This window comes from Mchenga conophoros, linkage group LG9 (assembly GCF_057382185.1).
Source record: "Mchenga conophoros isolate Kocher_MC1m ecotype Shallow Benthic linkage group LG9, M_conophoros_male_GT1.1, whole genome shotgun sequence".
Classification (NCBI taxonomy): domain Eukaryota; kingdom Metazoa; phylum Chordata; class Actinopteri; order Cichliformes; family Cichlidae; genus Mchenga; species Mchenga conophoros.
Genome location: NC_140534.1, coordinates 971594 through 1042723, shown reverse-complemented (window position 1 = coordinate 1042723; position 71130 = coordinate 971594). Strand labels below are relative to the sequence as shown.

At 44.8% G+C, this 71130-nt stretch overlaps 5 protein-coding genes across 8 annotated transcripts in view; 3 read left to right on the top strand and 2 right to left on the bottom strand.

Moving 5' to 3' along the window:
* The window catches only part of alg14 (ALG14 UDP-N-acetylglucosaminyltransferase subunit), a 6039-nt gene extending 1306 nt beyond the window's left edge, over nucleotides 1-4733 (top strand). The window contains exons 2-4 of one of the 2 annotated variants that reach the window (XM_085286121.1): nucleotides 2249-2394; nucleotides 3321-3443; nucleotides 4353-4733. In XM_085286121.1, coding sequence (XP_085142247.1) covers nucleotides 2249-2394; nucleotides 3321-3443; nucleotides 4353-4583 — 500 coding nt within the window. In that variant the 3' untranslated portion in view covers nucleotides 4584-4733. The remainder of the gene's footprint in view (nucleotides 1-2248; nucleotides 2395-3320; nucleotides 3444-4352) is intronic. The other variant, XM_085286120.1, reaches the window with a different exon arrangement.
* Nucleotides 4734-4864: 131 nt separating this feature from the next.
* On the top strand, nucleotides 4865-22458 carry LOC146566567 (calponin-3-like). Its single transcript, XM_085286119.1, has 7 exons — nucleotides 4865-5388; nucleotides 15709-15830; nucleotides 19773-19839; nucleotides 19943-20080; nucleotides 20175-20291; nucleotides 20477-20623; nucleotides 21604-22458. The coding sequence occupies exons 1-7, from the start codon at nucleotides 5332-5334 to the stop codon at nucleotides 21934-21936; spliced, it is 981 nt and encodes a 326-aa protein (XP_085142245.1). The 5' UTR covers nucleotides 4865-5331; the 3' UTR covers nucleotides 21937-22458.
* Nucleotides 22459-52521: 30063 nt separating this feature from the next.
* Nucleotides 52522-58590, top strand: f3a (coagulation factor III, tissue factor a). Its single transcript, XM_085286114.1, has 6 exons — nucleotides 52522-52703; nucleotides 54427-54538; nucleotides 54651-54844; nucleotides 55639-55814; nucleotides 55906-56074; nucleotides 58040-58590. The coding sequence occupies exons 1-6, from the start codon at nucleotides 52628-52630 to the stop codon at nucleotides 58171-58173; spliced, it is 861 nt and encodes a 286-aa protein (XP_085142240.1). The 5' UTR covers nucleotides 52522-52627; the 3' UTR covers nucleotides 58174-58590.
* Nucleotides 58591-60694: 2104 nt separating this feature from the next.
* LOC146566565 (tartrate-resistant acid phosphatase type 5-like) lies at nucleotides 60695-68351 on the bottom strand. Its single transcript, XM_085286112.1, has 6 exons — nucleotides 68063-68351; nucleotides 64558-64748; nucleotides 62856-62983; nucleotides 62454-62645; nucleotides 62035-62182; nucleotides 60695-61754 (listed from the first exon to the last, which is right to left on the bottom strand). The coding sequence occupies exons 1-6, from the start codon at nucleotides 68136-68138 to the stop codon at nucleotides 61515-61517; spliced, it is 975 nt and encodes a 324-aa protein (XP_085142238.1). The 5' UTR covers nucleotides 68139-68351; the 3' UTR covers nucleotides 60695-61514.
* Nucleotides 68352-69784: 1433 nt separating this feature from the next.
* Nucleotides 69785-71130, bottom strand: part of abcd3a (ATP-binding cassette, sub-family D (ALD), member 3a) — an 18710-nt gene continuing 17364 nt past the window's right edge. For all 3 annotated transcript variants that reach the window (XM_085286111.1, XM_085286110.1, XM_085286109.1), the window contains one exon: nucleotides 69785-71130. This exon is cut by the window's right edge and continues 128 nt beyond it. The gene's annotated coding sequence lies outside the window, so the exon portion shown is untranslated.

Genomic DNA, 71130 nt, shown 5'->3' with positions numbered 1-71130 from the left:
TGAGACTACAATTCCCAACAGTCACTAGTGTCTCTGCAGTTGTTCCTGGGTCTTTAGACACATCTCGCACTAGTTTGCTTCCTTTCCTTGTTCTGTACTGCGTGGTCCTGCTTCTCAGTGCAGTTCTTGATGTTGGGGTAACTGTGTGCTCGTGTGCATCACAGGCCCATCGCTGTGTGATGTGTTTGTATTCTTGTCTTCAGTTTCTGTCAGCTGTAGTTTGTCCCTGTTAGGTAACAGCTGAATGATTAGATTTAAAAATCCAAATTCGGATGAATCAGAAAGTTGGTTAAATGATAACCACGAGCGTTCCTGCTGTCCATGGTAGTGACAGAGTGCTTTGGTGAGAGGAATAGTCAGCAGTATTCACATTACTCTGCTGGATTCAAACGGAGGCTCTGACATATCAACTCAGGCTTCATCTTGAGAAGTGTTGCTGAGCATGCTCACTGGAATTGGGTGCAGGTCTGAAACGTGCAGCCAACACGACCGTTAGCCAATGGATGTGCAGTGTTCCTGGTCTCAGTGGTGAAAATACTCAGCTTAATGCTGACGATCCAGTACAGTCTGGAGCGTAGAGCTGGTCCTGGGGTGTAGCTCTGCAGCTCAGTCTTAGTTATATACAGTGAAATTACAACAGCAGTTATCTTCACACGTAACGACCCTACGGTGTTAGCGAGAAACCACAACAATCAAATGATCCCCTATGAGCGAGCACTTGGTGACAGTGAGACAAAAAGCTCCCTTTTAACAGGAAGTGACCTAAAACAGAACCAGGATCACTGGACTAAAGTATGGGAGAGAGGCTCCAAAGGCTAATGACATGCAGTAATAGCACATATACTATAGACAGCATGAGAAAGCTGCTTCTGCAGGGGTCATATGATAATCCAGTTGTTCAGTGATGACGCGACGAATCCTACTTCCGGGTCTAAAGTAGTCTGCGTTTAATATGGCTTTTGTGTTGTTAACATGTTTAATGTTGTGTATTTTCTTCTATTTGATCTCAAAAAGCTCCTAAAACAGTCAGTGATCGCTGTTGACCTCCCTCGGCTTTTATTACCGCTAATCATTTATTTAAGCTCAGTTTTTAAAACCTTAGGATGTAACTACAGCCCAGCCCATGCAGCAGTATATGAATGACTAACCTCGTATTGTGGATGGATTATCTCAGTTGTTCTCCTGGCTGAAGTTTGGTCCTTTTACAGCATCCTGCCATGCGATTACATTTGTTCCTGACCACCGAGAACACTCACGTTAACTTTTATCGAGTGGAAAAAAAGTTAGCTTGTTTATATTATGCTAACATAGCTGTGTCGCTAGCGGTCACGTAGCACATCATTATATACCAGCTAGCCCAACTTCAGTAACCCTACAAACGTCACTGCTGTTTAGTTTCTGTCTTCATTTATGCTGGAAGTGATAACAGAGCTGTACGTTTGAATTTGTTTCCAAAACCCCGCAGTCAGGACATGCTATATTGTATTTAGATAGAAGCTAGCGAGCTAACTCCCTGCTAACTTCTAACTCCGTTAAATGTCATAAATTCCGTTTTCATGGATGCCTGGATGTTAAACTCAATTGTTACACCTGGTAGAGCAGAACGCTGATCATTTTATTAAAGATGAAAGACTTTAGACAGTTTTTCAACTCTCAGTAATGCCATAGTGATCGTTTGATATATGGACCTGCAGCGGAGTTTAGGTCCAGACACGGCTAGTGACGTCAGACTGAACAACCGGATACTCAGAGGTCTCTGAGGTCTGATGGGGCTCGGCCGTTTTGGGGAGATTGGAGTTGTCGTAGAAACAGTTTGTAGTCATTATGGGAACCTGCTGATGTGAGAATGATGTATAAACTATGATAAAGCATTTATAATGTAATGTCACATTTGACCTTTAAGGTCAGTAGACCGATGTGAAGTTCAAAGTGATAATGATGCTTTATAGAGCTGTTGGTCCTAGATGCTGAGCAGACTCCTGGCTGTTTCTGGCCACGTGCACGTCCAACACTGTCAGTGATGTCCTGTGGTGTGTCCTCGCTGCCGCTTCACGCCCAGCACGGACTGACCTGTTTGAACTCATGCTGGGATGAAACATACTTTCTAAATCAAATTGAATGTCTGTCTTTATTAAGTGTCCATCTAAAGATGAGCGTGTATGACGAGCGCAGTGAGGACTAAGAGTTCAGTGTCCTCCAGGTCGTGGTTAACCTTGTAACTGCTGCTGTGCTTCTTTCTGATTTGTAGGTGGTCATACCACAGAGGTCCTGCACCTGCTGCAGTGCATGTCTGCAGCCTACACACCTCGACACTATGTCCTCGCAGACACAGACAGGATGAGCGAGGAGAAAATTTGCACGTTTGAAAGCCTCAAACAACAGTCGGACTCACAGGTACGCATGATGGAGCTTTTGGTTTTAACTCAGTGTGGTGATGCACAGCGAGAGCTCACTGAGCTCTGTGGTCTCCATGGCCCAGCAGCTGCACCCCAGCACAGTGCAGAGGTTCAGATACAGCAAAGCGTGCCACCGCTGGACTCTGCAGAGGACTTGCTGCTCCCACAGGACTGCATCATCATAGGCAGGAGAGTCCTGACACAGCAGGCTCACACACTGGAAGAGTTACTTATTTCCTGTCCTTCAGGAAAGTATCACACTGACAGTACTCCACTGCCAGGCAAAGAGCACATCAGCAAAACAGAAAGTAAAGTTTGGCCTGTTGGCCACCAGCGTTTCTGAAGTAATCCTGTTACTGTGTGGTTTAAGCTGTCTACCGAAGCGCACGATCTGATATCCTCGTGTTGGTGTTGTTCCCAGATCATCATGAAAATGTTCCAGGTTCAACATTGCAAGTGACCAATCACATTGTTGTGACGTCATACTTTTGCGACTTCGGGAAAAACCGGCGTAAAACAAAAAACTGTACTTAAGCTGCGAGAAACCGCCTCTGTCCGCCGATCAACGGACCCTGACCCTAACTCTTTAATAAACAGTAAGCAGAATTGATATTGTCCTCGCAACATTGGAATTTCATAAATGCACGAATGGCTTGGCGTGCAAAAGAATAACGTCACAACAAAGTGATTGGTCACTTGCAACGTTGAACCTGGAACAACATTTTCATGGTGGTCTGGGAACAACACCAACACGAGGGTATCAGATCATCCCTACAGAAGCACGTCCTCGTGTGTCTCACAGGTCCAGGCGTGTGGTTGGTTTCTGTTTGTCTTCAGTCCCTGTCAGCTTACAGCTCAGTGAATCCATTTAAACATCTAATGTCAAATTCAGACGAATGTGACGCACACGTGTTTGTTCCTCAGTTCACCATCTGTCGGATCCCACGGAGCCGCGAGGTGCACCAGTCCTGGAGCTCGTCTGTCGTCAGCACTCTCGATGCCCTGCGCTATTCCCTGCCTCTGGTGTTCAGGCTCAGACCGGACATGGTGAGTGGAGCAGGCTGTAGTGAACAGTGGCTCACACAGCGGTGGTTAGCACGCTGCAGCTGAAGGCATGTTACCAACGGAATATTCCATCCATTATATTTGAGTCACAAATACTGTTGTGTTGTTAATGAGCGACAGTAAATGGAGAGAAAACGGCTTCTCACTGGTTTCGCTTTACAAAAACATTTGTTTCTGCTGAAAAACTGCTTCTGTTCAAACGCTGGCTGTTTCAGGTCTGTTTTAGTCGCAGCTGAAACGCTGGCGCTTACGTGGCGACGGCGCCGAGCGCTAAACGAAGCGTCGAAGCAAAGGATCATTTTCTGATCAACTTATCGCTGCAGCCCTGCTGCTGTAAGAAGGTTTGTGCAGGGAAACAGACGGCTGAGAGGTGTGGGTGTAAGCTGACTGCAGAGTGGGGCTCTGCATGCAGAGGAGCTGTATGATTACTTCTCCAGACTCCACGGCAGCTTTCCTGTAAACTCCACCAGCCTCCTTCAGTGCTGAGGCCTCGTACTTACTCAGCCCCCTCCCTTTGTCTCACTGAACGCAGTCCTCGGTGAGTCAAACGCGTATCTGTTTGAAACATTCTGATGCATTTGTGGTTTGAGACGGTTCAGCTCAGCCGGGTTTGGCCTTAAATATGTTCGGTAAGCTCCAAACCCCAACAGGGTTTCCCTCTTTGACTCTCACAGTTTCTACTGAAGGACCTGAGGAGGGGAGGTCACTGTGTGAGAACAGAGGCTGCTGCGCTGCATGTCCGAGGCGTCCTGTGATGACAGGGAGTGCACATGAACCGATCCAGAATGGCCTTTGAGCCAGTCTTTGTCACATGACACACAGTTTTGTAACAGATGTACAGAATAACCTCTTTCCACGGATGTGTGCCCGCCCCCCCGTCTGTGTTTTCAGGTGCTGTGTAACGGCCCGGGGACCTGCATCCCCCTGTGTGTAGCAGGACTCCTCCTTGGAATTCTGGGAATAAAGAAAGTCCTGATAGTTTACGCTGAGAGTATTTGCCGTGTCCAGACGTTGTCGCTCACTGGGAAGATCCTGTATCCTGTATCCGACTACTTCTTTGTACAGTGGTCGTCTCTGAGGGACAAATACCCCAAATCCATTTTCCTGGGAAGAATGGTGTGAAAGTGTCCGATCCACACGGACTCATTCCTGCTGTGTGATGAATAAATGCTGTGTCTGTATTGTTGAGTTGTTTGTGCCATTATTTACTCTCATTACTATTAAACTACTCAGAAAACAATGCAGTGAAGGTGAAACTGCTGCACCTGCGCATCGCTGGGGAGGCTGATCGTTATCTGTCCGACGTGGCATCACGTGTGATCGCTGTGGAGCCCACACCGAGCACGAGTCCCTGCATGAGAGGAGAAAGATGGACACCATGTCCACCCGCACATTCCAGGATCACCACAGTGCACGTGGGTTAGCATGTTTTCCCTGACAGTACACACGCGTGTGTCTCATGAAGCTGAACGCCTGTTAGTAAGCCCACGCGCAGCCTCTGCTTCCACGGCACGGCGGGGAAAGGAGCGGGTGAGATCTGTGTGTTTCTCGGGTGCTGTGGGACTTGGTTAAAGCCGCACCAGCTTTTCGTTTCCAGCCAGCCTGCAGACCAAAGCTGAGCTGAACAGGATTCCTAAAAATGATCCCGGTGTGGAAAGTTTTGGTCATGTGTGGAAGTTGTACTCATCCAGGGCTTTCAGGATGCAGCCGACACTGAGGGGAGGGGACAGGAGGCGGGGGGCTGACCGTGCTCTCGCCTCGCGCACTGCTTGAGCTCCCGTCGGGCCGAAACAGTCGCTGAGAATCCGTCTTTTCCACAGACGACTCCGCGGACTTTGCGAGTAATCCCGTGGGTTACAAAAGCGCCACGATGACTCACTTTAATAAGGGACCAGCCTACGGCCTGTCTGCTGAAGTCAAGAGCAAAGTAAGTGCTTCGGTCGCGTCTTTACTTTGTCTCACGTTTCCTTCGCTTTCAGACTTTTTGTGTGGGTGCTAGAAGCCCGCGGGCCTGTCGGTGTGTCTCGCTGTGGGCCGAACACGAGAGTTTAAACAAAGGTTCGGTCCTCTTGTTTGTCTGAACGCTTGTTCCCGGCGCTCGGGAACTTTTCCCTTCGTGTCCAGCACGAAGAAAGACGCGGGGAGCGTTACTGTGACCGCAGCCGCCTCGGTGCCAAGCGCTGCTTTTACGCCTCTAAAGCGTTTGAAACAGTTTGTTGAACTTCTGATGAGATGTTGTGATGAAGATGTTTGATGACGACAAGCTAAACGGGATCTGTGGAGCAGCTGGGAGGAGCCCGGACACACTGATGCTTCCATGTTGCCTCAGATTTTAGGAGCAGACTTAGAACAGCAGTCAGTGTCGTGGCAAATATTCAGAGGAACCAAACCATCTGTTAGTTTCACGGCAAACGGTCTCCGTGGACAGTCTGTGAGGGATGGCTGAAGGATGACGCCATCAGAAACACGTACAAACGCGCACTCTCCACGAAGTTCACGTTTCTTCTGTCTGCTCCTCACAATGCCTCCATCTGTTACTGCGTGTTCACGATGCCCCGTGAGATTTACATTACCCACGCCACGCATGACTCGCTGCATGAGGGACTTCTGCAAACTTGGGATTTGAAAGTCCGCCAAAATGAAGTAAAGGACTTTCGAGAGCGTTGATTTGAAAACACATCTTTTGTGTAAGCATGAGAAGTTGGTGGGCACGCTGCGTGTGTGTGGACGAGTTAGTGTTTTTGGCTGTTCGTGTGCCAGGACGTTTGTTTGCCTTTGGCCTCGTCTTCTGTCCTGTCAGCAGTCTGAGATTTTAAGAACGAATGACACGCGGAACCAAAGGTAGATGTTCCCCACGTCAGCCAAAGGCTCTGTCCCTGTGGTTCTTCAGCATCACAATGATGGTCTGAAGGCAAAGAAAGATACACAACAGGTTTCCTTTACCAAGTGGATCATCACGGCCTAGCCACAGTGGTCCGTTTGATTGACCTTTATTATTATTATGTATTTATTTTATTTTCAGTTGTTGCAGACGGGACAGACATGACTGGGCAAGATAGAAAAACACAGGGGAAGAGGGAGAAAAGGCACTTTTCACCTGGATCACCTGTTGAGAGGAAGGAAACAAGCAACAAACGAGCAGCATAATAAACACAACAGCATCACAATAATCTAGCTGACAGTAGATATTAAATATTGAATGTTATTGTGCAGCACGCAGGACTGACAGCGCTCAATGTGCTTTGAGGTAGCAGCCAAGAAAGGTGTAGTTTGTGTCTGTGCACCCCTGTGTGCACCCCTGTGTGCACCAGCACGCTTGTATTCAAAAGGTTTGTCTATGTAACGATCTGCTAATGTCTTGTGATTGACAGGCCCCTAGGTCGAGAGTATGTGCTTCTGGAACACAGAATGACAACGATTTATAAAACAGACCTATTTTTTTATTCAGGACGACCCAAAGTCGGTGACAGAGCCCAAAAACAAAGAAGGAAGATGCTCACAGACTGCAAGAGAAACGTTTTCCCATGAGCTTATTTTAATCAATATTTCGATCACCACAGTCATCTGGCTGCAGATTGAAGACACTTTTTCCCACCTGGAAGTTCCATCCGTGTTTCCCGTCTACAGCTGATAAAAACGCGACGTGGCAAAGCCAGCGTGCCGGTTTCATCCGAGGATGAACTTTAGGCTCTGTGGTGATGTCGCTGCAGACGCTTCCCTACAAGCACACAACCTATGTGTGTCAGTCTTAACATGAACAAACAATTAGTCCTTGTGACCTAAATCAGTCTCCTCAGAACTTAAGCTCAGCATCTGGAGATGCAGGTGAGCATGTGAAGCTCCATCAGACTGTTTCTGATGATGGACATTATGAAAGCAGCTGCTGGTTAGCTTTGACTGTTGGTTAGCTGCTAATGCTGTTTGAGTCACATTCATGGTACAGACTGTAACCGAGTCACATGGCTCTGTGCCAAAACACAGGACATACAACAGCAGCCATAGAAACCGTAGACTTGTACGCTGCAGCTAGTCTCACGTCTGTCTGGCACTCGGCGAGCATCAACTTCTGTTTGGACGGTGGACAGCTTTCTGATTTTGTGTGTTAACCTTCAGTGTAAGAAAAACGCCTCCTGGGATATCACCTGGTATACAGCTGTCACTGCTCAGCACAAACCTCAGTATCAGAGCTTCAGCAAAGGAAATGCATCAGTCAGCTTTTGTTGCTCTTCACCATGAAACAAAGAAACACAGAGTGAACATGAAGCAACTGGTTTAACGTGAGAGGAAGAAGCGTCTGTTGGTCAGTAACTCAAAAATGGGAGGCACAAATAAATGTGCCAGAGTGTCCGTCAGCATACCGAACCAGCAGTGTGGATACAGTCCAGTCACACAAGTCCTGCACTGTAGTGACGTATCAGCAACAAGTGTGTGTGTGCACAGCTTTTAGCTGTCGCAGGTCCTCCTCCCAGAGCCTGTTTCTCTTTGTCATATCAGTGTGACCAACAACTGCCACATTACCACCTACTTAAATGATCAATTCCATCCTAATACAGAGCTGCAGCCAATACAAGGCCACCGGTGCTGCGCCGGAACGTTCCAGGTGAACTTCCAGGATTTGCTTCCTGTGAAGGATAGTAAATGATTACCTGGATCACAACACAGCAATGGGACGAATGCACTCAGCCCGACTGCCCTCCTGTTCATCCAGGCGTGTGCTGACGTTAGCATTGGCAGTATCAAAGAAGCATCTGTGAAACAGGCCAGGAATCTGTGCAGGTTTTATATTAGTAAAAATTTCCCAGAGCCCAAAAATGTCTAAATATTTAAAGGGTTTTCCATCATCACAGTGGAAACGGGGAAACACTAGTGTACTTTACACAGTGTGTTTGTACAGAGGGAACGTCATATCGAAGCTCTGTGAGTTTGTTGGCTCACACACTTTTCTATGTGTGTTTCATATAGACATGAATGGAGGAGAGGCCTTTTTGATGACATGCTGAGAGGAACCACCACGGTTCCTTTGTGTGCTCGCATGAAAAACACGTGGAAGCTCCTGATGCCGTACGCTGCCTCAGTGGTTCCCCCTAATTTTACAAGAATATTCAACATCACTGTCAATACATTTTTCCAAAAATGTCTCTGTGTGCAAAGTGGGTTTAAAAACCTCAAACTGTGGGATACAGTGTGTCCATGATTTGGGGAACAAACTGTGGCAGGATCCGTGTTTGTGCCAAGGTCGGTATCACCGACACAATGTGTTCCTCCTGCGTCAGTGGCTGGACACGGGATCCAGTTTACTGCATTATAGAGAGTTAGACGGGGAAGTAGTGATGTTTTAGTTTTGTGAACGGTGAGTGTCGTTACATCGCCATTCTGTGGAAACCAACAGCAACAAAAGAAGTATCCATAACTCCAAATTTCGAGTCATTTGCTCTGTCAATCAGTAATCCACGTGGAACGCGCACTCAAAACCGGGTCGCAACAACTTGGCGCTTTCGAGAGTACGTTTGCTGATAGTAACGCTAATAATTCAGCTAATAACACAAGGATTTCATCATTTGTGAAGCCAAGCTGAAAATAATCAGCAATTTGTGCATTCATGACTGTAATCCTGGTAGCTTAGCTGTAGCATTTGTAGCTGAGGGCTTCAGCTTCCGGGTAACATTACTGGTAGATTACTGACTAACTCGAAATTTTGAGAAAATAACTCAAAATTTGGAGTTATGTGGATGCTTCTTTTTTTTTTTTAGTGGTGGAAACGGGCCTCCATACCATTCAGTTTGAGGGTTACAACAGAAAATTATATATTTATTGTTCTCACGTGGTGTTGGACGGGACTATTTTAACAAACGAAGGACATTTTGCCCGATAATTACTTTTATCCTCCTGTAACTGTACAAAGTGCTAACATCTCCAAAGTTTCAGGAGTAGTTAGTCGTTATAAGAAGTGTTTGTGAACTAAAAATCAAGAATGTGGGATCCTGTTTGTCCGTGATTTGGAGAGCCCAGTGCTGCTCCCCACACAGGGGAAACTCCTTCTGTCGGCACGACAGCTGCTCTTCTAGTCTTTGGCTTGGAAGCATCTTTGACGATGCTTCAACCTCTGCTTTGCTTTTGTGTCCATTATACTAGCAGTGTTTTCTTATAAAAACCATACTGCGCCCCCCCTGCAATGGCTCTGTGCCCGCCACTTTGGGAACCACTGCACTACATCATGATTACTCTGAAAGCAGCATCGTGCACTGCTTGAAAGTAACACTCTCTCTGAAAGTTGAAGCACAGATAAAGCCTTGATCAGAGACGGGAGAATGAAGCATGTCCGACGGCAGGCCGGGCGTCCGACGGCAGGCCGGGCGTCCGACGGCAGGCCGGGCGTCCGACGGCAGGCCGGGCGTCCGACGGCAGGCCGGGCGTCCGACGGCAGCACATCCTAAAAACCTGTTTAAAATGGGAGAGCACCCATTTTAAACAGGTTTTTAGGATGCTGTCATATTGCCGTGTGCTCTGATAATGGTGTCGATGTAAGAACTGGATATGATTCCCTACCAAAGTTCTGGATTTTGAGTCACGTTGGTGTGAAGCCATGTTCCTTCTGAACATGTAAATATGACTTTTGTTCCCTTGTGTCAACAAAAGCAGAGCAGCAAATGGCTTCCATTGCGTAACGTGCGATCAGGAGTCCACGCTCTTATCCTGTCAGCATACATCACATTCCTGAGATTCTTCAATGCCTCGATCCAGCCGTCCGCCCGCTACTTTTCACTCGGCTCAGTTGGCAGATCGTGTTATTCCGGTCTGTTCAGTAGACGTGCTGCATAATTCATGTCGAGTACATCTCCTGAGTGTCATTGTTAGCCTGGGCTCTGATTGATCCGCTATGGAAATCTTATTTATTACGATATGTTTGATTTTATCGAGGTTTTTATACCAGATGGCCTAACCTGTCCTGTTTAGCTGGGCTCAGGAGTACACTAGCTTAGAGCCCCCTGTTGGTCTTTACCTGCTGCACATGCAGCATTAGTACAGTAGCCAATGTTGCACTGGTGCTGCAGGGTTTGAATCGTATCCAACAGCCTGCAAATTGTTAATGTAACTAGTAAAGGTTATTATGGAGTTCCACAGGGTTCTGTCTACATCATACATGCTTCTCTTAGGCAGTGTCATTAGTAAGTATAGCACGTGTTCTCACTGCAGTGCAGATGACACCCAGCTCTATCCATAAGGATGACATTGATGAATATGGCAGGGATGTTTTACAGACTTGTCAACAGTTGCAGTGAGGTTTCTTTGTTGCTTTTGTGCTGAAATACCAGAATAATAGTTTGATTATATGAGTATCAGACTCGGGTTTAGTCTGTTGCCCCAGCAGTTCTGCATGCAGAATGGAGCAGCCAGTTACATAAAAGTACAATTTTCTTCATTGTGACCAAAGAATTTTACGCTGGTCATAAAACGAAAGCAAGCATTCGACAGTTTCCAGTATTGTACCATTTATTTCACTGGTTTTCTATTACAGTGTAACGTTGTTTCCTGTTGTGTGCTCAGCACGAGTGCTGGACTGAAACCTGCTGTTTGATATCATCATGTGGAGACAGATTCCAGTGTGTTTTGAAAAAAACAAACCTGATAGTGGGCTGACAGACCAAAATAACACACACACACGCATGTATGTAAACATGCATTGTTTGAAAATGAAAACTAAATATTGAGTGAAATGTCACTATGAGCATGTATTTGATGGGGAACATGAGCTGCAGTGTCTGTGACTGGAACGTGTTCGGTTTGTTGGGTTTCAAAGATAATGTTTGAACATTTGACCAACATGTTTCACACGATGGACACATTGTTGCATGTTTCCTCAGGCTGCTGGAGGGAAGTGCTGTGATCAGAGCTGTGAAATCCTAACATGATCGTTTAACACTGCAGTGTGTTGGTGTGATGAGTCAGACTGGTCTGGTTACTCAAACTGGAGTTCCTCCGTGCTGCTTTACTCTTTGTTCAGTAAAAATGTGAGACGGTAGTGACTGACAGCCTTGAAGCAGCTGTGCCTGAAACTAAAGCTGTGACACAATCTGAGGAGTTTGAAGCCCTGCAAGGTTTGAAACGTCAGTTCCACTGTGGAACCAGTTCAGAGTACATACGTGCACTGGTTTCACTGGTCGTGTTTCCAAATACATGCTGTTTGGTACTGATGACAGAAAAAACCAAACTGTCAACGGTGGGGAATCCTGGTCAGAATCAGACGGAGTCTGTTTGACTGGTTTTCTTGTGGCTTTTATCAGGAACTGGGAGAGGAGGCCGGACTGGTGGTCGGATAAAACGAGGTATCTGCAGAACTGTGATATTTTTATTTCTTTATTCTTATTGGCTTGTTCATTGTATTTATTGTAATAGTGGTGCTTAAAGTGTGTGTGTGTGTGTGTGTGTGTGTGTGTGTGTGTGTGTGTTTGGAAGAGAAACAGGTCAAAGCATTTCTGTATAAGTGGATTAAAATGGATGACCATGCTTCTTAATTCAGATCAAACTGAGGTTATTGTACTCGGCCCTGAAAAGCCTAGAAATATGGTATCTAAGCAGATTCTTACTCTGGATGGCATTACCTTGGCCTCCAGTAACACTGTGAGGAACCTTGGAGTCATTTTTGACCAGGACATGTCCTTCAACGCACATATTAAACAAATATGTAAGACTGCGTTCTTCCATTTGTGCAACATCTCTAAAGTTAGAAATATCCTGTCTCAGAGTGACGCTGAAAAACTAGTTCATGCATTTATTACTTCCAGGCTGGACGACTGTAATTCATTATTATCAGGAAGTCCTAAAAACTCCCTGAAAAGCCTTCAGCTGATCCAAAATGCTGCAGCAAGAGTCCTGACAGGGACTAGAAAGAGAGCAGATTTCTCCTGTTTTGGCTTCCTGTTAAATCCAGAATTCAAAATCCTGCTCCTCACATACAAGGTCTTAAATAATCAGGCCCATCTTATCTTAATGACCTTGTAGTACCATATCACCCTATTAGAGCACTTGGCTCTCGCTCTGCAGGCCTACTTGTTGTTCCTAGAGTATTTAAAAGTAGAATGGGAGGCAGAGCCTTCAGTTTTCAGGCCCCTCTTCTGTGGAACCAGCTTCCAGTTTGGATTCAGGAGACAGACACTATCTCTACTTTCAAGATTAGGCTTCAAACTTTCCTTTTTGCTAAAGCATATAGTTAGGGCTGGACCAGGTGACCCTGAATCCTCCCTTAGTTATGCTGCAATAGACGTAGGCTGCCGGGGATTCCCATGATGCATTGAGTTTTTCCTTTCCAGTCACCTTTCTCACTCACTATGTGTTAACAGACCTCTCTGCATTGAATCATATCTGTTATTAACCTCTGTCTCTCTTCCACAGCATGTCTTTATCCTGTCTTCCTTCTCTCATCCCAACCGGTCGCAGCAGATGGCCCCGCCCCTCCCTGAGCCTGGTTCTGCCGGAGGTTTCTTCCTGTTAAAAGGGAGTTTTTCCTTCCCACTGTCACCAAAGTGCTGCTCATAGGGGGTCATATGATTGTTGGGTTTTTCTCTGTATGTATTATTGTAGGGTCGACCTTACAATAAAAATTGCCTTGAGGTGACTGTTGTTGTGATTTGGCGCTATATAAATAAAATTGAATTGAATTGAATCATGATCTAACTGAAGACTGATGAAGCATATTCAAATCTGCCTCAGTGTTCGTGTGTAGAAATTCTAGGTTACAATAAGACAGAAAAGAAGAAAAGTTTGGGCTTTAAAATCTGAAGAGCTCAAGAAGATTTGGATTTCTGCTCAGCCTCTAACACGGGGAGAGTGCATCTTCAGATCTGAGGGTGCTCGTCGTCTCTCCAAGCTTCTTACTCCCAGCGTTAGCTCAGACTAGGTTATATTTCAGGTGATTATTATTTTGGGATTATTACTGTCTGCATTTGTTTTTGCTTTGCTAGTTTTCTTTAATAAAATATCCTTCATTAAAGAAGTCTAAACTTTTGACATTTTCGGCTTTTTAAGGGCAAAAATCTGAGTACTACTCCTCAGTAGTATAAATAACTTTTAAACTGCTGCAGTAACATGTAACAGACCCTTGAGACCTGCTGTCCAGGCCGCTAAATTTAAGCCCTTTTTGTTAGAGCTGGTAGTTTTTCTCTGCCAGTATAAAAAGCATCTGTTTGACCAAACTGAAAGTGCAGTCGTTCAGAAATGGAACCATTTTGGAACAACTGCAGGTTCCAAGATCGTGAGTTCTAACAGTTGTATGCAAGGACAAGTTCTTCGAATGCTCCCCTCTTTGCCAAGGTCGAGAGGAAGACTCAAACTGCCTTCCTCGGATTGGAGAAGGTCGGTTAGGATGTTCGGGAACAACCTGGGATCCCCCAAGTCTCTGGCATGATGTGGGACAGCAGCTTCTCTGAGTGCCAACTAAAAACTAAAACCTGCTCCTAAGTAGATGCTCTCAAGCTCGACTGAAATTTGGAGTTTTGAGGGAAACTTTTGGGGGATTTTTTTTAAAAACGTGTAATATAGCTAAACATGACAGCACTGATTAAAGAAAGGCCCCACAGATATAATCAGCCCTTATTCAGTGGACAGTTGGCCATAAAGCAGCTGTGTCCATCCAAGTCTGGGAGAGATCTTTCTTTGCATGTTTGTGCATGAGCTCTGTGCTTTTCCTGCTTCATCACAGAAGTTCAAAGAAACAGTTTTGTTATCACGTTCTGAACTTTGTCCCGTTTTTCATGGTTTTCTGTTTTAGTAACTGAACTGGGAGCCAGCCAGTTGTGTTACCACACAACACAAACACAACAGCTTGGCTGCCTGAGTGAATGTGTTAAAATAAATATGTGGAAATGGATGTTTTTAAACGATATCAACAGTAGTTTTGGAGCAGCAAAAAGAAGTTGTTTTTCTGGATAATACATTTACAATATGATGAAACTTCCTACAAAAACAAACACTCAGAGATATTATCAGATAAAAGTCCTCCATTGTTCCTCCGTATGCTTCAGAAAAGCAGAGTCCCTGTGCTTTGGATGGGTTGTGGTCCATCTGTCCTCTGTAGCACAGGATTACCTGGTGAGATGGATTCAGTGGAGAGTGAGGCTTCCACATGTGTTTGGGGCATGAGCTGATCCCAGCAGGAGTGTTTGTTTAGTCCACATGATAGAATAGAACAAACCACAGTGATCAGCAAGGGCGCTCTATGTCCTGTTGATTCTGGAGACTTTGTGAACCACTTTAATCTGTCAGCAGTTCTTTACCAGCTGAACGGGTAACTGGATGTGTTACTTGGCATCTTAAAAACCCCAAAGCAGTAATAATTAGAAGCAAAATGCCAGTGCCTGTTCTAAATCAAACCGATAAGAAGAAAAGCCCTGCTGGCTGCTCTCCGTTACCTCCCTGACCTCTTTCTAGGAACGCCCTGTTTCAGTCTTTTACTGTGATTGATGGAGAGCCTAAGAGAAAACGACGGTTCAGGGTTAACATGTAAAAACCTTTGATGGAAAGTGTACCATGTGACAGCCCACCATTTAAAGGACAGCACAGAGAGACTCTTGGACCTCAGCAGAAGATAGTTTAAGACCACCAAGCACCTGTAAACCACAATTCTATTATTCATGACTGCAGTGTTAGTGTGTCCCTCGTGGTCTGAAAGTTACTGAGAAAAGGTTTTAAAAAAGCTGTTTCTGCTGCAAGTGGCCAAACCTCATCATTTAAGAGTGCCCAGACCCTACAGGACCCTCTGAGGCTGACCTTTGACCCTACACTACCCTCTGAGGGTGACCTTTGACCCTACAGGACCCTCTGAGGCTGACCTTTGACCCTACACTACCCTCTGAGGGTGACCTTTGACCCTACAGGACCCTCTGAGGCTGACCTTTGACCCTACAGTACCCTGTGTGGCTGACCTTTGACCCTACACTACCCTCTGAGGGTGACCTTTGACCCTACAGGACCCTCTGAGGCTGACCTTTGACCCTACAGTACCCTGTGTGGCTGACCTTTGACCCTACAGTACCCTGTGAGGGTGAAATATTTATTTAGTTCTGTATAACCAAAGAATACACGTTATACATTGGTGAGGCTTTGGTCAGATGAAACACGACTGATGATTTTTGAAAGCTCCGATGTCTGTAGATGGTAAAGGCTCAGCATGGTCTGCTGGGCACTGGTGCTAGCAGCTGTGCTATCACAGACTCATGTGGTCATATTATTATTTGTGTTTTAATCTCTCCAGATTGCTCAAAAATATGACCCACAGAAAGAGGAGGAGCTCCGTTTCTGGATTGAAGAGGTGACCGGAATGTCTATTGGAGAGAATTTCCAGAAAGGCTTGAAGGATGGGGTCATCCTCTGCGAGTAAGTTCTGTTTGCTCTTGTGTTACTGCCATTGTTGGGCCTCTTGATCTTTGTAATGGAGACAAAAGCAAATTCCATGTAACATTAAGTATGTTTTCTAATCGATTGAATTCAGTTTGTCACCAAACCAAGGCTCTGTTTATTGTAACACCCACATCTTTGTGGTGCGTCGGCCGGTCATGCACCCTCAGTTTCTCTAACCTGTGGACACTGAGTGGACGATCATAGTTTTTACTGCCGTTTTCATGATGTTCCTGCACAGAAGCTCAGAGACATGCAGACAAACAGGACAGATGTCGGAACAGTTTTGAAAACTGGAGAGTTTGTTGCAAAAACCCACTCTCCAAAGTCGGCATCATCAGATCCTCTTTATTTGGCCAAATCTGTGTCCACAAACATGGACTCTGACTCTGGGTCACTTTGATCTATGCATGCAAACAAAAAGTAAGAGAAAACAAGTTACACAAAGTCTAACAAACTATACAAACTGAGCACAATAGTAGCCCAATGCACATATGAATGCTATAACAGCTTATTTCACAGTGTTCATCAGAGTGACAGCCTGAGGGAAGAAAACCTAGACGGCGGTCTGAAGGCAGCAGTTTGAACAGGATGGGAGGAGTCTGCAGGCAGCTGACGATCCTCTCTGCAGACCTGATTGTCTGTTGCAGTTTTCGGGGCTGAACTGAACCAGACAGTAATTGATGTGCATGGGACAGAAGGTGTAGAAGGTGACCTCCTGTGGCAGCTTGAACTTCCTGAGTTGCTGCAGGAAGTCCTCACGCATAGACTGTGTCTGGGCCTGCTTCCTACACAGTCTATGTGTGAGGAACACTTCAGATTGCAGATTGGAACTCCTCAGATGAAAACGGGCACAGGGGAAACAACCCAGAGCTTCCCCCCAGCTCCTCCAGTTGCAACAGAGGAAGTTTTGTTGTCTGTCTTTGGCTTCACCAAAGCTACCACGGCCATATCCCACATGCCAAAGCAACGGAGGAATGTGCTTCTTTTGACAGCAACACACAAGGAACCAGCAGTCAGTGATGGGGAATAAAGGATGCGTGAAAGCAAGAAGCAATCCTGGACTACAATAGGCACAAATATTGCTTGGATAACTTAGAGGGTGTTGGCACCTCGAGTTGTAGAAGGAAAACTAACTGATGGCTCTTTTCTCCAATCTCTTGGATGTCTTGGGATATGATGTCTTTGTCCCGCCGGAAACATCTTCACTGAAGTGGGGGAGTCCTCTACATACCTACAGTCAAAGGAGCTTGCAAAGAAAAGCGTCTGGACTTCTTTAAGTTGCTTGAAGACGTTTCACCTCTCATCTGAGAAGCTTCTTCAGTTCTAAGGTCAAATGGTGGAGAGTCCCAGATATAAACCTAGTGGGAGTTTCCCCCCACAGAGGGACAAAAGGACCCCTGATGATCCTCTAATCGCCTGAGCCAAGGTGTGAAACTGGGCGTGGGTCCCAATCAGCCAGAGTTTCGAGTGAGTTCATTGTGAAACCTGGCCCCACCTTATCATGCGAATTCCTGAGGTCAGATGGCCCAGGATGTGAGTGGGCGTTAAGGCGTCTGGGAAGGATCTCAAAACTGGATTATAGATGACAGAGAGTTGGTGTCGTAAGCCCCGCCTCTGTTCAAAGATGGTCGCTCACAGTGGACATAGATGCTTCTTTCACTCCTCTTCCAAACCATCTGTCCTCTCTGTCCAAAATGTGAACATTGGCATCCTCGAAAGAGTGTCCTTTATCCTTAAGATGCAGATGGAGTGCTGAGTCTTGTCCTGTGGAGGTGGCTCTTCTGTGTTGTGCCATGCGCTTGTGAAGTGGCTGTTTGGTCTCTCCAATGTAGAGGTCTGAGCATTCCTCGCTGCACTGTACAGCAAACACCACATTGTTAAGTTTGTGTTTTGGCGTTTTGTCTTTCGGGTGAACCAGTTTGTGTCTGAGCGTGTTGCTGGGTCTGAAATGCACCGGGATGTCATGCTTGGAGAAAACTCTCCTGAGTTTCTCTGATACACCGGCTACATAGGGGATGACAATGTTGTTGCGTCTGTCCTTCTTATCCTCCCTCGCTGGTGTCTGGTCTTCTTTTCTGTGCCTCTTTGCTGACTTTAAGAACGCCCATTTAGGATAGCCGCATGTTTTGAGTGTTTCCTTTACATGTGTGTGTTCCTTCTTTTTTCCTTCAGGCTTAGAGGGAACATGTTCTGCCCGGTGGTGTAGGGTCCTAATTACTCCAAGTTTGTGCTCCAGGTTTCACAATGAACTCACCCGAAACCCTGGCTGATTGGGACCCACACCCAGTTTCGCACCTCGGCTCAGGCGATTAGAGGATCATCAGGGGGTCCTTTTGTCCCTCTGTGGGGGGAAACTCCCACTAGGTTTATATCTGGGACTCTCCACCATTTGACCTTAGAACTGAAGAAGCTTCTCGGATGAGAGGTGAAACATCTTCAAGTAACTTAAAGAAGTCCAGACGCTTTTCTTTGCAAGCTCCTTTGACTACGATGACCTGGATGACTAATGTGTGTCCTGGGAGAGCTGGGGCACATGCTGGTGACCTCAACAACTGCAAGACACCCTTCTCCTAATTCTCAGCCACTTCTGCCATTGATCTCAAGATACAGTAGTCTGAACCAGAGTGTTCAGACTACCCCACACCCCCTAACCCACCCCACCAACGAAATGACAAGAAGGTGCAAAAGGCGCACCTCCAGGATTGGAACAGCAGCCCCTTGCACCAGGTGTAGAAAGTGTGCCTACAAAAACCACTCTACTGTGGTTAGTACATCTTGCTGCTAATGAGGATGCACACAGAAGCACACACTGGAATATGAATCTTGATCATTTTATTGGTCATCTCAGTGGTTATTTGGTCATTAAATTGCCTTTGTGGCCACTAACACACCATTTGTGATTTACTTTTTGGCCATTCACTGATACTCATTGATACTTTTAATTATTGCTACACATCTAACCTCCACCATGGTTAGAAAATAAATCAGTTTGCATGTATTATTTAGAAAAAAATGGGGATTTTATGCTTTTATCCCTATTTAAATCATTAAAATTATGTGATCTAACTGGTATTTAAAGGGTTAAAATTCTGAATTTGAATGAAATTTAGATTTTCATGAGCAGCACTGATGCTAATCTTAAAAAATCAAGTCAGAAAAAGTGGAATTTTTTCTTAATATATATGAATTTTATAGCATTTTGTAAACGTAAACAGGGGGTGTCCATTTTTGGCCACAAACAAGCTGAGAGGGAGTTTTTATGTTTTTGCTCTCCCTGCACAAAAACAACAATGCATTATAATCAATGTTGATGTGAATCAATTACATGCCCCAGACTCTACTATTAACAATACAAGAAATTTCAGTAGCAATGTAATTATATAAAATTGTGAGGTTGTCTTCCAGCTGGTGCAGTGGACAAACAAACTGGTGTTTAAAGGGTTAAAAATGTAAAAAGTAATAATTATTTTAGATTTATGAAAAGAACTGAAGTTAGTTAAAAGCTTTATGCAGAAAAAATGGCAAAAAACCATAAAAATAATAAAAACTACAGACCTACTTTTGGCCACCAACAAACTGAATGGGTCGTAACCCCAGAGGGTTCAGTGATGGTCAGGTTACTGCCACCTTAAAGGGCGTGGTCATATTTAAGGTCGTGACGCGATGTCAGTAGCACTGCTGTTTACCTGTACATTATGTCTGTGGGGTGGTTATGAATATTCTCTAATGGTTTGAACTTGATTTTGAAGAAATTCACATTTCAGGTGAATTTTGGTTTGATGGTACTTTGAGCGTTATAAAACAGGAAGTTATGTGAGTGATGCAATGTCCTCTCAAATGAAGGAAATGTGTCTGAACTGCATGATATCCGCTGCAGCAGTGGGACTAATGTGATGTTTTCTTCCCTGCGTCTCACAGACTGATTAATAAGCTGCAGCCTGGTTCAGTGAAGAAAATCAACCTTTCACAGCTCAACTGGCACAAGGTGAGCGCGACCCACAAACACTGCAGAGCTGCAGCTGAAGCACGTCACTCGTCTTATTAGTGCTCCGTCTCTTATCACTCTGTTTCCCTGATGCTCTCTGCAGCTGGAAAACCTCGGGAATTTCATAAAAGCTATCCTGGCCTACGGCCTGAAGCCCAATGACATCTTTGAGGCCAATGACCTGTTTGAAAACGGAAACATGACTCAAGTCCAGACAACACTACTCGCACTGGCTAGCATGGTGAGTGCACGCACAGCACAGAGGACGAGTGCGTCTTTCTTCTGTTATAGAACACAAAGCGCCATCAGTCTGACGAGCGTGTGTTATCTGACAGGCTAAGACTAAAGGCATTGACACAAAGATCGATATCGGAGTGAAATATGCAGACAAACAAGCTCGACACTTCGATGATGAGAAGATCAAGGCTGGCCAGTGTGTCATCGGACTGCAGGTAAATGAAGTGTGACTGTCACATGACCTGAGATGTGTCATCATTAGATTTAAACCATTTCAGTGTCTTTTGATGGAGCAGAGAAACACTCCCTGTTTAACCTGATACGTTTAAATGCCAACAGTTCACTGTAGAGTGAAATGAGACGAACTGTGTTTGCTGAGCTCGTGTCTCTGGTTTCTCAGATGGGAACAAACAAGTGTGCGAGTCAGGCTGGAATGACTGCGTATGGAACGAGACGACATCTGTACGATCCAAAGACTCACACTGACAAACCTTATGACCAGACTACCATCAGCCTGCAGATGGGCACCAACAAAGGAGCCAGCCAGGTGAAACCCAGTCTTTACTCTCTACCATGTGTCGTGCTGTGACAGAAGTATTGGCCCACTCCCTGATCATTATCATGGTCTTTTGTTTCGCATATTGTCCACACTTGGTGTGTTTAGACAAAGATAACCTGAAGATTTCATTTCTTAAAGGAAAAGCTTTGATTTCACTCGCTACACCAGGCCAGTCCTGAAGTTTTCAAAAAGCAACACGAGAAAAGCTCAGTGAAATCAGTCTGCATTTGGGTAACAAAGCCGTTTGGGCCTCGTTCAAACCACAAATGGAGGAGACCTGGAGCAGCCCTCCCAGGAGTGGCCGACCTCCCAACATTACTCCAACAGTGTCTCGACAACATGTGAGACACTTGAGTGGAACGTGAGCCCCACATCTATACGACTTTTCACATGCTGAGTGACAGTGAGGTGTGCGGCTCAGATTCATAAATAAATGAGTTTAGCTTTTTTGGTCAACACCTGAAGAAGGAAACAGCCACTGTGGGTTTAAGACTGTCTCTTCCTCATTAACGTCTCAAAGGAGCGTCGTGCATTGAAGACCCTATCAGAAATCAGCACTGGCATCAAGCACAGAGCAGTTTGATTATGAAAGCCAGGTGATTTGATTGTGGGACTCTTGTTAGCTTTTGCTGCGTCCCTGCTAAATAGCTTAAATAAAATATCCTGCACTGTATAAAAAGTCTGACGTGTCTTCAGGAGGACGGCTGCTTAACCCGACCTGCTATTCTGTTCATCAGAGGTTAGCATGGTTGGCATCAGGACAAAACACAGTCTGAAAAATGCAATTACATACAATGAATCTTAATTAGCCAAGCCATCATTTTAAAAAGTCACCTTTGTCTAATAATCAAACGAGTTTGATCTGAAACGTGTGCCCAGTGAAGCTCTGCGTTATTGCTCAGTGATCACTTTGAGTCCTCTCTGTGTAAATGTGTTTGTCGTGCTGATGTGCGCCATGTTTCCTGTAGGCGGGCATGCCGGCCCCCGGTACTCGCAGAGACATCTTTGATCAGAAAGTGGCCGTGCAGCCGCTGGACAACACCACCATCTCTCTGCAGATGGGCACCAACAAGGTGGCGTCTCAGAAAGGAATGAGCGTGTACGGGCTGGGCCGCCAGGTTTACGACCCCAAGTACTGCGCCCCCCCCACCGAGCCGGTCGTCCACACTAACGGCAGCCAAGGCACCGGCACCAACGGTTCCGACATCAGCGACAGTGACTATCAGGCTGAATTCCACGAGGACGAGTACCACGCCGGCTACCACCACGACTACCATTACAACGATCAGAACATCTGCTAGTCGGGCTCTCCACCTGTTAGCAGATGTGTTTTATCACTACAACAGAGCAAGTCTTTTGCTATCGCTAGTCTTTTTATTCTCTGTTATCTGAAACGTTGCTTTGTATTTCATCTTCACCTAGACTTTGATCTCAGCTCCAAAGTTTGTAAGACGTAGCATAGAATCACCACACGCACACAGTGGCAGATGCTGTTTTTAAGCTAATAGCCTCTTTTATAAAAGAAATGATGGCACACTGATGTAGAGATGCTGCTGCCGATGAATCCGATGAATCCCGCTCTTTGCATTCCTTAATGCTGCTGATCCATTCGTCGGCTCCAAGAGCACGTACCTCGTTTGGCGTTCATGCTAATGGCTAGACCGGAGTAGTCCTGAATTTCCAGCCTCCCTTTGCTCTTTGTTGTTCTGTGCCCTCTTGTTTGGCTGAGCTGTATTTATGTGCAGTGTCCCAAAGTAAAGCAGTCTGCTGTTCACAATGAAAACGACATGTTATAAATAAAGTTTTAAATCTTTAATGTTAAACCTGGACCACGCACTAATCCCAGCCTATAACATGCTTCTACTGCTAACATGGAAATCAGGTCACGTCTGTGGAAAGAGGCTCCGAGCGTGTCAGCCTCCAATCAGCGCTCGCTCTGATTGGAGGCTGACATCAGCGCTCGTAGTTGGGGAACAGACTGTAACCACTCCCCCACACAGGTACGGTGCTAACAGGCGTCGTCTGTGACAAGAGTGTGTGATGTAATCATCTGTAGATCCTAATAGGAGATATTCAGAGTACCTGAATCGTATGATGGCAACAATGGACCTGTGCACGGTACTTTAACAATCAAAGCACTATTTGTATTCAGAGCCTGAATCACACACACACTCATACAGATGCTTTATTCTGTGCTGAAGTACTTTCCACCTCACGTGCATACACAGTCATCAGAGGCAATTTGGGCTTCGCCAAATTGCCCAAGAACATGTTGCATTTACGTGGGAGAAGCCAGGAATTCAACCAACAACCTCCCGATTGGTAGCACCGGCTCCCTAGCAGCAGCTGTTCCTAGCAAGGACTAAAGTACCCTCCTCTTCAGGTCCGGGTTTCATCCTATTCCCCCTGTGGCTGCTTTCTTTCACCGCACAGACACGTGTGCTAGGTTGAAGGAATAATGTGGTGTCCCTGCTGGAATGACCGATCCAGGCTTTCCAGCCTCCCTGAACTCAAAGATGTGTGTAGCTAGTCGATGTAGTGTGCAGTAGACGCTGTTAAACAGTACAGGAATGTTACTCTATTACTACTTTTTATCTGGGGAGTATATCATGTCTACATTTATGTAACAATGTAGCGTTGCAAACATGAAAGGAAGAAGTGAAAATAAACCCTGTAAATTCCAACAATGATTATCTGCAGAATCTCCTTATGTGCTGGTCAGTGTGCAGCAGCCACGCTGTTGTGTAGAGTGCTACTGGGAGCCACTCGGTCCCATATTAGTACAGAGTATGTGCACAGGACATCTAAGCACCCACTCAGGACCAGCTCTGCAATGAAACTGTTTCCAGACACGCTCAAACTTTTAGTCTCTTGGTAGGAACTTGGCTGGACTCCTGTTATTCATAACGACCACATGGACACACGGCTTTACCCTGATTTCGTTTTGTTGAGGGACGTCTTTTATCTGCTAAATGTGTGACATAATGTTAATCATCATCTTTCAAATGATGATTAACATTATGTCGCACAGCAAGAAGGTCCTGGGTTTGACTCCAGGCCACGATCCTTCTGTGTGGAGCAGGTGACACAGGCGTGGGGTTCAGTTAACTGATGATTGAAATTGGTGGTAGATGTGAATGAGTGTTTGCCTCTATGTGCCAGCCCTGCAACAGACTGCTGGCCTGTTCAGGGTGTACACTATGGCTCAAACCACCCTCTCATCCTGAACTGGAGAAGCTTAAGAAGACAGATGAATGGCTGAAAACCTTCAAATGCATTACGTGAGATTCTTCCCATAGTGCAATAAAAAGACTGTAAAGGCTCTTCATGGTGCATGTAAGAGAAGTTTCCGCGAGGGAAAATCCAGTAAATCAGACAAGTAGGTCAGATTTCAGTACAGAAAATTCCAAGATGCATGAAAATGTCAACATGGCAGCTAATATAAGAAACCCTGTGTTCAACTGGTAACACACGAGAGCCTGGAAACAGATGTTTTCAGTGTGTGACTGGCTGCCACATCCATGTGCAGGTACACTTTTTAAATTGTATTCCATTACCTTTAACTCTGTATTGTGTTACCATTGTGTCATACTTCTGAAAGTTAGTAACTGACAAAAGGCAGAATATGAAGTTTAGATCTTTAAACAGTCTCTTTTTCCTCTCAGTGCACCCATCGTTTGCTGCCTGAGCTCATGTGATAATGACAGCGTCTAATTGGCTGTGATATAATAAGCATTGGCTTCTGTGTCTTTCTTCTGCTTGTCCTGTAATATCGCCCACATATCCAGCTTAACTCAGACGGATAGTGTAGCTTGAATGATACACGAGGGCTCTGACTATAGTAAAAGTGCTCCTCTAGTTATGTTCACTTCACTTTTATGTATAAAGTGTTCATTCACAGTTGTGTCACGTGCTTTGTTTGCTAGCTAAAGACAATATTAGAAAGAAGCGATCAGTAGGTGAGCTGCTCTACCTCCTGAGCTGCAGCCACACTGTGGCTTATCAGAACAGCCACAGTGTGAGGATGCAGCACTGTTACCCACCCTCTGTGGGAGCAGAGTGTAGCTAGCTGCTCTGCATGGCCACACATTAAAGCACTGGGCTTCAGAGACTGGTTAAAGTAATTTTCTTGAGTGTTGTAATTGCTTTCATGTTTTTCATGGTCTGTCTGCAATATAAATAATGAAATAATGACAGTTTGAAGAGCCATGAAAATATTCAGCCTGTGTCCTTCTAGTTAAATTTAGACCTCTAATTGTGAGGAGACAAGCTGTTGTCTGTTCTAAGCGCTCAGTCAGGCCCGGGCATTTCAGAAAGCTGAAAACAAAGAGCGTGCAGCCAGTGAGCTTCATGAGAATCAGATGGCCTTCATTCAAAGCCCCTTTTAACCCCAGGCCTCCCCAACTCCTCTGCTGCTCAGGAATAATCGCTGCTTTGTACAGGGCTGCAGAATCCAGAGTGAAAGCGCAAGACTCAATGATAGAGTCCAAAAAAACATGGTAACCGCAGCAACCGCAGAGGGCCCTAGAAGGCATGGCATAAAGGCACGGGCAGTCCTGCAGGCCCGCCTCGATGCAAGCACAAACCGTCCTGTGCTCCTGCGGCACACAGTAGAGGTTTTAGATACGGGTGACACGGGCGGTTGCCCGGGGCGGCATCACGGGCATCGGCAAAAAAAAAAAATGCTTGTACTCATGCTGCCCCGACGTCATGCCAGCGCATATTGGGAAATTCGTAGGCACCGATCGGTTTTCTATCGCCCATTTGCTGGGAGTAAGGGCGCCCTCCGTTTGCGAGGTGCGCCTGCTGCTGGCGGGGCAGAGAGGAGAGGGCGGGGCGACGAGGATTTTCTGACCGGCTGGAGCAGCGTCTAATAACCGACTCGCAAAGTAAAACAAAATAAAAATAAACCAACAAACACAAAAACACCAGATATCATGATACAGACGTATAATCTGCACTGATGTTTTTTCGAAATTCTGTACACGAAAAGTGAGCGCGCGAGCCCTCGGTGCGCCTGCTCGCTGCTGAAGTCAAAGTAAACTTTATTGTCATCTCCGCTACAGTCCAGTATATAGAGCAGGGGTCCCCAATCCCAGTCCACGAGGGCCGTGTCCCTGCAGGTTTTAGATGTGTCCTTGATCCATCACAGCTGATTTAAATGGCTAAATGACCTCCTCCACACGTTTTAAAGTTCTCCAGAGGCCTCGTAATGAACTAATCATGTGATTCAGGTGTGTTGACCCAGGGTGAGATCTAAAACCTGCAGGACACCGGCCCTCGTGGACTGGGATTGGGCATCCCTGATATAGAGAGACGAGACGACGAGGCTCCAGTTACAGCAGTGCAAGCAAACAAAAAATATATGTAAGAAGAGTCAGAAAATAAATATATACTTTAGGACCAGGAGTAAAGGATCAATAACAATTTAAAATTTACAGTTTGATGATTTAAAGTCTCACACAAGCCGTCGAAAGGGGCGGGGCCGGCTGCTTCCAAACAGAGCACATTTCATCCATAATGCTGTAAATCCAAGCCCATCATGGATTCACGATCTGAATCCTGGGTTGTGTGAAATCTCAGAAATACACCCTAGACAAAGTGAATCTGTGAACTAAGGTGTAGGTCTGTTAGATCATGTTGTGGTGATCCTTGGGTCGAGGGATGGGTGTTCATACTGGAGTGCAAAATTAAAACCAATGGAAGATGGACAAGAAAAGTTCAAAGCCATCAGGTGCTCAGGTTAGAAAAAGAGAAAAGAAGAGGTAAGCAGACGTGTGATTGGATAATGGCAGGTCATCCTGAAACTATCAGAGTCAGAATACTTTATTAATCCCTAAGAAAATTATGTGGGTTACAGAAGAAATGGTAAAAATAGCAACAGTAACAGACTAAACTCCAAACAACACATTAAGTTACAGATTTTAATATTAATGAGTCATTGTCAGTTGTTGATTTGTCCTGTTCTCATTGTGTGACGAATTATGATGGCTGTTTGCATACTATGCATACTCTCTCTCTTCCTATGTGTGTGTGTACAACAATTTTATGTTAATGTACAATCCTTAATATGTTTTGTGGGGGGGTGCCAGAGGGAGTGTTCGCCCAGGGCGCCAAACTGGCTAGGACCGCTGGCGGCACACATAGTGCTGGGGCCCAGGAACACGCCGGCCAGGCTTTACTAATAATCTACAGGTTTTTTTATCAAAACAGCAGAATTGTGTTGAAGAACTGTGGACAAAGAAATGCTCATCACTGAAGGAGATGAACTACTTCCTCCTTATCATTCTGTTTGAAATCATCGCTGCTCTGTGTAATATGCTGTGTTTTGGGTGTCTGTGGAAACAGTCGTCCTGCAAGGCGTGGACGTCATTAGCATGCAAGTTCTCACAGCTGCTCAGGTTGTGATTCAATGCATCTCTGCAGCAAGAGCCAACCTGCCATCCTGTAGTCAACAAAGAGGTTTCATTTTTCTCCAGTCAGAGGATCTAAGATGGGGAAAATTCTCTTTACATGCCAAACCTGCTTAAAATAAACCAACAACTTCTCCTCTGAATCACAGAACAGGCAAAAAGAGGTGAGATGTTCCTCTGAGATTAAAGTCGGAATTCTTTTAATGGAAAAGGATTTAACTTTAACAGGCAAGAACACCACACAAGCACATTTACTATGGTTTCTTTTACATGCACATACAACTTAGAATCGAATAGAATTCAACTTTATTGTCATTGCACACGTCACAAGTACAAGGCAACGAAATGCAGCTCGCATCCATCCAGAAGTGCTTCAGCACAAATATAGATATATTACAGAATATGGATCTGTTATAGGTATGTTACAGTGTGACACACCTGTATGTTATGAATATGCTATATGTGCAGGCTATGAACAGGTATATGGTTAGAAATAGGAAAACTAGACAGATTGTAGATGTACGATTGTGAGTGTTAATAAACTGTTGTAACAACTATAATTATTGTATTGCACAGTGTGATCGTCTATACAGCATTTACAGTGGTGCAGTTGAGATCAGTGAGATATATGGATACAGTACAGTGGTATATAAAGTGCTGGTGGTTGTGAGTGGTGGCTCAGTCCATGTTATTATTGTGTGTGTGAGGGTGCAGTCGGCCATTTGTTTGTTTTGTCCATTGTGTGTGCGTTCAGTTTTAGGTGGTTGTGTGTGTGTGTGTTCAGTCCATGAGTTTAATGTGGGTGAGACGTCAGGAGTTCAGGAGTCTGACAGCTGTGGTGGCGGTCTCAGTCCGGAGGCTCCTGTAGCGCCTCCCAGAGGGCAGGAGGGTGAGGAGTCCGTGTGCTGGGATTTTTCCCAGCCCTTTTCAGACACCGCTTCCTGTAGATGGCTTGTATGGCAGGAAGTGTTGCTCCAGCGGTTTCTCTGTACAAAGCAAGCGGATGGCGTAAACGATGTCCTGTTGTTAAAAAAGGGCAGATGTTCACAGGCCTGGTGATCAGAGACGGTTACTGTCCTGCTGTCCAAAGACCTCCATTCATAAATGTACAGACCACAGCACTGACACAGTTAACATGAGTGTCACGCATGGATGCGTTTGTGCACAAACACCTGGAGTGTGCAGCTTTTTATGAAACTGTGCTGTCATCATGTTTGTACTAGTAGCACATCCATGCAGTCCCAGAGTGAGCAGAGTACAGCTGACTGCTCTGATGGGCCCTCCTGTCCGGCTCAAAGGACTGACACACACACACACACACGTCATGATGTCTCCGGTGGTTGTCTGGATCTTTGTCCTTGTGTTCTGAGAAGATCAAAATAAGGTAAAAAGGCTTTTAAGGTGAAGCATGTTCAACTTTGTGTTTTCTGTTTGACATGAAAATAAGAACAAACCTGCACTTTGCCACAAACAGAACTGCTGAGGACATCAGAAGCAGGAAAACAACAAGACAGTTTATTTGTCCTCGTGGGAGAGTTTGCTCGAAGTCACCGGACGTCTGCATTCACTGCAATAAAACAAAAGCATTCAGCCCCCTTGAACTTGAGGCCCATGGTGACTCTGGACGAGCTGCAGAGATCTACAGCTCAGGTGGGGGTCTGTCCATAGGACAACTATTAAATGGCCTGTATTTGTATAGCGCTTTACTAGTCCCAAAGCGCTTTACATATCCAGTCATCCACCCATTCACACACACATTCACACACTGGTGATGGCAGCTACATTGTAGCCACAGCCACCCTGGGGCGCACTGACAGAGGCGAAGCTGCCGGACGCTGGCGCCACCGGGCCCTCTGACCACCACCAGTAGGCAACGGGTGACGTGTCTTGCCCAAGGACACAACGACCGAGACTGTCCAAGCCGGGGCTCAAACCGGCAACCTTCCGATTACAAGGCGAACTCCCAACTCTTGAGCCACGATCGCCTGATGATGTTCCAGCGTCATGTTGTTGCTCCTCCTCCACATGCTTACCTGCCACAGTTTAACTCCGCCTCTCAGACAGTCATGTCACCTGCTCTGCATGCTTTCCTGTACGATGACGTCATCTTGATGTTGACGAGGAGTGTCCTGCAGATGGCGATCTTGCACCGTGTTCAGAGAGCCGACACGTTGATGATGCTGCTCTACTCAGCTTACTTTAGCCTGGGCTGGACTCTATATGAGCAGCTTCCACTCTGGTTTCACTCTTAAACACACTTGTTTGATTTCACTTGGAAACGTTGAAAAATAAATATTTTATTGCAAAATTATTTGTTGGTACATTTTTGAGGGTCAAATATCTTGTTTGATTTGAGGAATGAACTGTTAGAGTGAAAAAATGAATCAGGTTAAAATACTTTAAATCAGTGCAGATGTATAATGTAATTTAACATGTTGGTAATGGTTGTAGTGGGCTTGTAATGTAAATGTGTCTGATTAAATGTGACATTAATGGTGACGCTGCATAAACCTGATAAAACAGTTCTATTAGTGGGTCTGTGTGATCAGCATCAGTGGGTTAAGCTGAGGCCTTGATTAGAACGTCATGTTGGTGACAACACATGAGCCAACATCAGACTCTGAGCGCTACGATGCTAAAGATGTTGAGTTTAGATCACAGCCGACCACCAGCAGTCTGAAATGGAATGAAGCCCACTGACAGCCAGCAGGTCTAAACAGGAACGCAGCCATTTGTATGCAATGATGTGGCTGCAGCTGACACAGGATTGGTTCAAACTAAACATCAGACGCATTTCACAGAGTTCACAAATAAACTCACGTTTTTATCTTTGAAGATCATCATAAAGTAGAATTGATGGTCCAGTAGAAACAGCAGGAGGTTTGAGCCCTTCTGATGCAGCAGAAACAGGATTTGGAGGAAGATGTTGATAGATTAGAAAGAATTGTACACTGTGAATCTTTAATAATCCTCAGGTAGGTTCCTCTGGGACAGTCACAGATAGAGATTCTGACGTCCTTTGAAAGTTTGAATTTTCATCACTCATCATGTACACAGATGTTAATTCTACATATTCCTGGTACTGAACTCTAAATCAGTCTGAAGAAAATCCTCCTACTAATCTGCATATGTGTTGATATCAAATCCTTTTGCAGCACATGGATAAATCTCTATAAATCTTTCAGTCTGATCAGAATGGGCACAGTGTTGTTATTGCAGCTGATGTTTGAAAAGCTAAATGTCCATTTTAAAGTGCTCGTGTGTAGGATTGTGTTTCCTCCTTTGTGCAGTTCTTACAGTAAACATGTTTGAATGTTTCCTGTTGCCCTGATGGCTGCACCTGTGTGTAATCTAATGTCAGTACAGATACAGCTGCTCTGTGACGGCCTCAGAGGTTGTCTAAGAGAATATTGGGAGCAACAACACCATGAAGTCCAAAGAACACACCAGACAGGTCAGGGATAAAGTTATTGAGAAATTTAAAGCAGGCTTAGGCTACAAAAAGATTTCCCAAGCCTTGAACATCCCACGGAGCTCTGTTCAAGCCATCATTCAGAAATGGAAGGAGTATGGCACAACTGTAAACCTACCAAGACAAGGCCGTCCACCTAAACTCACAGGCCGAACAAGGACAGCGCTGATCAGAAATGCAGCCAAGAGGCCCATGGTGACTCTGGACGAGCTGCAGAGATCTACAGCTCAGGTGGGGGAATCTGTCCACAGGACAACTATTAGTCGTGCACTGCACAAAGTTGGCCTTTATGGAAGAGTGGCAAGAAGAAAGCCATTGTTAACAGAAAACCATAAGAAGTCCCGTTTGCAGTTTGCCACAAGCCATGTGGGGACACAGCAAACATGTGGAAGAAGCTGCTCTGGTCAGATGAGACCAAAATGCAAAACGCTATGTGTGGAAAACTAACACTGCACATCACTCTGAACCATCCCCACTGTCAGATATGGTGGTGGCAGCATCATGCTCTGGGGCTGCTTCTCTTCAGCAGGGACAGGGAAGCTGGTCAGAGTTGATGGGAAGATGGATGGAGCCAAATACAGGGCAATCTTGGAAGAAAACCTGTTGGAGTCTGCAAAAGACTTGAGACTGGGGCGGAGGTTCAGCTTCCAGCAGGACAACGACCCTAAACAAAGCCAGGGCAACAATGGGATGGTTTAAAACAGAACAGATCCATGTGTTAGAACGGCCCAGTCAAAGTCCAGATCTAAATCCAATCCAGAATCTGTGGCAAGATCTGAAAACTGCTGTTCACAAATGCTGCCCATCTAATCTGACTGAGCTGGAGCTGTTTCAAAGAAGAATGGGCAAAGATTCAGTCTGTAGATGTGCACAGCTGGTAGAGACAGACCCTAAAAGACTGGCAGCTGGAACTGCAGCAAAAGCTGGTTCTACAAAGTTTTGACTCAGGGGCTGAATAATTACACACACCCCACTTTGCAGTTATTTATTTGTAAAACATGTTTGGGATCATGTCTGATTTCCGTTCCACTTCTCACGTGTGCACCACTTTGTGTTGGTCTTTCACCTGGAAGTCCAATAAAACTGATTCATGTTTGTGGCTGTAATGTGACAAAATGTGGGAAAGTTCAAGGGGCCCAATACTTTTGCATCCACTGTATACAACCACATGGACTGGCTGAGCTTTGTGTTGCTAATTTCGATGTTTGGATCAGGGAATGAAAAATACTTTGGAGCAGGCTCTGTGAACACGGGGTGCATGGAGGACGTGTCCTGATTTAAAAAGCAGGCAGCAAGCGGCTGCCTCACATCACTCACAATATTCTTTGGTTCACTCCTTCAGCTGTTAAGTGGTTTAGTTAGAACTCACCTTATCAGCTGTGTTCCAGGAACAAAAGGAGGAAGTATAGTTTTACAGTCTGAGGGCTCTGCTCCTCACAGGTGCAGACGTGTCTTTAATCCATGGAGCTTCAACAGGGGGTATCAGAGTGTGTGTGACATACAAGGGAAAACCATCTTCAAGGGAACGGTCACGTCACCTCTCGACTTAAACGAAGCTATACCAAGAAACCTGTGAAGAAGCCTGTAGCTGGGCTGAAACAGAAGGTTAGCAGGCAGAAGGGATTTAACGAGGCTGTGATCAGCCGACTCAGTGAAAGCTGTATCAGAGCTGTAGCAATGTTTCTGTGAATGAAAATCATGACGAGGGATGGGTGTGGTTTTCTCCAATACCAGTACCAAACCGGTACTTTTGAAACGGTGCTTAAAGAATCAAGAAGTCCGGATACATGTAGTGCTTCATGTCCACTTTAAATACTGAAGACAAAAAGGGTAATAAAGAGCAAATGAGCGGCACTGAACACAATGTTAAATGTACCGAATATTAAACTAGGGCTATTGAGTAATGAGAGTAGTTTCTGGGCTGATCCATCTCCCTCAGAGACAGAATAAACAGCTTGAGAGGATTGGTCCAGTAACTCACGTCAGGCTGTGAAGAGTCTGCACGTTTATATTCACTGAACAGATTGTTTTCAGTGGGGGTGGGTCCAGACTCCCCACATTGTTCCAGGACTGCCCAGGACTACATCCACCTTAAATTCCAGTCTAATAACATCATTAGTTGGAAAAATGTCCATTCAAAGTGTGCGTCCTTTACTGAAATATGTTATTGTCTCATATCAGGTCCAGTTGAAGGATGTAGTGCCTTTACCTGATCAGGAAATCAGGTCGCATACATTTTTGTGTGGAGCAGTCGGAGGGCAGGAGAGGTCGTCACTAACCTCAGACTTCAGCGCTGACACTGTGGATGTGTTTACTGTTTGTGCGGTTGTGTGTTCACGTCACAGGAAAAGGACCTCGTCTTCAGTCTGGCATCGTTTAACCTTTCACCCTCACAGAAACACAATTTTCCAAAACAAATCTTTCACTTCGATTCCTGTTTTCGACGTTACTCCCTTAATAGAATGTGTTCTGTGACATCGTGCTGCTTTATTATTTTGGCTGTTACTGACCCTCCCGTGTGCTGTTAGCGCGCTGTAACCCGAGCCTAGCTAAACAGTCCCTTGTTGTGCGCATGTCAGAATGAATGGGCCTTGTTTTTTTTGTTTCTTTTGAATACGTTTTATTGACAAAGCACAAAATACAGACATACAAATACAAAATAGCAAACACAATGTCAGGGGGTTCGTATAAAAAAGCAAAATAGACACAGTCTATTAAAGAATCAGATGATATTGAACAGGGAACATAGGTTTATGGTTTTGACAGCTTTTAGATTTTGAGAACGTTGTATGGTTTTAACATATTGTTTGGTTTCAGTTAAAAAGCACTGAAAGGATGGTTCTGCGTTAGAAAATTTTGACTTATGTACATGAAATTTAGCCAATAATATCAATAAATTAATCAAATAAAATTCGTTTGCCCTGTGCATGGTTAAAGAAACCAAACAATATTTTCTCGTAACAAAGAGAGAACTCAGAAAAGATAAAGGAAACAACAAAAACACAAAACTCTTGCAGAAAAGACTCGTGTATAAGCATGACCAAAGTAAATGAGAAATATCTTCCTTCACACAATTACAAAATGTACAGTTAATATCAATGTCCTTTTTATAACGTACAAGAAAAGACCCAGTTGGGTAAAAACGATGAATAACTTTAAAAGATATTTCCTTTACTTTGTTATTTAATAGAAATTTCGACGGTAAGGTCCAAATCTTCTCCCCTTCCAGGTCCTGGTATAAGTTATTCCAGTAGGCGACACAAGTTCTGTCTTTTGGAAACAGAGTTCGTATTTCACGGTTGTTTTTCCTCCTTACAGACGGGAAACACACCTGACCGACATAAGTAACAGCAGGGTCCAGTGGTAAAGGGGTCAAATCACTAACAACAGGATTTCTAAACAACATTAAGACCCCAGCAGGGATAGCATCAAACACTACGGCACATTCCTTTGAACAGGAAGACCATATGTATTCAAAGATTCTGAGTAAGAGAGTAAACCTCCAGCTGGATTTAAGTTGTGCAGCACCATGAATCCCATTATCAAACCAGTTACTTACAAACACAGACTTATGTTTGTATGAAATGTCTCTAGATGAATGGGCCTTGTTCTTATCCACGTAATGACGACACACTTATCACCCACCCATCACTACACCCGGCTGCCCACTGTGGGTTGTCACGACGGAGTAATGTAACGGCATTTCAGGGTCTGCAGCCTCAACGGTCCTCAAGGGGCGTACTCAAAGACCGCCAAGGCCGGAAGTGCGAGGCTTGTGAAATGGGCGGTCGCGCTGCCCAGGTTGCCTAGCAACCATGATAGCTGCAAACGTGTGGTTGACAGAAACGAAGGAGAACATGTTTTGTTCGTGTGTTTCTACGTGAGCTTTGTGTGATTCAATAAGACTGCGTGGCGCCTCGTGGAGAGCGACACCAAACAAACTCCACGCTGCAGACAGGAACACGGAGTTTAATAAAAACGTCATTTTAAGAATAAACGTGGAGATTACAGCTTCCACAGCAACACTGCCCTGATTTCTCCTTGTGACCCAGCCACGAGGAACGTCGTGCCACAGCACTACGTCATCAAACCCACTTTGCCCCCGCAGCACGAAAGTCGCGCTTCCCGATAAACACGGTTTACAGGCCGGTCACGTGGTTTTTCCTAAAGCGGAACACGCACCGTTACGGGGTTTCGCTCTGTGCTCGATCCACGCACCCACGCGTCGGTACTGTGGGGCCGGGCTGTGTTGTGCTGCTGTGAAAACAAACGGCTGACGTGACTCACTGATGAAGGCGCGTGCAGTCTCCGTGCTTCTGATAATCCTCGAAGAAGAAACGTAATAATGTCAACAAACATTTCACAGTCACGTCTGGTCCACTTCATTCAAAGCTGCTCTGCTGCTGAGTTCACCCAGTAAGAACCACACACCGTCTGCACACGCCGTGGATAAGCACACTGTGATGCACACTCTTAACTAACACGCGCCTGAACGTGTTATCCACGAAAACAACGAAATGTTGGAAACAGTTTTATAGTTTTAAGATAAGATAACCTTTATTAGTCCCACACGTGGGAAATTTGTTTTGTCACAGCAGGAAGTGGACAGTGCAAAAGTTATGAGGCAAAAATTAGAATACAATAAGAATAAATACAGTACACAACTGTACAGAATAAAATAAAATACTATATACAGTAGAATAAAATATAGCTACAATAAGATAAAATTAGAATACAATAAGAATAAATACAGTACACAGCTGTACAGAATAGAATAAAATACTATATACAGTAGAATAAAATATAGGGGAGAGCGGGGTAAGTTGTCACACTGTTCATAACTCCAACACTAGAGGCTCTATCTCAAAAATGAAATAGCCACTTTGTGTGACTTCTTCTTCTATAGTCAACCTCCTGTTCACATGTAGTCAAGACTGCTCTAATCTGAGGTGAGCACATCTTTTTTATTTTTTTGACCTAAAAGGAAAAATAAATCACTTTAAATTTTCGTCAGTACAACTTTGTTAGGTATAGATGTTACAAATTATTATTTTACACAAAATAGAGGAGACATTAACGTGTCTTTTGATACTTCAGCTGATGTGCTATGTTGAGCACCATCCTACGTCACAGATCGCCCTATTCCGGACCCTGCCCTGCCAGGCTCCAGCACCAACTCTGCACTGCCAGGCCCCAGCACCACCTCTGCACTGCCAGGCCCCAGCACTATCTCTGCACTGCCAGGCCCCAGCACTATCTCTGCACTGCCAGGCCCCAGCACTATCTCTGCACTGCCAGGCCCCAGCACCAACTCTGCACTGCTAGGCCCCAGCACCAACTCTGAACTGCCAAGCTCCAGCACCATCTCTATCACGAGCTCACCCTTACCCAGCACTGCAATTACTGACAGCGGACTACCAACTCCAGAGGACATCCGGCCATATCCAAAAGCTGGCCGCCGAAAACCATCCAGCAAAGGAAGAAAACAACGCAAATCAGCAATTCTAACCGACACGCCAGTGAAGCAGCAACTAGAAAAAGAAAAGAATAAGGCTGAATCTAGCAAAAAGCTGTTTCAAAAGAGAGGGACGCGAGGGGGGAAAACATCTGGACCTATGAAGAACAACGCAGCTAAAAGAAGAAAAATAATTCAAGAGTCATCATCAGATGATGAAGAGTGCTTCTGCCTTGTCTGTGTGGAGCCATTTTCAAACAGTTGTCCAAAAGAGACCTGGGTAAAATGCGTAAAATGCAACTAATGGGCCCATGATGCTTGCACCTCAGGCCAGGCAATTTATGTGTGCCAGAATTGTGACTCTGAAGTTGAGTCTGATTAATCAGAAATAGGGCATCTGTTTTGTTCAGAGGATAAACATGTTAAGTAAAGCAAGTTATTTGCAGCATTCCATTCAGTTATGATGGATTTATGTGCAAGCCAGAGAACATTTGAGTTTAAAGTTCAAACTAAAGTTTTCTTTCTACTTAATGTTTTGATTAAAATGTGTATTGGATTGAAATAATTGTTTTTTTCCAAATTCTCTTGGCATAATTGTTCAAATTTCCAGTTTTGGTTTGAATTTAACAATTAAAATCAATAATCACAATTAAGTATTTGTGTTCTTATTTTAAGATAATCTAGTGTGACAACTTACCTGCCGATGGGGCAAATTGTCACAAGTACACATTCTCCATTCAACAGTCTACAACTCCGTAATGAGATAAGATATGAAAATGTAATGAATACATCATATGTGCCCGAGACTTCCTTCTTTCATTTGGTGAAACATTTATTACGTTGTGATGTATGGTGCTCAGTAAAAGTTAGTCAGTGTGAAAAGTGTGACAACTTACCCCGCTCTCCCCTACAATAAGATAAAAATAGAATACAAATACAAATACTATATACAACGGAGTAAAAATACAACGATGACTGAAAGGATTATTGCACTTAGTATTATTGCACATGTATGGATGTGTGTGCTTGATCAGTTAAAGTCTTTATTATGGAGTCTGACAGCAGTGGGGAGGAAAGACCTGCGAAATCTCTCCGTCCCACACCGTGGGTGCCGCAGTCTCCCACTGAAGGAGCTGCTCAGTGCTGTCACAGTCTGCTGCATGGGGTGGGAGATGTTGTCCATCAGGGATGACAGCTTAGCCGCCGTTCTCCTGTCACTCACCACCTCCACTGGGTCCAGAGGGCATCCTAGAACAGAGCTGGCCCTTCGGATCACCCTGTTCAGTCTCTTCCTGTCCCCAGCAGAGATGCTGCCGCCCCAGCAGACCACACCATAAAAGATAGCAGAAGCCACAACAGAGTCATAGAAGGTCTTCAGGAGTGGGCCCTCCACTCCAAACGACCTGAGTCTCCGCAGCAGGTACAGCCTGCTCTGCCCTTTCCTGTAGAGGGCGTCTGAGTTATGAGTCCAGTCCAGTCTGTTGTTCAGATGAACACCAAGGTACCTGTAGCTGTCCACAGCCTCAATGTCCATACCTTGGATGTTCAGTGGTTGCAGTGGAGGATGTTTGTGCCTGTGGAGGTCTACCACCAGCTCCTTGGTTTTACTGGCGTTGATCTGGAGGTAGTTCAGCTGGCACCAGTCCACAAAGTCCTGAGTCAGTTCTCTGTATCCTTGTACAGAGAACTGACTTTTATAATGAACTTCACAGACAGGAAATTATGAATGTGTATGATATGATCCACAAGCATCAAGTATGATTTACAAATGTGTGCAGTGATTTGTGTGTAACCGCTGAGGACTCACAAATCACGTGTTTGACCACGTGTGTATTTATTTTACACACATCCAGACCTGAGTAAATGCTGATGCACAGATCATTAGGTTCACCACTTACATCATTTTCACTTCCAACAATGTGTCAAACTACGTGAAACATCCACAAATGTGAGCTGCCTTCATGTCACACTCGTTCTTTCACTGTGTTTTTAACACAATAGGAGTTTCTTCTTCTAAATAAACACAACTGCTTCACAGCTCTAATAAAACACAGGGTTAACAATTAAAGGCATTACAAAAACGCCTATGAAGGTTAATATATGCTTTAATGAACTGTTTCTGTATCGTGAGGTGCTCAGGAGGAGACATTAAGCTGGCATCAGTGTTAGCCTGCTTTCTCAGAGAACAGTGAGACTGATATCTCAGTGCTGTTCCAGATTACCTGGATTATAACTATATCCAAAATAAACAGAGATTAGTTTGCATATATTCACTCCTCTGCATGTGTCCCCTCTCTGCAGCTGCGCACTGACTGGCTATCCTAGCAGGATGTTCCTCGTAGATTAGCTGTTCTGTTTAAAAAACAACCCCCTGCAGGAATCCAGAGGACGACCAGATGTCCTGGTTTCATACAGGGACTTGCATGAATACAACTTACATTTGTGAGTCTGTGCAAAGCTGGCAACATGAACCAAAACCCCACCTGGATGTGCTCTGTGTATATCAGGCGACCGGTGCATTTAAGGTTTTGTGACTGAGCGAGAGAGATGTTTATGAAGGTCAAACCGTGAGTCACTGAACAGAAATAATCACCATTTATTCAGGTTGGATGGATGGCCACTTTGTGAGTATAAAGTCCTAAAAATGACACACATGTGTAAATCTTAGTTTATGCTCATGGATCATAACGTGTATGTTCTCTCCACAATGATCTATTCAGTAAAGCTCTGTTCAGTCTGCTGATGCAGAGGCATGAAGGTGGATTCACACACATTCATGCTCCCATGGAGGCATCACAGAGCTGCTTGGGGTTGTCTCGCCTGAGGACGCTGCATGCAGACTGGAGCAGCTGGGGATCAAACCTCTGGATGAGCTGCTGTATCTCCTGAGCTACAATCACCCCAAAGTGTAGATAAGACTGTGGCCCTTAAAGCAGGAGACGGCTGTTTGTTTAATGAACCAGCAGGCCCATATGGAAAAGAAATAGTAAAAACATACATCATTTACTCATGAAAGTGGCCACTTTCTCATTACTTTCATATATTTTTTTAGTAAGTATACAAAACATACAAGTTTCATTATATAATTTTTGAAGGGATCTTATATGTGTTTTCACTCTTGTATGCTTTTTATACAAGTTTCATACAAGACAGATAAAAACTTTATAAGATTTATATATATCTTTTCCATATGGGGTGGAACAGTCTATCTTTCCTTCTCTCTGGAGTATTGCTGTAAGCTCACTCCAGTCTGTTTCAAAGACCCAGCTCGAAGCTACGCGCTGTGTTGGCCCGAGCCTGAGAAAATATGCAGCCGTTGGCATTTTTATCCTGTTGTTTATGAAAACAAACATTTTATAGTCCCTAACTGCAAAACAGGGAGACATATTTAGTGAATTATAGTGAGTCATACTAATGTGAAAACACTTGTTAGGTTATTTTGTCACGTTCACACGTGTGAAACACGTTTGATGAAAACTGCTTGTGAGAATCACATGAAGACTGAAATCACATCAGACGTCATTAAAGACGACTGCTGTGTCAGGATGATTCCACGGGCGAATCCACAGTTTCCACAGTCCCAACCTGTCAGTCAAACGATGTCCTCGCAGATACGGGCCAGGGCGTAATGTCCCACAAACATTACACTATTATTTAGGTGAGTGCGGGCACAGTCAGTGGACGTCTTCATCCTTAAGCGACTGCCTGCGTACTCTCACCACGTGAGGCTGAGAAATAATGGTCACGGTGAAGCGTGTTCCAGGCAGCTTTGCCACGTCGGTCACGCGTGTTCATGTGTCAGTTTGAGGTCTTTACAACATGAAGCGCCTCGAGGTGACTGTTCTTGTGATTTGGTGCTGCATAAATAACATTGACTTGAACTGTGAAAAACTCAGGTGGTGGATCTGCCAATTTTAGCATCGTATGCGCCCCACAGTGGACCCACTAGATCAGCGGTCTCCAACCTTTTTTGCGCCACAGACCGGTTTATGCCTGACAATATTTTCACGGACCGGCCTTTAAGGTGTCGCGGATAAATGCAACAAAATAAAACTAGTACCGGTACCGAAAAAAAAGAAGATTTATTCATAACACACAGGAAAAGACCCAGGAAAACCGAGTAAACGATAAAAACGATAACAAAATAACACTGAAAACCAATAAAAACCCTGAAAACCATTCACACCTGAGCCTCAACTCTCGCGGCCCGGTACCGGTCCGAGGCCCGGGGGTTGGGGACCGCTGCACTAGAGGACGTTGGGCTCTGAGGCCATCCTCTGTTTCTGTTTGCCTGCTGGAGGTCATCTTTAGGGCTGATGGATTCCGTACCTGTGCAGCCTCTGCAGTTCAGGTATCTCCGGGTGTCACGCTGGCCTGTTTGTCATGTAACGAACAAGATGACCTTTGACTGTTTTTGTTGTTTTCTACACATTTTATTACGTTACTTTTTGAACCATAGAATATTAACTATTATTGTTATTTTGTATAATTATGTAGTAATTCAGACATGTTTAATGCTACCATCTCAATGGTGGGACCATTTTCCAGTTACTCCATGGGAGTAGCTTTTTCCTGTGAATCTGCATGAACGCGTCGTGTGTTTGAAATAAGCGTCTTTAAAGGGATTTTCCAGCCTTATTGTTTGTAATGTGACTGACTCATCAGCGTCATCTATAAAACCATTTGGTGCAAAAGTGGAAATAACTATATTTACAACTTCTGCAGTAATTCAAAGAGAGCAAAAGAGGAACTAAATGACAGATTTGGTTCATGCGTTTAAGAAATGCATTAATGCAATAGCTCTGACAGATGATCACACACACGAAGAAAACAAATCAACCAATCCATACCGTGTGTTGTACGACATGAATGCTGGAGTAAAGGAGTGTCCGCTCTGGTGTTCAGCCCCGTGCTCCACATGACCATAAAAGGAGGCAGCAGCACAGACCAGTGGGTGCACTTCACTCCAGCTCTTAACTCTTAGCTCGGCACAAAATAAAGGCCATGACAAACCGAGCAGACCAGTGTGTTCACGGGACGTTTGAAGTGGGTCATGGGTCATAACAACAGAATAATAATTAAAACATGTAAAACATGTGATCCCTGTCTATTCTGCAGAAAGAGCTAGGTTCCCATGACAACATCTCAGCTCCAATCATTCCTACTTTAAAGCACCAAAAGCTTTTGTGAGATCTGTCCTTAGAGCTGCTCTGCTGCTGGCAGCTAACTGGTTTTGTTGCTTAGGTCCAGTCAGCAGGTCTTCGGAGAATGCAGCAGTGTTGTCACCAAGCCCAGATCACTGCTGTGACTACAGAGCTGCTTTGTAGTTCCCTCCACCTGGTGAAAGCAGAGCATGTGCTAGAAATGGGAACACTGTATGTGTGACCATCAAACTCAGCATCTGTAACTGTTAACAACAAACTTAAAGTCGCAAAAGACAACAATTTCTGAATGGTATACACCCCCACCCATCATGCTCCTGCCCGAGGGTTCTTCCTGCCAAAAGGGAGTTTTTCCTTCCCACTGTCTCTCGGGTCCCTCAGGTCATATGATTGTTGTGGTTTTCTCAGTTTTCTTTGAATGATTGCAGAGTCTGGACCTTACAATATAAAGTGCCTTGAGGTGAGTGTTGTTGAGATTTGGTGCCGTTACATTTCACACTAATGCAAAATGAGCCGTTTCTGCAGAACAGACAGGGATCACTGTGATTTCCAACTCCCCTCTTTCACAAAGAGGACACGAGGCCAGATCAGTCCCTGCAGTCACCCTCTAGGTGCGCTTGAGGACATGCCTGTTTCACGTACTCCCCGGGGAAGTCCTTTTGGTTTGGCCTTGTCCTTCACGTTGTTTTGTTCCTGTCGACCAGGAAGTGCTTGGACTAAAAAAGAAAGCCAGTAGGAAGTAACCTAGCAACCTCCTGAACAGACAAAACATTTCTGGTTTTGAGATGCAAATTGATCCGCATGTATCTGCAATGGTAAAGTGCTTAACTGTGTGGATTTAACTCAAAGTGTGACAATGGTAACATAAATGCTGGGTCGTTTTTGCATCTGCTTCCTCTCCAAACAATCAACAAACAAGCCTCAACAGTTCAGAAAAGGTTTAACCTGAGTCCAAACTCAGGCATGTCAAGCATGTGAAACAACAAACCCTGCCACGCCACACGGCAGGAAATGTTCCGGAGCCTGGCAGCGAGCTGCTGTGTAGCTAAGAGCATCCTGCTGACAGCTTCTACAGACTATTTGCAAATATTTAGTAAAGTTTATTGACTCTTTGGATGAGAGGCACTTCAGGCAGACAGCGGTCTGTCGTTGGCAGAGCCCTCGGCTGGATAGATGACCAAAATCACTAAATACATGTGCCTATGCATAGAAAGGGGAATGTGTAAAACTGAACAGATGTGGATCATGTGATCATTTTATAGCTTGTTTGTTTTAACAGACCAGATGACTTCTTCAGTTAAAACATATTGAGTGTTTTAATAGAGATTGGTCCCATATAATGTATGGGGTTATATTAATGCTTGTTTATCTTTAAGCAGCAAATAAGTCATCGTTTCTTCTCAAATTTAACGTCCAATATCTCACCAGCCTTCACTTAACTCAAACACAACCTGTGTCGATGAAGACGAACAAGAAAGGCGTGTGTGTCTGTATGCTGTCAGGCTTCTTCACTCGATCAATGTTTGCACATCTGGAACCTGCTATAACAGGCTGAACAGTGTTTTCTGTACTTGCATGACCCTCACAGCTGGACTCAGACGGCTGCGTTCCAGGAGGAACCAGAGACAACAAACACATAGATTGATTTAAACTTGAGCAGCATTTTTGTAATCCCAGATGATCAGGCTGAGGCACAACGATGTGTGCGGCTGCTGCTTAAACCAGGATTGAGCAGTGCAGTTTGTTTTTAAATTTGCATGAAATTTGTATAAAAGCAACTCTGTGCTTCAAAGCTGGTGTTCTGCAGACTGCAGTGGGAACAAAGTGGCTCATCTTGATCTTATCATCGTATAAAACCTCCTTTAAACCTTATGAACGCTGAAATGTTCCTGTAGTGGTTTCTTATGCTTCTGTAGATATTTACAGGGGCTACGTTTTACTTCTGATGTATGAATAGTTCTATTTGATCATTTGTGTAAATCCATATTAGGTTGTTGTTAAAGTGTTTTTATTTTGGAGGAAGAGATCAAGTGGAAGAGGAAGCAGAGAGAGCGGGAACAAAGAGAGAAGGAAGAGCGGGAAGAGCGGCGCCACGAGTGACCGGAGTGAGATGGCAGAGCGTGTGGTTGGATGCAGCTGGCATCAACTAGGACACTTGTGAGGGACGGTGAGGATAACCCGTCCTGCATCCACAGCCAAGGAACGGAGTAAGGGAGCGCATGAGTGCAGCTCGGACTAGCTTTGTATCTCTGCCCAGAAAACCAGTTAGTGGCAGTTGAATGTGCTAATGGCGATAGCTCCAACTCTGCAAATTACAGCAACAACTGTACAGGCCGCCTTGTCGCCTGCTCTGAAGGCGGAGTCTCAAGTCTTTAGCAGGTCACGCACTTCTGCAGTCATCTGGTCGCAGCAGATAGCCCCGCCCCTCCCTGAGCCTGGTTCTGCCGGAGGTTTCTTCCTGTTAAAAGAGAGTTTTTCCTTCCCACTGTCGCCAAAGTGCTGCTCATAGGGGGTGATATGATTGTTGGGTTTTTCTCTGTATCTACTGTACAATATAAAGCACCTTGAGGCGACTGTTGTGATTTGGCGCTGTGTAAATCAAATTGAATTGAATGCACAGTTTCTGGTTGGAGCGTGTTATGACAGTCTTGGAGTCAGTGACATCATCGATGCACTTACCTGTGTGCTGGTCACAGATGATGTGTTCTCCTCCAAGTTGGCGCGGTCGCCATTTGTTGCAGCGTCCCTGAACATGTCCCAGTCAGTGAGCTCAAAACAGTCCTGAAGAGCAGAGAGCTCCTGCAGGCCAACTTCTCACCTGTCTCAGAACCGCTTTGCACAGCAGTGAATTCCCGAGGTAGATAAAAAGGTCTGCCTCTAACAGTCATAAACGCTACCAGCGATGAGCAGTTTTAGAAACTAGCACAGTTCTTGTGCTGTGATGTAGACACACAAGCCACCACGTGAGTCTCACGGCACAGAGCTGCATTTCTGTTGGCATGAAATGAAGTGAGCCCGTGTAGCTGAACGGTGGTGTGCGTCACCGAGCCATGCTTCTGGGAAAACAAAGACGCAGCAGTCCCTAAATTCCCGCTAATCTGCTGGAGTCGGACGTAGTCCAGTTTGTTGTCCAGTGAGCAAATGTTTGAGAGCAGCGTGGATAACACCTGACCACCGCCACCAGGCAGCGGACTGCAGGCCTGGTTTCTGTAGCAACCCAAGGATGCACAGCGCTCCCAGGAGTTCCTGGTCAGTTTTTATATGATGCTTGTAATTTAGAAGCGTTTGCCGTTGGTGAACGCGAGCACCTCTTGTTCTGGTGTCCATGTGGCTCAGAAATCACAAAAATACAAAAACTGCCCCATTTGAGTGGCCGCGGCGTGCTGCTAACACGGCGCCAGCTGAGGATCTCGTTGAATTATAATGTTTCCTTTTTCCAGAGTTCAGTACATAGTTCTCTGGTAAGTGTGGGAAAAGGTTGGATGCTGAAGTTACCTGTGAAGAGTTAAGGAACTTTCTGAAAACCAGGAGAACAGGAGCTGATAACAAACCGGTAAAATGAACTCAGGGCGCTGAAGCCAGGGTCGTTTCCCTCCCATCGTACATGTCTGCTGGCATAAAACAGCAACATATCAGTGACGCTATTTCAAGTTCACAGGAAAACACAGTAAATTAACAGGTGTCTGACCTGGTTATACTGTACATGGATATTCACGTATACTCCAAACACAGGTGGAAGTATTTTTGCACTCTCTGAGGTTCAGTGAGTGTGTTCACATTTCTGCTTTCAGTTAGCGAACACTGACAACAGCAGCAAGACAAATACAACAACTAAGTTTATGGAAGTCCGTCTGCTCTGTGTCGTCTTTGCCATCAGTAAGAAGAATAAAGGTTTGACGTAAAGATTTCAGCGGTGCCACTTTGACAGGATTAGAGCAGAAAACCTTTAAGTCACCGTCTGAGTATGTGAAGGATCCCTGAAAGAGACCCTGCTCTGCACCAGTCTCACTTATATAACACACTTTCCATCTGTAGCTCCAGCGTGCACTTCAAGCACTTTTACAGATACATGGAGTTTTTCCATTGCTGCTGGTTTATGAACCGTCATTTGTGGCTCTATTGGCAGTGAACTGATGAACACAGTGTTTAAAATCTGCAGTCGTCATCATGATTAACACCACGAGAACAGAAAAATGATGAAATTCTGGGAAGGATGACGAGTGAGTTTAGTCACTGAGGCTGGGAAATAAAAGACATCTCATTGTGTGTAAATGATATTACACATGGAGCTAAAAGCTTTTTAAGGCAAAATGAGTCGGTTATCATTGTTTTACTTCCCACACACAAACCTTCGTCACACACTGGGAGCTGGCGTTTCACGGTGAAGCAAAGGTAAAGATTCAAAGAGTCGATAAACACACACGACACACCCACAGTAAAGGTTATAGCCACTGTCTGTGTCCACATGCTCAGCCACTCATCACATTTTATTGTGTCTTCGTTCATTTCCAGACTGTTGTGGGTACCTTCATATACAGTGTGTGTGCAGTCTGAACAAAGAGCTTTTTGTTCATATGCAGAAGCCTTCACGCAGAAGCCGAAGCACTTCAGCCAGATCAAAGTCCAAACATCCAGTTAGAGTGCACAGTTCATTGATACAGGTTCAGGAGACAGTGCAGCCATGCACAGATATCCACGAGCGTTTGATTCTTCAACTCAAAGCCGTCCAGCTCCCGTTGCTCGACACATACATGTCAGCTCCTGCGTCCTGCTGCTGGGGAGGCTAACCCCCCACGCACACTTCTCCTGCTCTGCATCGACGGTGAAGAATACTTTAGTTGTTGACCACCAGGACATGAAAGGTTTGAGTGTAAGAGCCAGAGGCTTCGCAGGTCCAAAACAGTACTTGACAGGAGACGTCAAAAATGCAGATACAAACTTTATTGTTCATTAAACAACCTGCACAAAAGTAAGTAAGCACACACAGGGTTGGACCCAACCAAGAGAGAGAAATAGGAAAAGGGTCGAGTGGAGGAGGCACACACACCCCCACAGTGCACACAAAGCATTAATGAAGAGCAGTCTTCATCAGGGATGTAACACTGCTCCTGGTCAACACCGAACATCCTACTCAGCACAAAGAAGGAAGGTCAAAGTATCAATGAAACCTTGAGGATTCCTCCAGCTGTGCTCCTGTGTCTCATCCCCTCGTTATCCCTCAGTGTATTCAACCCCGTGTTTCTCTTTGTCATGATCTTCATACGTGTCTGTGTCCTGACTGCAAACTGTCCAGTTTACTTCTTTCTCGTGTCCAGCAGTAAAGCTGCCCTTTGAGTTTTGGGTCCTTTCCTGCCTCCCTGCACACACACCATGACAGAAAATGTGTCCCCCCCACTGGCCACAGCAGACGGCTGCTGCTTCCCAAGTCTGGTTGCTCTCACTTCTTCTTCTTCTTCTTCTTTTAGACTTCTATGGAAAAATGTCTTTATCCTAATAATGTCTATTAATATGTTAAAAGGCAGATTTGTGTGTGTGCGCGATATTGTGATATGTGTCACTTGTTGCTTGTGTTGCTTATCTGTTGGTTTTGAAGACAACCCTTCTGAAGTTGTTTCCCACGCTCACAGCTCGAGGCTGCTGGGTAAAAAGACGCGCAGAGACGCTCACACTGTGATCCTGCATCAGCTGACATGCTGGGGTTGTGGTTGGTGGCTTGCTTGCGCTGCAGACAACTGAGAAGGAACAGTTTATTTGTTCTGTCTGCCTGTTCTGTGTGTCTACATCACACACAAAACAAGCCCAGAGTGTGAAATGTGACCTGATCTACTACACATGTAAGTGCCACTACTGCACGTCATTACATTCACTTGTATTTTTATTTTTTATTCCTATTTATTCTATTTATCCCCTTTGTATATTTTATTTATATTTGTCTCTGTATTTATATATGTGTGTGTGTGTGTGTGTGTGTGTGTGTATATATATATATAACAGTTCTGTAACTGTAACTTCTGTCGGTGCTGTGCTTTTTTTGGAAGTCGAATTTCCCAGAGGAACCCACCCGAGGGATTAATAAAGTTCTATCTTATCTTATCTTACATGTCCTGTGCTCTCCTTCTTCTGTCCCCCAACATCCTGTTAAAGCAGGGTTCGTCCTCCCCGTGGTCTAAAGTTGTTATATTTGTGTGTGTGTGTGCAACATTCAGGACACGTTACAGTCTTGGATCTTTTGAATGTTTCAGCTCCCGTCAGTTTCTTCCTTTGTTCTGTTTTCTAATAAAACAGCTTCTTGCTTCTAGCTCACGTGACCTGAGCTCAGAGTCCAGACTGCGCCCTGGTCTCCTTAAAAGGCTCGTCTACATACAGGCTGCTTCGTCCCCATTATTCCTCACAGGAAAAAGTCCTGACAAACATGTATATCTCTGTGTCTGATCTCTTTCCTGTTTTCATCATGAGCCGCAGACAGTCATGTTCCAACAGGTGAAAACCCACCTCTGTTCTCTAATCTCCCTGAAACCTGCACACCAACGCACCGAGCATTCACCCCTGCATTCCAATCCTTCTGCTGGGAGTGGAAACCGCTTTGCTGTGTTCCCTACTCTGAACATCATGTGCATGCTTCATACAGTTACTCCATGTGCAGTTTGAACACAACACCTGGAGAGATGCTGATGGTTGCCAGCAGAGCTCTGGTTCATAATCTCACTCTCTGTCACTGTGGCTGTTCCACCTTTGCAGAAACAGGCTGTTGTTTCCGATCGCCTCTAAAACCACACCCTGTTTGCTGGAAGCTGTTAAAGCCTGCTCGCCACTCTGTGTGCAGGTTGAGCAGGATAAAGCTACCAGGAACAGGTTTCCTTGGGCAGCCTGCCAGTCTCTCTAGATTTAGGTTTGCTGGTGCTTGATCCAGCTCGTGCTGCAAACACAACCAGAGTGATAGAAAATCAGAACACAGTTTGTGACATTTGTGCCAAATAAAAGTGGACGTGGACTCTTCTGTAAAAGCCCATCTTTGATTCAAACATGCCGAAGCTTTTAAGTGCTCATTGATGACCTAACATCTAAAGTTATCGGTGTAGCTGAGGACGTAGAACACACCACCCACCAAAGATGCATCCGCGTGGCTGTGAACGTGTGAAGGTGGGATAGAAAAGCGTGTTTGAACTGGTGAATGAGGCTTTGAGCACAAATATAAGAAGGAGTCCAACTACTGACGTGAATCTGAATGTCTCTAAATGTGCTGCTGACGTGTTGGTGTGTGCTCAGTCCTGCAGGTGAGCAAATCCTCAAACGCTGACTCTTTTGAGTAACAGGCTCCTCAGAAACATACTGTAAGTCACTTCTGATCAGCATCAGTGAATCATTAACCCTCATTAGTTTTAATGCCAGAAACTGCATGGATTTCAAAAACAGACATAATAAGCAGAGCGTTGGGACAGTACTGTCTGCCTCGACTACTTGAGTCTGAAGATTAAGATCTAGAAAAGACGATTAAGACCCAGCTCCAACTTCAATGTCCTAACTTGCCAAGAAAACAGCCTAAAGTGTTTGTTACTGGTCACCAGTTCCTTGCTAAATGCAGTGAACAGTGCAGTGTTAGCGCTGGTTAGTCAGTACGCCTCATCTGTACTGGATTACATCTCCAAAACCACAGACAGTGTCACCACCCAGAAACGGATCACCATGTACCCCAACCAGAAGCCTTGGATGAACCGGGATGTTCGTCTCCTCCTGAAGGCCCGCAACACTGCCTTTAGGTCAGGAGATGCACACGCCTACAGTACAGCCAGGGCTAATCTAAAGAAGGGCATCAAAAAAGCCAAACACCATTACAAAAAGAAGGTAGAAGAACACTTCTCCAACTCCAACCCCCGACGCATGTGGCAAGGACTCCAGACCATCACAGACTACAGGACCACCAAACCCTCCCCCGCATCCTCTGATGTCTCCTTCCTCAACGAGCTCAACAACTTTTATGCTCGTTTTGAGCGAGGGAACCCCACAATCACAACCAAAGCAGACATGACGCCAGACCACCAACCTATGACTCTCCCCCCCACCGATGTAGGAGCGGTGCTGAGCAGGATCAATGTCCACAAGGCTGCAGGCCCTGATGGCATCCCCGGGCGTGTTCTCAGAGCGTGTTCTGGGGAGCTTGCAGGAGTGCTCACAGACATATTCAACCTGTCCTTGGCCCACGCTGTGGTACCGGCCTGCATCAAATCCACCTCCATCGTCCCGATACCCAAAAACTCCAACCCATCTTGCCTCAATGACTACCGCCCAGTAGCACTCACCCCCATCATCACTAAGTGCTTAGAGCAGCTGGTCCTAGCACACTTCAAATCCTGTCTCCCCCCCCACCCTGGACCCCCACCAATTCGCATACCGCCGGAACAGGAGCACAGAGGATGCAGTCTCCATCGCACTGCACTCTGTCCTCTCACACCTGGACAACAACAACACCTACGCCAGAATGCTGTTTATAGACTTCAGTTCAGCATTCAATACAATCCACCCCTCACAACTCATCAGGAAACTGACAGACCTGGGCATCAGCTCCCTCATCTGCAAATGGTTACTGGACTTCCTGACCAACCGCCCCCAACATGTCCGGCTGGATAACCACTGTTCATCTACAATCACGATGAACACCAGTGTACCACAAGGCTGTGTGATGAGCCCTTTCCTCTACTCCCTCTTCACCCACGACTGCAGACCTGCTGATGGTTCCAACACCATCATTAAGTTTGCAGATGACACCACGGTGATTGGCCTCATCAGTGACAACGATGAGGCCGCCTACAGGGAGGAGGTGGATCGTCTGGCTGGTGCGACAGAAACAACCTGCTGCTTAACACCAAGAAGACCAAGGAGCTCATTGTGGACTACAGGAGGAATGCTGACCCACATCCACCCATCCACATTAAGGGGACGGCTGTGGAGCGTGTGAGCAGCTTCAAGTTCCTGGGAGTCCACATCTCCGAGGATCTCACCTGGACGACCAACTGCTCCAAGCTGGTCAAGAAGGCTCACCAGCGCCTCTTCTTCTTGAGGACTCTGAGGAAGAACCACCTGTCCTCAGACATCCTGGTGAACTTCTATCGCTGCACCATCGAGAGCATCCTGACCAACTGTACAACAGTCTGGTACGGGAACTGCTCTGCCTCGGACCGGAAGGCGTTGCAGAGGGTCGTGAAAACTGCCCAGCGCATCGCCAGAGCACCACTTCCTGCCATAAAAGACATCTACAGGAAGCGGTGTCTGAAAAGGGCTGGGAAAATCATCAAAGACCCCAGTCACCCATCACATGGACTCTTCACCCTCCTGCCCTCTGGGAGGCGCCACAGGAGCCTCCGGACTAAGACCACCAGGTACCGGAACAGCTTCTTCCCCACAGCTGTCAGACTCCTGAACTCTGCCTCCTGACATCTGACCCACGTTAAACTCATGGACTGAACATACACACACCCACAATGGACAACTGTACCCTCAAACACACAATAATAACATGGACTGAACCACCACTCACAACTACTAGCACTTTATATAGCCTCTGTAGAAACTATCTACACCCTCACTTATCTTAACTGCACTACTGTATAGCTCTGTGTAAATAATCATTCTGTACATTCGATAATTTTTAACCCTACAACTGTTTACAACTTGCACAGTTCCCATTTCTGTATAGCTGTATATCTCAGATTCTGTAAAGTTATTTATTTCATATTCTGTATAGTTTTTCATATTTATATCCTGTTCATATCCTGTTCATAGCTTGTACTCACTACAGCCTGTACATACTTATAGTTATAGAATATTCACAACATACTTCATACCGTGTACATTATAACATACCATAATAGACCCATTTCTGTAATATACTCACATATCTATATTATTGCTAATATATATTGTAATATATCTATATCACTAAAGCACTTCTGGATGGATGCAAACTGCATTTCGTTGCCCTGTACCTGTGCATGTGCAATGACAATAAAGTTGAATTCTATTCTATTCTATTCTATACACTGCTGCTCCCTTCCTTCCTTTCAGGAATGAGCCTGAGAAAGTAATTAAGGCAGGAGGGAGGGCACGGGGCGACTCACCCTGTGTGCAGTGCGCCCCCACACCACGGTGTATTTCTCCTCTGAGAACAGTAGCTATGTTAGGAAATGCCTTGAGATATGGTGACAGAGATAACTGTTGGGGAAGAGGTAAATAAATGATCTGGACGTTGACCACGTGAAGCCTTTCCTCAGTAGAACTGGGGAAAGCAGAACATGCACACTTAGTAATTCATTATCAGTAATGATCAGTGCTCCAAACATCAGGTTCAATTTCAAACAGCTGAACTGCAAACGTTAAGACAAAGCAGGAAACAGCCATTAGAAGCTGCGCTCTCACTCCGCTTTCCTTCAGAGGAACTGTTGGACTCCAGCTTGTGTATTCAATCCTTCCTGTTTGAGACTTACTCGGTATTCAAAGCCACACTGTACCCTACGGCAGTCGGGCCTCTCATTATCTCTGCTCCGCCCTCTCAGGGGAAGGAGGACGAGGGGGCCAGGACTACCAAAGTCCAGGCAGATATTCCCGGTCCATTAAAAGGCTGAAACAGCCAGAATAACAGCCTGGGACAAACAAATCAGCTTCAGCTTTCTTTATATCATTAAAAGCATGCTAACTGTTATTGTGCTACATTGTTCAGGCTATATGCCCCTTTCATGTGTGCAAGTGTGCACTTTGAAATGACTGGACTAGAGGATTCCAGCATTTTGGAACAACCTCTCCACATGTGTGTCTGGAAATTTAGCACAAGTAATCAGATCTATAAATGGAGCCGCTCTGACTCAGTGAGTTACAGTGAGTTACAGTGAGCTGTAAGGTCCACGCTGCGGTCATTCACGTCATTCTAGTGATCTCTCTAGAAAGTCATGTAGTCAGCATGAGCACACACACGGTCCTCTGTGAAACACGACCTGCACAGGTCTGCCTGCAGAAACACAACCGTGCATCTGTAGCAGAAACCAGGCACGAATGAAGGCGCTCTTGTGATTTCACATCAAACCTGTAATCTAGACAAACTGTTTCAATTGAAAACACTTTCAGGACTCACTGAAAATAAAGAAAGTAAAAGACAATCACGGCATGAAAACCATCATCCAGGTAAGCAAACCCCCAAAGCTGGTTCTGTCCGGACGAACAGAAGTTCTTATGATGTAATAATGATCGGCTGATTCCGAAGAAGCCATTGAGCCGCTATATCCGCTCAATGACTTAAGCGGGACAGGCACGCAGCGCATACCGCAGCGATGTGATGACGGGCGAGCCGGACGCTCCTTATTTGGTCATGTTGGACTGAGTTAAACTGCTACGAGCGGAGGTTTTTAGTCCTGAGCAGAAACGAAAAGTATCCCAGTGTGAAAGGAGGCTCCGGGACTGCACGCGGATAGCTGTCTGATCTGGACTACACTTCCTGAGGGTACCATGGCGACCACAAGAATAGAAGCAGGATTTTATTTTCTTTACTTTTCTTTTTTCCCCATGCTGCTGTCTGCCTCAGGTGAGTCCGGCGCATTCTCCTAGTGTGGATGCAGCGACAGAAACGCTTCTTCTTCTCGTGATTATTATTATTATTATTATTATTATTATTATTATTATTATCATCATCATTATTCTTAGAGGTACAGTCAGAACACGTCTGTTTTTTTATTTGGCCTCACATGTGAAATTCAATTCAATTCAATTCAATTTTATTTATATAGCGCCAAATCACAACATAAGTCGCCTCAAGGCGCTTCATAGATACAGAGAAAAACCCAACAATCATATGACCCCCTATGAGCAAGCACTTTGGTGACAGTGGGAAGGAAAAACTCCCTTTTAACAGGAAGAAACCTCCGGCAGAACCAGGCTCAGGGAGGGGCGGGGCCATCTGCTGTGATTGGTTGGGGTGAGAGAAGGAAGACAGGATAAAGACATGCTGTGGAAGAGAGACAGAGGTTAATAACAGATATGATTCAATGCAGAGAGGTCTGTTAATACATAGTGAGTGAGAAAGGTGACTGGAAAGGAAAAACTCAATGCATCATGGGAATCCCCCGGCAGCCTATGTCTATTGCAGCATAACTAAGGGAGGATTCAGGGTCACCTGGTCCAGCCCTAACTATATGCTTTAGCAAAAAGGAAAGTTTGAAGCCTAATCTTAAAAGTAGAGATAGTGTCTGTCTCCTGAATCCAAACTGGAAGCTGGTTCCACAGAAGAGGGGCCTGAAAACTAAAGGCTCTCCCTCCCATTCTACTTTTAAATACTCTAGGAACAACAAGTAGGCCTGCAGAGCGAGAGCGAAGTGCTCTAATAGGGTGATATGGTACTACAAGGTCATTAAGATCAGATGGGGCCTGATTATTTAAGAGCTTGTATGTGAGGAGCAGGATTTTGAATTCAATTCTGGATTTAACAGGAAGCCAAAACAGGAGAAATCTGCTCTCTCTTTCTAGTCCCTGTCAGGACTCTTGCTGCAGCATTTTGGATTAACTGAAGGCTTTTCAGGGAGTTTTTAGGACATCCTGATAATAATGAATTACAGTCGTCCAGCCTGGAAGTAATAAATGCATGAACTAGTTTTTCAGCGTCACTCTGAGACAGGATATTTCTAACTTTAGAGATGTTGCACAAATGGAAGAACGCAGTCTTACATATTTGTTTAATATGTGCATTGAAGGACATGTCCTGGTCAAAAATGACTCCAAGGTTCCTCACAGCGTTACTGGAGGCCAAGGTAATGCCATCCAGAGTAAGAATCTGGTTAGATACCATATTTCTAAGATTTTCAGGGCCGAGTACAATAACCTCAGTTTGATCTGAATTGTGAAAAGAGTGAGACAGCTGCACTCTTTGCCCCCAGCTAAAGAGGAAGGAGGTACTTACACTCCCGAGGTCTGCAAACAAGCGACGATGTTTCAGACAGATTTGCGATCCTCGGTGTAAGAGGGGAGAAGCTGTGGTGTGCTCCGTGGGTGGCACACTTACTGTGGTCACAAAGCAAAGTGCAGCTGGAACAGTCCGTCCGTAAAACTACATGAGTGGGGCCTTTTTCTCCACTGATAAGAGCGCAGCTCTGGGATGTTCACCATGTGAACCTGATGAAATGATGAATCTGAGCACAGTTTGGGTCGTTTTGCTGCTAAAGGATGTGCAACACTGTGTTAAAGAGCTTCAGTCATTCAGCAGGATCAGTAATGTCTGATTTTCATCATGTGACTGATCCACTCCTTGTTTGCAGGCTCGTATCCACAAGCGCAGAACGTCACCTGGAAATCCACCAATTTTAAAACGGTTCTGGTCTGGGAGCCCAAACCATCCGCGGATTACTCTTACACAGTGGAACTGTCTCCGTAAGTACCATCCACACCTGGCCTCACAGCCCCATCAGTTCACCCACGGCAGCACGTTTTCATGTATGTGGGTGTTTCATGTAAACTATGTGTAACACGTCATATGTTGCAGGGTTGGTGGGAACGCACAGAGAATCACTAACTGTATCCGGTCGTCACAAACGATGTGCGATCTCTCCACCGCCATGACTGACCCCAAAGCCTGCTACGTAGCTGATGTCCTATCTCAGCCCCCACAGGGGGCGACCTCTGAACTCTCCGAGTTTCCCCACAAAACCTCGCCAAAATTCTGCCCATACGATGACAGTAAGACCCTTTGATATTATTTTTTATAAATCAGAATAACATAGAAATGAAAGCATGCCCGGGAGAGCGCATGAAGCCAGCGCAGGAACAGTTTAACATGGTAACACACCCGCTCTCATGGTCGCCCTCAGTGAGGATGATGCAAAGAAGTCTCACCGTCACACTCACAGGGTTGTTTCCATCATCGGTCCCTGGATCTGTAGACTTTCACAAAGTTGTTGCCCATCCAATAAAGAAATGCCCGTCACAGTTTCTCTGTCAGGTACAATGTCATCAGGCAGCGGTCTCAAAGCCGAGGTCACCCCTACCTCTGCGCTTGACTTAAACAGGAACACAATGACAGCAGCGCTGCTGCCTCGTGTCACACAGACAGGACCCCTGTGTTTATTTAGTCGTCCAGTGAACGGCTTCAGAGGAAATAAAGTTTAGTCTTGTTTTACAATATTTGAAAAGTAAACAAACAAACAAACACTCCTGTTTTCTTGTTTTGTACTACTTGAAGTGTCCTCCAATGAGACGACAGTGTCCGCAGTGGCCCACAGTGTGACACCCGGTCATCAGGGGTCGTTCTGTCTACAGGTCCAGAGAGCAATGTTAACATAAGCAGATTATTTATGTGATCATTCAGCAAACTCAAAGAAAAGCTGATCATTTTATGTCAACACATAAGCTGTTTGTTGAAGCTGTCATTCTCATTTAGTTCAGTGTAATATTGGAAGGTTAACAGAGACTTCAGTGATCACAGGACACACATGTGCATATCCAGCAGTTTCAAAAATACTTCTCCTCCACAGCTGAACTCGACAGGCCCAAGTTCACGCTGGAGGTCAGTGAAGGCAGCGCCACCCTGAACGTGACAGACTCACCCACTGCCATCGCCAACGGTACACACCTGCAGACTTTGAGGGACATCTTCTCTGAGCAGCTCCACTACAGAGTCACCTACTGGAAGAATAAGAGCACTGGCAAAGTGAGGAGCACCCACCACAGACTGACATCACAACAGCAGTCTTTAACATACGTGAATGACATCACGGGCCTTTCCCTTCTGTTGTCCACAGAAAACATCCAACTACAACACAAGTATGATAAAGGTGACTGGCCTGGATCACGGGGAGAGCTACTGCTTCCAGGTCCAAGCCTACATCCCCAGCCGCACTTATGGCAAGCAGCTGGGAGACCTGAGTCCCCCGCAGTGCTCAAAAGACGAGAACCAGACCATCATAGAAGGTGAGCTCTTTATTTCAGCGCAGCACTGACCACGAGCTGCTGACACAGCAGCGTTACAGCAGGATGTGATTTATTTGACTAACAATCGTCTGCAGAAGCCTGTTGACTTGATGAGTAACTTATCATTTTGTGAGGTGAAAATGGAGTTTTCACAAACTCTGTGTGTTTATTTTTGATGCGGAGGAGAACACTAACTGTTAAGGTTGCAAAAGCTCTGTAAAGTGTTTGAACACTGGGCCAGGCTTTCTTCTCCGGTGTGTGTCTGTGTGGGTGTGAAGGAGCTGGGAAATAGAGGTGAGGCAGTAAATCGTGCCTGGATCTGATGGTGTTTACAGAATACAGAATAAGAGGGCGGGGCCAAAATACCAGAGCTTACACACAATGCTGTGGTGCTGGGATGTCTGCCTTTGGGACAGGGGGCGCTCCAGGACCCCAGCACATCCACTTCCCACGGCCTCGTGCGGATGTGCGTCCAGAGCGTGTACATCCGTCCGTAAATATTTGGACTATAAATTCACAGCATGTTTATTTATTGTCTTAGTGAAACAGGTCAAGCACCTCCAGAGTTCTTCATGACTAAAACAACATTACATCTACTTTTAATCCAGTTTTATTTATACAACACGTGACCTCAGTGTGCTTTATATGTGAACAATAACACAAACGTGTTAAAGTGAGTGTTTGTAGTAACTCACACAAAAACAAGGACATCAGGATGTTTCCCCTCAGACTGTGAAACCTGTGAAAAAAGCACTTCTGCATTCATTACTCTGAAGGTGTTTGTGATGAACTACAGCTGCAGTGTGCCGTGGGTGCACGGATTCTTAATAGAAATCCCACAGCGCCCCCTACAGGAAGCTGCTACAGTAACAGGCAATAACCCCACACGGAGCCACGTCACTGTGGACTGTCTGTCTGCAGATGTTATTCTGAATTAGCAAACAGTGAAAGTAATCACATTACTCATCACTTTGTTTTGTTTTCAGAGTAATGCAGTATTAATTAGTAAAGTTAAACCAAGTGTGTGAATACGTCATTAATCCTCCGTGGTCACAGCGTCTCCACAGCAGCAAGAACAGTGACTAAATAACTAATACAATATTTTACAAAATATAACAAAACAGCTCTAATTACTGGAACATTGATAGGTATGTACAAATATCATTACCTATGAATGTCACTTATGGATAATAATAATGCATTGCATTTATAAAGCGCTTTATTCATCCACACACTGGTGGAGGCAGCTACAGCAGTAGCTACAGCAGTAGCCACATCGCGCCATCGGCCCCTCTGGCCAACACCAGTAGGTGAAGTGTCTCGCCCAAGGACACAACGACCGAGACTGTCCGAGCCGGGGCTCGAACCGGCAACCGTCTGATTCAAGATGAACTCCCAACTCTTGAGCCGCGATCGGCCCGTTTGTTGAGCGGTTTGTTGAGTCTGCTGGCGTCTGTGAGCCTCCACAGAGGACGGCGCCGACCACAGAGACTCACAGAACATGCTGAGCATTGTCCGACAGATGTTGAAGGACCTCAGAGACGACTGGCCCGTCCTCTAGAGGGCGGTGGTGCTTCTAACCCAGTCCAGGTGTTTTCTGTGTGTACTCTGAGGCATTTATGCTCCTCCACGACGTCCACATCCACCTCCTGGACTGAAGCAGGTCACAGGTTTCTTGGTCCTCCCACAGTCCACAGTCTTTGGTCTTTGTCACGTTGAGCTGCAGATGATTCTGCTCACACAGCATGCGTGTGACTGTGTTACATGGTTCAAACACCACACAGAGTCTGCCTGTGAATTTGTGTGAAAAGCTTCAGTGTGGCTTGTACTGTAGTCTTAAGTACTCTGAGTACTTAAGACTACAGTACTGTATAAAAGCCAGCCCATCCGTACTCCCGTGTGGGTTACTGCTTAGAAATGAGCAGTAAAGCTTTGCTGTGACAGACTGTGTTGTGTTTTCCACAGTGTATTCTCCTGCAGTGATCATTTCTGCCATCATCCTCATCCTACTGCTCACCGGGATCATCATCACCGTCACAGTGGTGTGCTGCAAGCGCAAGAAAAAAGCTGCAAACGGTGAAAAGAAGGGCGTAGTATAAAGTATGTGCTTCACTACACATCTCTCGCGGTACGTTGAACTGGACACACGGACATATGTCGCTCAGCATTCCTCAGCCAAACACTGGACTTTCATTTAGTTTCTGTGAAACAACCTTATTTTTGACACTGGGAAGATGGGAAAACTCTGCTGAAGCCCTGCTACAGTATGTACTGATACTGCAAATACTGCATCTCCTTTCCTGGTGCCTGTGACTACTATAGTAAAATATAACAGCTTATTTTATTTAATTTCACAGTCTGCTGTGTAAATGTAAATCATTCTTAGACTGTAGTGGGGATTTTACCTTGAAACACATTTTTATGGAATCAAAATGTAGGATGTATATTTTTGTATGTGGTGTATTTATTTTATTGTGTTTAACTGATATTAAAGACAATAAACATGTTACTCCTTACGTTTGTGCATTTTACTGGTAACAGCAGAGCATCGCTGGGCTTTGGTGGTCATCAGCAACACAACAACATTCAGGGGTCAGCGTTTTGCTGGACGCTGTCTGAGCTGATGCAGGATGAAACCCAGCGCTTGGCTCAGACCATCAGTTTAATACATTTGCTGCAGCAGGCTGGATGTGTCACGTTGTTTATTTACAGATAATTTATAAACAAACACCTTCATTACGTGTTGATTTACTCAGTGCACGTGTTTGTTTTTGTTATTTTACATTTTCCTGGTTCATTCATTTCTTCACCAGGTTAAAACGGCTGTTTATTAATTAATTAATTAATGTTACAATCCATGTTAAAATGTAAAATAAGGATGGTTAAAGGATTTAGACAGACATGGAATTTCTTGGAATATGTTTAACGAGTTTTCAAAGAGCATTTAAAATGTATATGGTCCATTTTGACCAGCATCCTGTTTTATTGTGAAAAGCTCGTGATTGTAAGAGGAAGTGAATGTGATTGTGATCAGTTGCTGAGAAAAGCTGTGAGGAAAGTACGAGATGTTAGTCCAAGTGTGTAATTGTGTACGAGCTGGACTATCTGCTGTCTTTGTCAGTCGCTGCGAGCAGCTGCTCACTCTCGTTTGAGCATCAAGAGCCTGAAACATCCTGAACATGTCCACTGATGACTCCTTCACACGTAACTCTTATGATCTAGTCCCATTTCACAGGGCTCATGCTGCTCCATGTGACTGTCTCAGCCACAGATGACAGCTGCAGACATAAAGCTACAGAAAAATGACCTGGTAGCTCACAGACATCATGTCCTCCACCCTCTGGAGACATCAGAGCCTATAGAAGCCATGTCTAATATGAGTCCAAGTTTGACGTTTAAAAGACGTCCACAATGACCACACAGGGACTGTAAATAGCCGCACACGGAGGTGCTACGGACGTGAACACTAGACTAGAGATGGACCGATCCGATATTACGTATCAGTCCGATACTGACCTAAATTACTGGATCGGATATCGGAGAGAAATAAAAAATGTAATGATCCATTAAATATCAAACAAGCACCTCACAAAACTTGCAACATGGCGTAACTCGGCTCATAACCGAGCAGTGTGGTCATGTGGCTGTGTGTATTAGCCTCAAACCAGCATTTCATCTCCGAGGAAGTTACCCCAGAGAGAAGTAAAGCAAGTGTGTAAGTTCATCTCTGAATGTTTGTAAAGCTTAACAACCGATATATGGAGCGACTGCCTCTCTCTCTCTCTCTCTCTCTCCTGCTGCTACTTCAATCATGAAACTGCTTAACGATCAGCTGATCGTCTCCTTTGTTTTTGGCCCACTTTGCACCAGAAAGAGGAAACCAGCGGCTGAACAACAGCAGCACGTTTAAGCTTGATCAGCTGTTGTTAGAATGTATTTAATATTACTTTCTACTCGAGGATCTTTTTCTACGCAGCTGACGCTGGTAACTGTGCAGGGGCGGATCTAGCAAAGTTTAGCCAGGGGGGCCGATAGGGCATGAACAGGGAAAAGGGGGCACAAAGACATACTTTTCTTTCTTATTCTCATTTAAAATGTCGAGCTTTTAATAAATAATTATCTGACAGCCAAAATTTTAATTTGATGTAAAATGTATAGAAGTCTATTACTGTATATAGTAATTGTTAAGTCTAATATACCCTAGTAAGCTATAGTACTTTTTCCTTTGGGAAGGTACCATCTGTGCAGTCTGCAATTTTGTTGAAGAAAGATGTTGAATCTATTTAATTATTCTTGAAAAATTATTGATTCTGTGCATTTTTTTCACACTGCATCAAATTAAGGTTGATTACGTCGATTAAGCATCATGAGGTGGAGCGTGAGGGGTGGTTCCCTATTTTTTTATTAGGTTATTAGGTTGCTTAATATTTCTGCTAAGTACTCTTTAAAATACCAGAGTAGGGAGGATGGTGCAGGTTTAAGTTCATTAGATTGATCAGTGTTGCTGAATTATGAAATATTTTGGGTGCAGTGTATTTTTTGCATACAGGTCTAACAGAATAGCCTTAGTGTTGTTGTTTATTTACACTAGAGTATGAACTCATACAAAAAGCAGCAAGATATTAAAAAACAGTTTTATTGATTAAAAACACTATATCGGATTCATCAGTGGGACTGGACTCCATATATTACAAAGACGTATTAGGGACACATTAAGAGAAAAATGTTGTCAATCGTTCTGAGAAAAAAGTTGAAAGTGTATTTCAAGAAAACAAGTACTTCTATTACTTTGTGCTAACATATTGATTCCAGAGGGAACGTTGCACATGTTCTAAAGAACAAAGCTTTGACGTCAGCCGCAATCAGGTAGCTTCATTATAGATGATTATCACCATCATCATCATCAATCACAGCATCTGATCGATAACTGATCAGGAGCCGATCAGTGCTTAATTATTTTTAAACCGTCTGTGACTATGAATGTGAAACTGAATTTACATTAAATTTGTTTAACAAAAGCAAAGAAAACAATGCTGATGGTTACAAAATAGTAACGAGGATGTTATTCTTCACACAGGCTGCTTTTCTGTAACCGAAGCAACAGTACTCAACAAAGTAACTGCAGTGTTATTGCAGCACCTTTAACTTACAATATAAAGTGCCTTGAAGCGGCTGCTGTTGTGATGTGGCATCATATATATTTCCCTACATATTCATATGCAGGTATGTATATACACGCTGATCTATTCATAAAGATTAGAAGTGAAAAGCATTGCATTTGAAAGTGTTATTGATTAAACAGCTGTTTAATTTCACAATAATTAAAAGTTGTAATTAAAATGAAGGTTTTATATTTACAGAGTGCCAGAGTACATGACACAAAGCTGGGCAGCACATGAACAAACATGGCTGCTCCTGATGGTTACCGATCTCTGCGGCCTCAGACTTTGCGTTTTGGCAGCTCAGCCTGGTAAACACATTTCCCATCTGTCTGCATGTAACTGACTGTCATCTGACGCTCAGTCACTTGGAAGAAAGCCAGGCCTCCTGCTGTGTGATTGACAGGACTGGAAAAGAGCTGCCAGGACGGAGGGACACTGCTGATGTGACGAGTGGAATGATCACTGACCATCCCACTCCCGCTGACAACATACGAGCTCCCATCATCCTCTCTGATGAACTGTTGGAGGAGAGAACAGAGAAACTGCGTCTTCTTTTGATGGGTTGGATTGTCACACTTTCTACACAAAGATCAGGAACTAGCATCTCTTTGTTTAACATTAATATGATATCCTCTGGTTTGGGGCACAGAAACTGATCAGCAGTCAGAAACACTTGGTCAACACGTCATAGCACAGGACTGGTTGTCCCAGCAGGTCAGTGCGATGGACTGAATATAATGGAGACACTTCACTCCCTTGTTTTAACTGGTGAACGTGATGTTCTGTATGTGAACACACCTGCAGATCATGATCATGGCCACACAGGTAAACGGTGACTCCGTACTTCTTCAGCAGAGGCCGTAGTTTGTCGACTAGACAGGCTGTAGGTCCGTGATTGCCAATAGACCACACAGGATAATGACCAGCCACCACCACATAGTCAGACCTGCACAAGCCAGACAGCCTTTAAACTCCCACACAGAGGGACCAGCAACACCAGCAGAGCTAACTGGTTTAAACTGTTGGGTGTATGTTTCCCTCTCTTTGATGCTCTTCTTTATTTGGTTTTCTGTACACTGTATATTTATTTAAATCCTCATTCTGCGTAATATTTGTCACACAGTTGTATATCAAACCTTTAATAAATCACAAATGTATCTTTGTATTGAGTGACATCTGTGCAGATAACTGGTCAAACGAATCTGTGTTTGAATCACCTGCTGCTGGCCAGTTTAGCACTGATCCAGTTCCACTGGTTTGCTGCTGCCGTGGAGTCCTCTGGTCCCACAGGCTGGACCTGGTCATTGGTGTTTCCACAGAGCACCACCGTATCAATCATCAGGATGCTCACTGACACGTTTGTGTGTGGAACAGTAAACTGAAGATCGTAATAAAGAGCTGGGTAATTCCTACAGAGACAACACATCATAACGTCCAAGCAACACTTGAATCATCTCAGTTATCACAGAAACGAGTGTACAAAACATCAGAGCACGTTTTAGCAACGTCTGAAACACGATTTTAATGCAAGTCACATGATAACTAGTTCAGGTCAAAGCTACAGGTGTAAGAAGACTGACCTTCTCACTCAAACCTTGTCTGTATTGCTTGATATTTACCATCGGTGGGATATGTTAGAGTAAGCCATTTGTGCTGAGATGTTGCCGATATGGTCGTGGTTTCCAGCAGTTAGGTACCACTGTATATCCAGTAGAGATGGCTGCGAGAAGACACCTTCAAACGTGTTCTGTGGAGGAGAAATACCTCACAGTTTATGTCTGTGTAGGCTCTCAGTCGTCCAGCTCATGGTAGTCTAAGAAGCTTTGAAAGTACTGGACTTCTTCTGTTTCACCTGTCATCAAAGAAGCTTCTGCAAGTCTAAAACCTGAGGTATTTAAACCCAAGAGAGTCACTGACCCACTATGGATTTATTCCACAAACATGAGTGTGCCATGGGCTCCCCAGTGTCACCCATTATAGCCAAGCTTTACATGGAGGAAGCGGAAAATAAAGCACTTAGCCACTGGCACAGATACGAGGATGACACCTGGGTCAAAATCAGAACCCAGGAAGTAGAAGCCTTCACTGCTCACATGAGCTCTGTGGATAGAAACACACCAGGGCAAAGGATAACTGTTCACTGTTTCTGGACTGTGCCGTGCGCACGGAGGTGAACGGAAACCTCAACACTGACGTTTACCAGTTTACCAGGACATCTGCATCTCAAGGACAAAGGTCTTTCGAGGATGTCAGTGTTCACATTGTGGGCAGAGAAGACAGATGGTTTGAAAGAGGAGTGAAAGAAGTTATCTATGTCCACTGTGAATAATCATCTTTAAATAAAGGCTGCCTTACATCACCAACTGTCTGCTGGCTACGATGCAGTTTCTCTTCCAGGTGCCTGACATTTACATCAGGTAACCTCAACAGGTCACATGACAGGGTAAGGCAAGGTCTCACAATGGTTCCACCTGAAACATACTTATCACGCCTCCGTTCTTGTATCACACCGTGACTCACGTGACGAGGCTCGTGATCAGTAGTGGGTCAACAACTCTTAGCCTGCAGTCTGTTAGACTGATGATAGCGTTAACAAGCTGCTAGCTGCAAATAATCATGTGCAGTTCTGAAAGCAGACTATGACCTCACCTCAACTAATGCCAGCTCGGTGGTGAGTAGCCTCAGTAACACTAATAAATCACACAGCAGCAGTACATTCACGTAGTTGTAAAAGCATGACAATAGTAATCCAAAGTATTCAGAATCCCTTACTCACATTGAGTAACTGAACAGAATATGTTACAAACTACATTTTGGGGCATGTATTCTGTAATCTGTAGTGGAATATGCTTTAAAAGTAACCTTCCCAACACTGGGTACCAGTACTGTCCCTCCAGTCTTCACTTTGCAGGGAATATGGTGATCGGGTGTTTCTTTGGAAACCTCAAGCCACATTTTGCAGCTTTCTGGAGTCCAGCAGAGCTAAACATGGACAAGCTTCCTGTTGCTATGGGTTTCTTTTGGTTCTCTTACCTATTGTGAAGTTCACAAAGAAACTGGCAGTGAATAAATTATCCCTGCTCATCTTCACTGTAAAAGAGTGTAGCAACACCAGTGAGAAGTGCTAACTACAAATCTAAAACTATGCGTTTGATTTGTAACATTTTAGTTTTTAGCCAAGGAAATGACATCACCCTGCAGAATCCTTTAGGGTAGACTAAACTCTGAAGAGATGCTATTCATCGCAAAGTCTGGGGCTACAAGAAGAGCTCAACAGAATATATCAACAGCTGTTAATGCATGGGTCCTGATATGATATACCTTGAAGCGTGGGTCTTCCACATCCTTGACGCCGCTAAAATAGAAGTGATCTCCAAGGCTGAGAACAAAGTCCACCCCCTCGGATTGGGCCAGTCTATCCATCTCTGCAGCAATAGCTTTCTCTTGAGCAGTGTAGTAAGGAGGAAAAGGCAGCCCACCCCAGTCTGCAAGCACCACAAAGTTCAGCACACCTACAGACAATGAAGACACTTTTCTCAACACATGTGCACCATCCACAGACAGATACATACATGTGAATGGTTTTGTGGTTTAAAAACTATGTGTGAAATGCCTTAATGAAAACAAATGGTGAACATTCAAACAGACAGGCCCTGGCCAGATGGTGGATTCACACCCACAACCTTCTTGTTTATTACTTTGGCTGGGCAACAACAGCACTAAATATTGTGCCCCATGCTGCCCTCTAGTGGTGCCATATGACCTAAATCAGTGGTTCTCAACCGTTTCACAATGAGTACCACCTCAATAAATATATGGCTCTTAAAGTACCACCCTTATGACTGACATTAAAGTACAGTAGTATGGGCCTATTTAACACCACATATAGTTTACACAAGACAATTTTATTTCTTATATGAATGAATTTTATTTTAACTTTCATAAACAGGACGTGACAAGTGATAATAATAACAACTGTACTGCATTAAAACATTCACAACAGGTGGGATAGCCAATCTTTAAGTGATGACCCGATGAAACCTGCGTCAGTCCAAACTACTCTGAGATTATTAAGGCTGTTGTGTTTTCAACATGTTTTAATGCTTTCGATCTTGTTCTGTTTAATCTGATCAAGCCCTGTTGGCCTCTCTCGGTTTTTATTACCACTGTTCATTTTAAAGCTCAGTTTTTAAACCCTTACGATGTAACTCCAGCCCATGCAGCAGTATATTAATGACTAACCTCGTATTGCAGTTGTTCTCCTGACTGAAGTTTGGTCCGTTTACAGCATCCTGTCATGCGACTGCCAGGGGCGTAATTTCCAGAGGGATTAGGCGGGTTATGACCCCCCCCCCATTAATCAGACCCAACCAATATAACCCCCCCCAATAAAATTATGAATTATCTTGCATAAATAGGCTGTTGATTTTCTTTACTCATTTCAGTTATTACCAGCAAAATAGTTGAATGTTTAATCATCTGGGAATTTACTCAGATTTATTTATTTATTTAGACAGAGATCTTGACCCCCCCAATGTTCAGCACAAAGTTACGCCGATGGCGACTGGATTTGTCCCTAACCATCGGGAACCCTCACGTTAACTTTTACAGAGTGGAAAAAAGTTAGCGTTCATCCTCCATCTTCACTGTTTGTGTTATGCTAACATAGCTGTGTAGTTAGCGGTCACGTAGCACATCATTATATACCAGCTAGCCCAACTTCAGTAACCCTACAAACGTCACTGCTGTTTAGTTTCCTGTCTTCATTTATGTTGGAAGTGATAGCAGAGCTGTACAGTTTAATTTGTGTTGTGGCGATTAAGCTGCCGGATTTTTGGCTTCACAACTCTTCGTGGTCCGTGGACATCGAACCTCAGTTTGCTCTTTGTGGCATTTCAGAAACAAAATAACACCATGTGGTGGCCTCGCTGGATCTGCTGCGATGACCCGCTGTGTGATGACCCTTCTCTGGGCTCCCCCCACCCAAGGGAAATTCACCGCTCTCAAGGCGCTGCTGCTGCGCCGCTACTCCCTCTCCGATGCAGAGCGGGCCAAGATACTCCTCTCTCTCTCAGGCCTGGGTGATGGTACCGCTCTTGAGCTCATGGAGCGCACGCTGTCCTTGCTAAGAATGGATGATGGCGGATTTCTCTTCACTCACGTCTTCCTCCGACAGTTGCCGGCACCAGTGCCAGCTGGCCTCGCCAACTCCCCGCTGCTGGCCTTGGAGGATTACCGCTCACTCGCAGAAGAACCAGATCGTATTCTCCTGGCTACTAGGAGCTTTGGCATCCAGGTGATAGTTCCGACGGCATCTCCTGCCCACCCACCGATTCTCCCGGGGGCCTCTGACTCATCGATGGTGGCTGGGATCGTGGCACGGCGGCGCCTTGGAAAACAGCTGTGTTTTTACCAACAGCATTTTGGCACCACAGCACGGCGCTGTCTGCCGCCTTTGCAGTTTCAAGGCCCAGGGAAACGAGCCTGCCAGCGCTCTGTAGCGGCTGCGACCGCTGGCGATAAGGAAAGGCTGCTCTTCATAGAGAACTCATGCTCAGGGAGACGTTTTTTGGTTGACTCGGGCTCCCAGAAGAGTCTCGTGAAGTCTCATGTCGTCTTTGCAAACCTCCACAATGGTATATTCTTTAATCCTAAAAACAATTGGAGATTTCCTGCATACCACTAGAGAGAGCCCAAGTACCACCAGGGGTACGCATACCACAGTTTGAGAATGACTGACCTAAATAACACTACAGCTAACCGCGCTAACGCGCTGACACGGCGCAGCCCCATGCATTGGGCAATCTGCGCTAACTTGCTAACGGAGATTTGCTGGGTTAATGCAGTTATGGCGTTAAGGTCATTTTAAGGAGATTAACGCTGACAGCACTAATAAAAACACATCTTTTGATGTTTTTTTTTATTTTATTTAAATGGTGTGCAAAAGTCTCAAGACATCTTATTCCTTTATATTTTGCTTCCAGGGAGTCAGATTGTTGCCAGACTTTGCATTTTTCTTTTTCAACACAGCACTCGTGTGCTGGCTCATGCCCTGCCCACCTCACGTTTGGGAGACTGTAATACCATTCTCTTTGCTCTCCTCAAAAACAAACTTCTCAGTTGGCTCCACATGGTACAGATGGTACATCTACACAAATCTGCACCAATGACTGTTGCACCCATTCTCAGCTTCACTAGCTCCCTATCCACATTGTATTCAGTACAATATTTTGGTTCTTTGACTCTGACCTGCTTCAGCCTTAGACTCCTTCTCATGTCCTCTGCTCAGTCAGCTGCTCCTCACGTCAAACTGGACACTTCACGTGATGGAGTCTTTCGCTGCGCTGCACCTTGACTTTGAAATTCATTACTACACCTTCAACAGCTCGACTCTGACAGAGTCAAATCTCAGCTCAAAACTTAACATTTTCATTTGCATGTCAACTCTAATCATCCTTAACTTTTTAGTATTCCTATCTTCTAAAACTGTTCTTGTTATTTTGTGTTGTAGGGGCCAACAAATAAATATTATCGTTATTATAACGCTGACCTATCAGTCATTCAAGCCTTATAAAGGTACCCAGCTCAAGGGATGAACCAATGATGCAGCTACACTAAACACACAACTTGGCAAATACCCTGTTTTGTAACTTTGGGCACTTTATTAGCAGCCTGTCACAACAAGGAAAGAAAGTAATATGTTTAAGCTCAAATATAAGGCTCGAACCTGAGAGTCCTTAATCACGACTCTTCATGTACTTCCTGTGTGACAGGTCATCACACTGTAAATCAAACCTAACACTGACTAACATAAGCAGCAGCCTACCTTGTTCCACAGCGTCGAGGCCTTTCCACAAGTTATGAAAGCTTAGAATCAACACTATACACATGAGCCTGTCCATGGCTTCACTGTGCTCCCGTTTAAAACCGAAACAAACCTGAAACTTCCTGCATCAGGCCGGGCGAGAAAAACAGGATATCAGCTGATCAGCAGGTCAAAGTACAAACTGACTGCAGTTGCTCTAAGCAGACACGTTGTGACACACTGCAGCGAGTAAAAGAAGTGCAGACCTTCACACGGATCTTGCAGTATTTTCTGCTCTGCATGAAATGATTTTAAAGGAAGCTCTAAAGACAAACCTCTGAAAAAAGCAAAAACATAACGAGATTAAACACCTGTGTGGGTGTTTCCTGTGGTTACAGTGTGCAACTTTTATTATACTATCATTCAAGGCTAACGACGACAGCAATTCCTAAATTAGAGTAATTTAACTAAATACAGGCTGTGCAGAGAGCGCTATGCTGACTGGTGCACTGACAGGGTCACAGCAGTGTGATGTTGTCACCCTCCGTGGAAAAGCAAGAGATAGTGATGATGTTCTGCAACAATCCCACCCAGCCGGGGACCGTCCACCCTCCAAGATAACCATGCTCGTTCCAGTAGGAAGTGAATTCACTTTCACTGATGTAGTGCCAGACAGTTTCTTCACACTTCAGTCATCCCCTCTGATAAACAACACCCACGTATCAATAACAGAAAATGTGACATTGGTAGAAAAAAACTTGGTGTTTCATGGATGCTGCACAACTCACAGGTGCATTGTCCTTGTAATTGTGTTACTATTTATGGGCAAATAAGAGAAACATTGTTACAACAGAAATAAAATCAACCAACACAACGTTTAGTTCTTTTGTGGTAATTTTATGAAAAGCAATGTTTTTAAGTTTCTTAAAAATAGAGATGGTGAATCCAAACTGGGAGAACTTCAAAGGAAGCCAGTACAGGAGAAGTCTCACTGTGGCGTTTTGGATCAACTCAAAGCTTTTCAGGGAGTTTTTAGGACTTCCTGTTGACAGCGATTACAGATAGAAGTAATAAACGTATGAAGAAAAGCAGTCGTACACATTTATATTTTGGTACATGGACTGGCTCTCATGCACCGCCTTTCTACTCTCAGCACTTTATACAAGAGTCCTCATCCACCCCGTTTATAGAATCATGTTTTTCCATGTTTAACTGAGCTCAGGTAGAGAACGGGAACAGGGTTGATGTGCAAGGCTGTAGCAACTACAGTGTGATGATATGGAAACAGCGTCTGAAACTAGGGTGAAGACAGATGTCGTGATCAGCAAGCAGCAGTATGGATTCATGAGCAGGAGCTGGACCAGCACACATGTAAGCACAGCGAGACGGCGGGGAGGCGTGTCATAGATGAGGCAGATGGTTCACATCAGAGATCAGCTCTGAGCCTCCTCTTGGTCTCAACGCTGATGGACAGGTTGAGCTGCAGTGAGAGTGGAGAGCCAGGAGGGGTGGAGGTATGTGCTGGATCGCTTTCAAGATCGACCTCCATCACTGCAGAGCAGCTCTTGCTACCCATGTTGAGTTCCCCAAAAAAGTCTTTTTGTATAATTCTGAAATTATTATTTTTAACCTGTGGCAGTTCAACACTTTGCACCATTTCATTCGTTAAACGAATAACTGGAAACGTTGGGCTGTTCTAAAACGTTACAAATCCATCTCTCTGTGGATGCACAGACACAAAAATCGTTTCTACAACTCTTTATTTCATTAATCTGAGGTGAGATAACATTAATTATAGAAAATACCACCACAGTTAAGGCTCCCCTTTACATTTTTAAAACATTAGTATAAGGTACAAACCCCCAAGACAAACACAGTCCCACCACCCACAGAATCTACATTTCATTCATGGAAATTAGTAATGACACATCGGGAAGGGAAATGCTCAAAGTCATGATTTGGTGTTTAAGTGTGGACCAGTTTTATCATCACTGATCAAAAACAGGAGAAGGTGCAGCTTGACAACCACCAGGTTCAAATGACTTGAGCTCCAGAAACACAGCTCGTGCCGTTACCAACAGTTTTTCATAAAAACGCTGCACTTAACGAGCTGCATTCTGCTTCTCCATCTCTCCACTGTTTGTTTGTCCGATCACACAGTCAAGATATTCAGACCAGCTTTATAAACAAGAGCAAAGTTCTGGAAAACTAGAGGCTGCCGTCTGTGACAGTACTTATGTGTTTAACAAGAAACAACCACAGGCCTCGATAACTTTGTCCCACAGCCAGAGAAAAAGTCATCGAGCAAACTTGTTTTAACTCCATGACACATTTAGACGGCCTTTATCCTTCGGCTTTGAGAGGAGGGGAAACAGCCAGTAATGACAGAAGCAGCAAGCACATTTATGCCATCAGATAAGGGGTCCCTCCCCACAAACTCCCCCACAGGTATTCGTTATGACCCACAGCTACATGTGAAAGTTGAAATGCTTGCTGGCGTCGTCACCTGTAGGTGGAGTGCCAGATGTCCCCCTGGTACCACAATTGAAAACAACAAACAAAAACAAATAAGCCGTCATTGTGAATCTGAACCAAGTTTAGCTAAAGGTTAGCCGAGAGCGAGGCGGACCCAGAGTGAGAAATGTGAGTGGTTGCAACAAGGCGAGATGTCCTGTGTGATGTGTTTGTGATGCCACAGGATTCGCCTCCTCACAACTGCTTCCATAAATGAGCTCATTAAAACATTAATTACGAGTGAAGGACCGTCCAACGGTCAACTCTCATCTTCAGTCAGAAGCTCCCAGACAGACACATGTAGGCAGCATCACACTCACATGAAGAACAGCTCCTGCTCCTCATTACAAGCAAACCTGGTACTGTTATGATCCATGACTGCAGTGGTGACACAGTAGCATGAGTCTACTTCTTAGTGTGAAATAGCCTAAAGGCCGGAAACAGACGTTTGGCAGTGAACAAATTATTGTTTCGACAGGACAACAGTGATAAGGATTTAACAGTGCGTAGTTTGAACTGCTGCCATGAGTGCAACCCACCCACCAAACAAAAACACTAAACAGAAAGAACACAGG

Coding starts and splice junctions, on each gene's coding strand:
- f3a (XM_085286114.1), top strand. CDS start 52,628: ATGGCGACCACAAGAATAGAAGCAGGATTTTATTTTCTTTACTTTTCT. Junction 54,845..55,638: donor ATTCTGCCCATACGATGACA/GTAAGACCCTTT, acceptor TCTCCTCCACAG/CTGAACTCGACAGGCCCAAG. Junction 56,075..58,039: donor GAACCAGACCATCATAGAAG/GTGAGCTCTTTA, acceptor TGTTTTCCACAG/TGTATTCTCCTGCAGTGATC.
- LOC146566565 (XM_085286112.1), bottom strand. CDS start 68,138: ATGGACAGGCTCATGTGTATAGTGTTGATTCTAAGCTTTCATAACTTG. Junction 62,646..62,855: donor TCTAACATATCCCACCGATG/GTAAATATCAAG, acceptor TTGTCTCTGTAG/GAATTACCCAGCTCTTTATT. Junction 61,755..62,034: donor GCCATGATCATGATCTGCAG/GTGTGTTCACAT, acceptor CTCCTCCAACAG/TTCATCAGAGAGGATGATGG.
- LOC146566567 (XM_085286119.1), top strand. CDS start 5,332: ATGACTCACTTTAATAAGGGACCAGCCTACGGCCTGTCTGCTGAAGTC. Junction 20,081..20,174: donor TACTCGCACTGGCTAGCATG/GTGAGTGCACGC, acceptor GTTATCTGACAG/GCTAAGACTAAAGGCATTGA. Junction 20,624..21,603: donor CCAACAAAGGAGCCAGCCAG/GTGAAACCCAGT, acceptor TGTTTCCTGTAG/GCGGGCATGCCGGCCCCCGG.